This window comes from Daphnia pulicaria, chromosome 6, assembly GCF_021234035.1.
Source record: "Daphnia pulicaria isolate SC F1-1A chromosome 6, SC_F0-13Bv2, whole genome shotgun sequence".
Taxonomy (NCBI): Eukaryota; Metazoa; Arthropoda; class Branchiopoda; order Diplostraca; family Daphniidae; genus Daphnia; species Daphnia pulicaria.
In genome coordinates, this window is record NC_060918.1 from 20,087,896 (window position 1) to 20,159,984 (window position 72,089).

General features: G+C 39.4%; 3 protein-coding genes across 5 annotated transcripts; all 3 read left to right on the forward strand.

Moving 5' to 3' along the window:
- Window positions 1-11,934: 11,934 nt before the first annotated feature.
- On the forward strand, window positions 11,935-20,012 carry LOC124341927 (pancreas transcription factor 1 subunit alpha-like). The gene is made up of 6 exons (XM_046794883.1): window positions 11,935-12,201; window positions 12,376-12,476; window positions 12,685-12,908; window positions 16,145-18,046; window positions 18,636-18,771; window positions 19,808-20,012. The coding sequence occupies exons 4-6, from the start codon at window positions 17,600-17,602 to the stop codon at window positions 19,996-19,998; spliced, it is 774 nt and encodes a 257-aa protein (XP_046650839.1). The 5' UTR covers window positions 11,935-12,201; window positions 12,376-12,476; window positions 12,685-12,908; window positions 16,145-17,599; the 3' UTR covers window positions 19,999-20,012.
- A 1,349-nt stretch (window positions 20,013-21,361) lies between these two features.
- LOC124344583 (heme-binding protein 2-like) lies at window positions 21,362-22,696 on the forward strand. The gene is made up of 3 exons (XM_046798179.1): window positions 21,362-21,757; window positions 21,847-22,178; window positions 22,262-22,696. The coding sequence occupies exons 1-3, from the start codon at window positions 21,671-21,673 to the stop codon at window positions 22,509-22,511; spliced, it is 669 nt and encodes a 222-aa protein (XP_046654135.1). The 5' UTR covers window positions 21,362-21,670; the 3' UTR covers window positions 22,512-22,696.
- Window positions 22,697-22,835: 139 nt separating this feature from the next.
- Window positions 22,836-26,038, forward strand: LOC124344582. Of its 3 annotated transcripts, XM_046798178.1 has the most exons (7): window positions 22,836-22,994; window positions 23,058-24,394; window positions 24,482-24,568; window positions 24,787-24,866; window positions 24,932-25,242; window positions 25,314-25,508; window positions 25,584-25,794. In XM_046798178.1, exons 1-6 carry the CDS (start codon window positions 22,909-22,911, stop codon window positions 25,504-25,506), a joined length of 2,094 nt encoding a protein of 697 aa, XP_046654134.1. In that variant the 5' UTR covers window positions 22,836-22,908; the 3' UTR covers window positions 25,507-25,508; window positions 25,584-25,794. The 3 variants fall into 3 exon arrangements, with proteins under 3 accessions (XP_046654134.1, XP_046654132.1, XP_046654133.1); XM_046798176.1 differs by lacking the exon at window positions 25,314-25,508 and having other exon boundaries at window positions 25,584-26,038; XM_046798177.1 differs by lacking the exon at window positions 25,314-25,508 and having other exon boundaries at window positions 24,485-24,568; window positions 25,584-26,038.
- The last annotated feature ends 46,051 nt before the right edge of the window (window positions 26,039-72,089 follow it).

The following is a 72,089-nucleotide window of genomic DNA, read 5'->3' on the forward strand; positions in this document are numbered from 1 at the left end:
ATGTGATCTCACTTCCGCGGTAAGGAGGTAGGCGGCAATGTCCAGCTCTCCGCAAACGATAGCCGCGTACAGTGCTGGGACGTCCAGGTATTCGACGCCACCGCACACGAATCGTCCGATTTGCACGATGGGAACGTCCAGTTTGTCAACCAAGAATTGAACCATTTCCAAATTTCCCAGCTGGATGGCCACCAGCAGCGGCGTCTGCCCGTGTTCGTTGTACGATGTCGACAATTCGGTGGTCACTGCCGGCCCGTGGGTTTGCAGAATGTCAGTCACATCTTGACTGGATCCTCCGGTTACAGCCTGGAAAAATGCCTCGCAGTCCTCGTAAGTGATGAGCTGGGGATCCGTTGAAGGGAGTGGATACGAGGCTGGTGGCGTATAATTTGCCGGGACACGCCTCAACACTTTTCGCCATTTCTTGATCATTTCCATCGGATAATCTTCGTCGGACCAAAATCTTCGCCAAATCTTTCGCCAAACCATTTTGACTTTCTCACGAGATTCCTCCATCTTGTTTGCACAGGTTAAAGACAAGTTACGTTATATCTAGAAGAACACAGTTAAGATAAACGATGGGATCCTTCAGATTTTCGATCCTTTTTATATCAACGGGAAGAGCCAGTTTTTGTTGGCAAGTCGAACTCCTCCTGCAATTACGATGATATCTCGAAAATGTGCCAACCGATTAACTTGAATTTTTTGGCGTTGAATACGTTTTAATTTTTCAAATATTAACCAACAGTTTTTTTTTCATGCAGAGTAATACAATTTAATTTGATAATCGTTTCAATTCAACGTTATAGTTGAGTTGACTGGCGCCGATCGGTGTAGTTTGCAATGTGGCCGCTTGGGGGTGAATTGCGCAACGGCAATTAGGGCAGTGTGTCGCAACACATGTTGCACAACATATTGCGTCACATTGTGTCACAATACATTTGGAATTTCGACCACCATCAGAATTGATCCCGTTTGCACCTCCATTTGTGTAGTTACAGGTAGGTTGTTTTCCTGTCGCTGAAGATATCAAAATAACAAGTCACAAGTAACAATAATGAATGATAGATCAAAATACCCAGAAATACAGCTAGACTAATAACAATTTACAAGAACTTCCTTGTTAAATAATTGCACATAGTACGATTTTACTTGCTCACCTGTTTCTTTTTTCCACAACAACATGTACAGCACCACGGACATGAGATCACAAATGCCGCCATGCATGCAAAAATAAGTTCGTGATCCATAGTGCAAAGTTTAATTGGTCTCGCTGTCAAACTTACTACTGACTATACTGACTTGTTTTATTGATGACTTGAATCAGGCAAATAAGTCAAATTAGCTATACGTTATTGGTCTAACTAGAAGTTTTTCACCCCTTTTTTTGGGTGAGGCTTAGAGTTGAGACCGAAGCGGCTGTTGCGCTTCGGTACAATCGACATCGCCTAGGATGCCAACCGTGACGCACGGCTGATTCGTTATCTTCTGACATAGTGAAAACCCATCCGAGACCCAATTCCGCCAACCGTCAATGCGTCAACCGTCAATATGTCAACCGAAACCACATTTATTCAAACCGCTTCTTTTAGATTCTAACACAAGTTAACTGGGCAATTTATTAAATCCATAAGCATTAAACACATACACATTATAAGTTGCACAACGTAGGGGAATCTGTAGGTTCTAGTTTGATTTTGCGATCCATAATATGTGTCGGCTTGTTCTAATAACATTGTCCTTTTATGATGATGACCACCTGACTGGGGGATTGGATATTTTCGGATATTTCACGTGCGTTGCGATGACGTGTGTGATGCAATATCGAAGTTACCAATAAATTTATAATTTACAGATTATTATTACCTACTCCTACAGCAAGCAGAATTTCTTAGTTTCAGTGTGGAACGGAAATGTTGTCGAATCATTCGTTCATCAACCGAAAATAACCGAGTAGAGTCCATTTTCAATCCAAGTCCAAACGGGAATCAACCAGCAGTATAGGCAAGGCTGTCGCCATTTCGAAACTTGGTGGGGGATCGTTCTCTTTTTAAACACACGTTTCATAAGAAGGAATAGGGGGCAAATTGGTGTGCTGGCCATCGGATGGCAAAGTTATAAAAGCAATTCCGCTTACAGTCACTAGAAAGGTCAACGATACAAGCTATAAGTTAACGACCCTTTACAGATCCTAATACATAATTAGGCCTATACATATTAACTTTGATTGGAGTAATTACCGTGATCAATAACAGGTGTTTCAAGATCTCGCTGTCATACTTGTTATTATTGACTTGTTTTCTTGACCTCAATCAGGCAAATAAGTCAAATTAGCTACGTTATTCTAATTGTGTTGTAATTTTTCGAATGTTAGTCAACAGTTTTATTTCATATCACAGATGAATACAATTTGATTCGATTATTGTTTCAACTCAACAAGTTGCAGTTCAGTCGATTCGCGGCGATCGGTATATGCCAAATGTGGCCGCTTGGGGGCGAATTGCGCAACGCCCATCACATTATGTCAATACATTTCGAATTTCCAATAAATGACTCAAGCAGGGAGTGATTGAATTGTTTTGTTGATTGGCCGAAAGTAGATTATAAACAATAATGTGTGCTTTAGCTGGGCATGTGTTTACGTAAGTGAACTAAAACGATTGTGTATGTAATAAAATAGGTGGTGAGTCGTTGTCTTTGCTATCACGCACGTTGCATGAAAAAGAGCAGAGAAACGTAGTAATTAATAGTCGCCACCACAGCCGCCACCACCGCCGCCACCACCGTCGCAACCACCGCCACCACCGCCGCCACCACCGTCGCAACCACCGTCGCCACCACCACTGCTACCACCGTCGTATCCGGCGGACGCACCGTCACTCGGAGAACAATCGATGGCACCACTGATACCGTCTGCACCGCCATTGACGTAGCCTTGGTTTTCTGTCACTAAAGATGTCAACATAACAAGGCAGATGATTGACCGATCAAAATATACTACGTATGCTATATAATTGTTCTTCTTGTTGAATAATTGCAGTATAAAGCATTTTTTAACTTGCTCACCTGTTTTCCCTTGTTTACAACAACTATAACATAACAACGTAAAGAAAAAAAGGAAAAAAACGCCAAAAACGGAAAACAAAGCTATAACAACAACGAAAATGGTATCCATAGTGTAGTTGAATAGATGTCCAACTCGATAGGAATAATTCGATTCGCTTGTGTACTAAATAGTTTAAATTCAGACAAATTGATGTCAAAATTCGCTACGTTTGTCTCATTGAACTGTCTCGGAATCCTTCAGTTGGTTAGTCTATTTATGAATGCTGTCCGTACCGAGATAAAAATGCTTCAATTGAAGACGTCATTGCCCAGATTTGAAGCTAGTTACGTTATATGTATACCTGACGTATATATACGAGATTCTATATATGACACGGTACACATGATGACTCACAATAACTGCTCGTTACGTTGTCTTACCAGAATAGATATAAAACCGCGTCAACCAAGGCCAAATGTTATTATCAGATCCCAACACAAGTTATCAGGGAAATAATTTATTAAAGCTATATGACCATTGAAAACACATACACGTTATAAGTTGCACTATGCCGGGTTAATTATCTGGTTCTAGTTTTATTTGGCGATCCATTTGTGCTGTCGGCTTGTTCAAATAACATTGTCCTCTTATGATGATGACTAACTGACTGGGGGATATTTCACGTGCGTTGCGATCGTTGCGATAATAGGTGTGTGATGCAATAATGCAATTCTCAGTTTCCACATTATGTCAATAAATTTACAGATTATTGCTCGTAAGCGGCAGAGTTTCTTTCTTAGTTGCAGTATATAAAGGCACAGAAAAGTTCGTCAAATGTCAAATCATTCGTCAACCAAAAATTACCGAGTCCAGCAGCACTTTAATCAATCCAAGTCCAGCAAACGGGAGTCAACCAGTCGGCAACGCTGTCGCCATTTCGTAACTTGGCGGGGGATCGTTCTCTTTGTGAACACACGTTTCATAAGAAGGAATAGGGGACAAGTTGGTGCGCTGGCCATCGGATGGCAGAGTTATAAAAGCAATTCCGTCAGCATTTCCACTTACAGTCACTAGAAATGTAAACAACACAATCTATAAGTTAACGACCCTTACAGATACTATTGTATTAACTTTGACTATAGTATTTACCGTGATCAATAACAGGTGCTTCCGTTTGTTCAATAATAGTTGTAGTAGCACGAATACGTTTTCTGTAGAAATAATAGAAAAACGAAATCAACGAGCTGATCAAGAAGAGCAGCAATCCCCAATAAACTTCCATCATCCAGTTGGTTATGGAATCACTGCACAACTCTGCTGGAAAGGAATTCTTGTAATGATTACTACTTAATCAGACAAAAAATCGTCTGCTATAATGGCTACAATTGTCTTAATAATATGGGAAATAACGACGAGTTCAACTTGCTTTGAATCTCTCAGTTGGTTGTTTGTTAATGCCTCCCGCGCCGAGATTCCACTTCAATTATTAAGCGTCTGAGCTTATCGTGTATTATTAAGCGTCTGAGCAACCACACTTGTTTTGAAGTTGGCTCAAAACAGTCCACAACCTCATTTTACAGCGGTACAGATACGCAAACCCTAGTACAAGAGATAAAATGTAGATACCAGAACTTGAAACCGCAGGTTATTCCCCAATTGAAGTACCGGGCTAGTTAAAGGCATAAACTATACAACGTCATCGCCAATCCGTAGTAGCTAATATGCAACGTCACCGCCCATGGTAGTTTCTGGTCTAAAAGTAATTATCTGCTGTTTTTTTACTTTTTTCTTGTCTGGGAGACGAATTAGACTGGAAAGTTGAAACTAATATATCCTTCAGCAGGTGAGAAAACCGCTTTAATTGTTTTTGATCGGTGTGTTTAATTCAGGTTTGCTTAATTAGGAGAGAGGTCGATTTTTATAATTTTGTCTATCGATATCTTAAGAATGACTAATTAGAATATACTGTCGTCTGCATTTCGTTTTCCTTTACAACTTTACAATAAATTACAAGTTCGAAAAGGTCTTAAAGAGACGAATTTTTTAGATCACAAAGATACGGGATTAAGATCACTATTTTGGAAACGTGGCTGCACGAAAAATAGCAGGACAAATAAAATTTCAAAAATGTGGCGGTCGTGTCAGCTCTGGTGGTGTCTTTGGAATTGCTTAATACACAAAAAAAGTGATAGCAAAAGTAAAAGCAGCGGTAAATAAAACCAAGAATATGAATATAATGATATTAGGAGTTTAAGGAAGATTCATACTCGTTCCAAGTTTATCGATAAGTTGACAGAAGAGACATGAAATCATCGCATGGCAGTTTGTTTCCGCACCATGTATCAACCTTTTCCTTTGTGCAGATTTCCGGCCTGAGCTAGACATCATGGGACATTATTCCAAGCCAAAACGACAAAACTTTGCCGCGGTCATGGGTGGGCATATGGCATCGATTTATATTTTTCGTACCCTGCTGATATACCGTATTCATTTAAATTACAGTTTTTTGTATTTTAAACTAAAATTAAGGGAAAACTATTGATCAGTATGTGTTAAGGGAACGATAACTTAATTTTAGAAAAAAATCGCGTCGAAATCGGACGACCCAGGTGGCAGCACCATTGATCTTTCCGAACGCTAAAACCACCCTACTTTGAACTATGCGCTAGTGATGACGTTACAAGAATTTTTCATTTTTTATTCGATCATAATATAGTTCGATATAGCTAGTTTAAGTATACAAAAGACGGTAACCCTAACTTAAGTAGAAAAAATTTAAAAAATTCCATAGAATGCAAAAAGTGTCAAAATCTGCAAATCACTCTTTTTTAAAAATTCACAGAAAAAGTGTTGAACACTTTTTTTCGTGAAAATTACACATTGTATAGCTTAGTATGTCTTCAAAAACATATAATAAATTTGGATGTGTGTTATTTTTTGTTTTTGAGTTATAAGCGTTTTTCTATGATAAAAATTAACACCATTTCTATAGTAAAATAATAAAAAAGTATTACGTGCGATACCAGCTGTATTTTATTATTGGGCTTTGAAAAAATGGTATTCGTTAACGGCATTCTTAAGTATTTTGTAAATAGTATCAGGCAAGTCAAAAAAATTTTTGAGTTTGATTTTTGATTATTTTATCAACAATTTTTTGATTTGCCTGATAACGAATACCATTTTTATTTGCTAATTATTTGTGATGTAAGCTTCAAATACACTACTAAAAAGTGAATAATTCTATCTTGATTTTTAAAAATAAATCCTACAATATATTGAATGAATCAAATGAAAAGACAAATAAAAGCAGTACAATAATAACTTGTGTTTAAAAGAAATGTATTGAAATCAACTGACGGAACAGTGCTGACCAAAACTGAAAGAAAACAGCTGAGAAATTTAATCTTGGAAATTCTTGACAATAATTCCAATCGGATTCTTATTAAATTATTGACTGAAGAAAGTGGCGTAGAGCGGGCGGAACCTGGTCCTCGTCGAATAGAATTCCACTTTTGTGCAAGACTTGAGAAGCCAAGCACCTCAGAGACGGTGGCGGGACGTAGTTGATGATAAATTGAAGGTCAGGATCGGGATGGCCCTGACTGGCGAGTTGACTTTGCCATTGCTGGAAGAGCATCAAGGGTGTCCAGTTGCTTTGGTTCAACTGCTGCTGGTCAATGCGGGCCCCGTATTCCAAAAGCAGCCGAGATTGGGCAATAACGCTGCTACGATTCATGGCCAGCAAGTGGAGGGGAGTCGATCCGTGCAGGTTGACGGCGTTGGGATCGGCTCCGAGTCCAAGGATCAACCGGGTCACAGACAGAAGCAGCTGCGAATCTTCGGCCCGAGTAATAGTCGGCTCTTCCTCGTCGCCATGGTTACTCATCACTTCCACAAATTCCGCGTCGTCACGTTCGTCCGACCACAGCTGAGCATCTCGGTGATGGGCACACGACGGACATCCGCTCACGTCAGTGCTGTAGTCGTAGTCGTATGGATCAATGACTTCATCCTCCGACAAATTAGAAACGTCGTCGTCACGCACATTTTGGCTCTCATCACCATCAGCAGGAGCAGGGCTAATATCAGGGCTGTCAATCAAGTCGCCGCCAGCGTCAGCATCACAGTCGCTGCTGCTGTCCAGGTCGCTCCCATCATTGGAGTTGCTCCAGTCAAATTCGCTGTTGTCGTCTAGCCCATCATCACTGTGGCCATAGCTGCCGGTGAGTGAGCCGGACACTTGGCTCCCGGAGTCGCTGCTGCTGCTGCTGCTGTCGTCATTGTCATCCATGTCTTGAGGAATTTCAGCGACCAGCATGTTACCGAGACTCGTCAGATTGCAAATGGTGTGCAGGAGATTCTGATTGGCGTTTCCCCACCGGTGATCCTTGGCGATGAAGAGCGACAGACTGCGCTCAAACTGTTGGCGATCCTGGTGGCTCCATTGTGGCGTCATCTCGCTGGCCCAGAAAATCAGTTCGACGATTAAACCGGCCAGACTGACCAGAGTGTTGGGGTAGATGTTCTCGAGTCTGCGATTTGCCTGCAGATGAGACATGTAACTGCAAGCGAAATCGAAGGTGGCCATCAGACTGGCAAACGGGAATTCTTCCTGGTCGACTGGCTTCTTCTGTCGCAGATGGGCGACACTTTTCGTCATGATGTCCAAGGCCCAGTTGACTATACGACTCGTCTTCCATCCCTTCCACTCGAGTCCTTGCTCCGATTGCTGCAGAAAGAGCCTCAACGCGCGGATGCTGGCTTCGCCGCTCTGCTCTTGCTGGCCGAAGGAATAGACGGAAGCGCATCGGCACAAGTAGGTGAGATTAAAGATGTGCGGACCATCAGGATGCACCATGTCCAGCACTCGCTGGCTGACCAAAAGTCCCTGGGTGAAGAGCTCGAAGGTGTTGCTGGAGAGCTGCTCTAGTTGTTCCAATGTGGTAAACTCGGACGTCAAGCCGAAAGCCAGGCCAGCTTCTGATGGAAGAATAGTTTTGGGTAGATTCGGCTCGTCGGCCGCTGTCGAGTGACGAAGATGCAGGGCTGCTCTCCAGTACTTGAGGCCGTTTTGCGGGGCTGGATGCGTCTCGTAAAAGTAAAAATTGACTGCGCCCATCAGTTCCAGAATGTTGATCTTCTCTTGTCGGCCGTTGGGACTGGAGACGATGGAATCGATCATTCGGTCGGTTTGATGTGATCTCACTTCCGCGGTAAGGAGGTAGGCGGCAATGTCCAGCTCTCCGCAAACGATAGCCGCGTACAGTGCTGGGACGTCCAGGTATTCGACGCCACCGCACACGAATCGTCCGATTTGCACGATGGGAACGTCCAGTTTGTCAACCAAGAATTGAACCATTTCCAAATTTCCCAGCTGGATGGCCACCAGCAGCGGCGTCTGCCCGTGTTCGTTGTACGATGTCGACAATTCGGTGGTCACTGCCGGCCCGTGGGTTTGCAGAATGTCAGTCACATCTTGACTGGATCCTCCGGTTACAGCCTGGAAAAATGCCTCGCAGTCCTCGTAAGTGATGAGCTGGGGATCCGTTGAAGGGAGTGGATACGAGGCTGGTGGCGTATAATTTGCCGGGACACGCCTCAACACTTTTCGCCATTTCTTGATCATTTCCATCGGATAATCTTCGTCGGACCAAAATCTTCGCCAAATCTTTCGCCAAACCATTTTGACTTTCTCACGAGATTCCTCCATCTTGTTTGCACAGGTTAAAGACAAGTTACGTTATATCTAGAAGAACACAGTTAAGATAAACGATGGGATCCTTCAGATTTTCGATCCTTTTTATATCAACGGGAAGAGCCAGTTTTTGTTGGCAAGTCGAACTCCTCCTGCAATTACGATGATATCTCGAAAATGTGCCAACCGATTAACTTGAATTTTTTGGCGTTGAATACGTTTTAATTTTTCAAATATTAACCAACAGTTTTTTTTTCATGCAGAGTAATACAATTTAATTTGATAATCGTTTCAATTCAACGTTATAGTTGAGTTGACTGGCGCCGATCGGTGTAGTTTGCAATGTGGCCGCTTGGGGGTGAATTGCGCAACGGCAATTAGGGCAGTGTGTCGCAACACATGTTGCACAACATATTGCGTCACATTGTGTCACAATACATTTGGAATTTCGACCACCATCAGAATTGATCCCGTTTGCACCTCCATTTGTGTAGTTACAGGTAGGTTGTTTTCCTGTCGCTGAAGATATCAAAATAACAAGTCACAAGTAACAATAATGAATGATAGATCAAAATACCCAGAAATACAGCTAGACTAATAACAATTTACAAGAACTTCCTTGTTAAATAATTGCACATAGTACGATTTTACTTGCTCACCTGTTTCTTTTTTCCACAACAACATGTACAGCACCATGGACATGAGATCACAAATGCCGCCATGCATGCAAAAATAAGTTCGTGATCCATAGTGCAAAGTTTAATTGGTCTCGCTGTCAAACTTACTACTGACTATACTGACTTGTTTTATTGATGACTTGAATCAGGCAAATAAGTCAAATTAGCTATACGTTATTGGTCTAACTAGAAGTTTTTCACCCCTTTTTTTGGGTGAGGCTTAGAGTTGAGACCGAAGCGGCTGTTGCGCTTCGGTACAATCGACATCGCCTAGGATGCCAACCGTGACGCACGGCTGATTCGTTATCTTCTGACATAGTGAAAACCCATCCGAGACCCAATTCCGCCAACCGTCAATGCGTCAACCGTCAATATGTCAACCGAAACCACATTTATTCAAACCGCTTCTTTTAGATTCTAACACAAGTTAACTGGGCAATTTATTAAATCCATAAGCATTAAACACATACACATTATAAGTTGCACAACGTAGGGGAATCTGTAGGTTCTAGTTTGATTTTGCGATCCATAATATGTGTCGGCTTGTTCTAATAACATTGTCCTTTTATGATGATGACCACCTGACTGGGGGATTGGATATTTTCGGATATTTCACGTGCGTTGCGATGACGTGTGTGATGCAATATCGAAGTTACCAATAAATTTATAATTTACAGATTATTATTCCCTACTCCTACAGCAAGCAGAATTTCTTAGTTTCAGTGTGGAACGGAAATGTTGTCGAATCATTCGTTCATCAACCGAAAATAACCGAGTAGAGTCCATTTTCAATCCAAGTCCAAACGGGAATCAACCAGCAGTATAGGCAAGGCTGTCGCCATTTCGAAACTTGGTGGGGGATCGTTCTCTTTTTAAACACACGTTTCATAAGAAGGAATAGGGGGCAAATTGGTGTGCTGGCCATCGGATGGCAAAGTTATAAAAGCAATTCCGCTTACAGTCACTAGAAAGGTCAACGATACAAGCTATAAGTTAACGACCCTTTACAGATCCTAATACATAATTAGGCCTATACATATTAACTTTGATTGGAGTAATTACCGTGATCAATAACAGGTGTTTCAAGATCTCGCTGTCATACTTGTTATTATTGACTTGTTTTCTTGACCTCAATCAGGCAAATAAGTCAAATTAGCTACGTTATTCTAATTGTGTTGTAATTTTTCGAATGTTAGTCAACAGTTTTATTTCATATCACAGATGAATACAATTTGATTCGATTATTGTTTCAACTCAACAAGTTGCAGTTCAGTCGATTCGCGGCGATCGGTATATGCCAAATGTGGCCGCTTGGGGGCGAATTGCGCAACGCCCATCACATTATGTCAATACATTTCGAATTTCCAATAAATGACTCAAGCAGGGAGTGATTGAATTGTTTTGTTGATTGGCCGAAAGTAGATTATAAACAATAATGTGTGCTTTAGCTGGGCATGTGTTTACGTAAGTGAACTAAAACGATTGTGTATGTAATAAAATAGGTGGTGAGTCGTTGTCTTTGCTATCACGCACGTTGCATGAAAAAGAGCAGAGAAACGTAGTAATTAACAGTCGCCACCACCGCCGCCACCACTGTCGCAACCGCCGTCGCAACCGCCGCAACCACCGTCGCCACCACCACCACCGCCACCACCACCGTCGTAACCAGCGTCGCATCCGGCGAACACACCGTCACTCGGAGAACAATCTCCGTTTTCCTGTCGCTGAAGATATCAAAATAACAAGTCACAAGTAACAATAATGATTTGACAGATCAAAATACCGAGAAATACAGCTAGACTAATAACAATTTACAAGTCTTCCTTGTTAAATAATTGCACATAGTACGATTTTACTTGCTCACCAGTTGCTTTTTTCCACAACAACATGTACAACATCGTGAACATGCGATCACAAATGCCGCCATACATGCAAAAATAAGTTCGTGATCCATAGTGCAAAGTTGAATACTTGGTTGAATAGGTCACGCTGTCAAACTTGATATTATACTGACTTGTTTTCTTGACTGGAATCAGGCAAATAAGTCTAATTAGCTGCGTTATTACTATAACTAGAAGTTTTTCACTCATTTTTTGGGGTGAGTATTAGAGTTGAGACCGAAGCGGCTGTTGCGCTTCGGTACCACGCCGCCTAGGATGCCAACCGTGACGCACGGAAGGCTGATTGATTCGTATAATATCCCTAACCACATACCTCATCTTTTGTCATCATAGTGAAAACCCATCAGAGACCCAATTCCGTCAACCGTCAACCGTCAACCGAGACCACATTTATTCAAACCGCTTCTTTTAGATTCTAACACAACTACACAAGTTAACAGAGCAATTTATTAAAGCCATAAGCATTAAACACATACACGTTATAAGTTGCACAACGCAGGGGAATTCCGAATCTGGTTCTAGTTTGATTTTGCGATCCATAATATGTGTCGGCTTGTTCTAAAACATATGTCGATTTTTATCATTTCGTCTATCGATATCTTAAAGACTAATTAGAATATTACTGTCGTCTGCTTTCTTTCGTTTTCGTTTACATTTTTTACAATAAATTAGAAAATTACAAGTTCAAAAAGGCCCTAAAAGAGACAAAGTTTTGCAGATATCAAAGATAACGGAAAGATCTCTTTGTTTTGGAAACGTGGCAGCACGAAAAATAGCAGGACAATAAAATTACAAAAATGTGGTGGTCGTGGCAGCTCTAGCAGTCTAGCTGGTCGTGTCTCTATAGAATCGCTTATTACACACTTCATGCTGTTAAAGCAGGTAAATAAAACCAAGAATATAAATAGAATGATTTTGGGAGCTTAAATAGAAGATTTAAACTTGTTCCAAGTGTGTGAAATGTAAGTTCATGACTAGCATTTGGCATGTAAGCCCCCTGTCATCATGCATGGCAGTTTGTTTCGGCTCCATGTTTCAACCTTTTTCTTTGTGCAGATTTCCAGTCTGAGCTAGACATCATAACAATATGATATGCAAGTTTTTCTTGGTTTTGGTTGTGACCTATTGTCAGCTACAATCTCAGCATCATCGCTTGGGTAATAAGTTTTGTTACTTTTTTTAACCTCTGTGACCTGCTAGATATTTGAATGATGTATGATTTGTACAGAAGCTGAGTGTTACATGAAAACCCCCAATTCTAATGTTCATTAATACAGGTTTACCCACCATCTCATTTTAAACTTTTCCTTACTGTTATTGTTTCTGTGAATGTTTTTCGTGACCCAGTTTCTATTTTTTGTTTAGATAAACAGCAGGATCCCGTTTGCATTTAGAGAAACTACCCATGTCGGGCGATTCATCTGGTTTCCCCTTTCTTTAAATGTCCTAGTGTACACCCATGCGAGTGTGGGGGTATTCACGAGGACTCCCTTTTTTCCTGTCTCATCCGCCTGGTGGATTCAACTTTTTCGAGATCAGCAGAGAACTGAGCAACTGTGAATGCCTGGCCGTATTTCCCAGGCTTTAAGGTAGGAAAAATCTTATCTCCATTCTTCCGCATTCTTCCTTTTTGACTAAACTTGGTAGCGTTGATTATCAATCGGGGTATACGGTATCGTGGTACGGAGTACCATTATTCCTGGCTATGCTGCCGTTGACTGGAACTCTTTTGCTCTTGCCTTTTTTGTTGAATCAGTAAGGGCTCATTCAATAACTCATTTGTCGAACTGTAGATCAGGCTTGTTTTGTACCTCACAACTTTGTGGGCCTCCAACTTTGTAGCAGACAATCGAATTCAAAACATATTTGAACTTGAAAGACTTTTAAGGAAAGTGCAGCTAGAGAATTGTTTGACCAAGTACCTCCTCGTTATATCCTGTTTTATTATTTCCACCACTTGGGTGACTAACGTTCTTTCTACATTGAAAGTGAAGAAGGAAAGTAAAAATTAAACCGTTGTCAATTGTCACCGTAAAAAGATAACAAAAATTGAATTCGTAATCAGACAAAAATCTCAAGAGTTATCTCAAATTATCTGTAAAACTTGTTTTGTGGTAAAGCATTTCCACGAGCCTGTTCGTTATTGTTTTCCTCGACATTTTGGCAGCAGCTTCAGCTCTGCTGATAACGGCAGCTTGGAGAGCAGCTACAAAACCTGAAGAGACCAAATGTTATAAAACAGAAAGATTTCAGTTTACGATTGAAAAAGAAAACAATAAGACTCCAACATTACTAGCTAATAATCGTATTAAAATGAGTTTGTTTTTGCCAAATTCACCCAAGACGCCAAGACTATGAGATAACGAAGATTAAGTTTCATCTTGCTGAAATGAGATTGGAAGGTTCGATTTTGCTGAGTGATTGTCGAACACTGGTAATACTATTTTCGGAATATCACTCTGCTGCGGCTCTTGGTGGTTCTTTTTCTCTTTCTATTATTGCGACGATGGCGGCTATGTAGCCTACGGCTGGTTTAGCGACAAATCGATTGCGGGACTACTCGGATGGGAACCGGAACATGTGCCGCCCGCCCTGTTTTTCCCTTTCTATAGTCATCGGCTTGGACGCTCTTATTCGGCTCGCTGGCTCTCTCCCGCCGTCAGCTGACAGCCTTCTCACGCAGCGTCGTTCGCGGGAATTATATATAAAGAAAAGAAGTAAAAGAAAAAAAGGTATATATAAAGAATATAGAGACAAACAAAGATGGCCGCTCCTGCAAAATATCAAGGAAAACTATCCGTTTAATAATAAATTCAATCATTTCATCGAGGCAATTAAACGAATCAAATTCAACGCTTCGCTATAGAATAGTTGAACCGTCGAAATGAGCAAAAAGGAGTGTGGGGGGGACGGACGAAATCGAGTTGAGTGGAGTTTGAAAAGGGCCGGCGATAATCTGCGATTGTGTGTTGAAGAAGAGAGAGAGGGAAACCCTATAGCGTCAATCCAAATAGAGAGGGACGAACAAGAGCAAGAGGGCTGCAGCTGCTGCTATCCATTATGTACAGCACAGCATCGGGACTTAAATGCGCCGAGAGGACCCGCTTTTTATTATAATATTATAGAATGCGGTCACCGTTTAACTTCCATTATATTCTCCCGACACACAGCGCACACAAGAAAATTCGGAAATAAAATCAAAGTGAGAAGTTTCAAATCACTTGAAGCTGTTTGTCGAACCCCCCCCAATCCTGTCAATCAAAAATCTCCCCCTCCCCACTCACTATTCTTTAAATCCCTCTGAATTACCGTATCTGAAATTCATTCCTAAACTTTCGTATCGATAAAAATTATAAGCTCATTATAATACACACGCATTTCGATTTCGATAGAATAAAATGGCGGACCGAACGAACTTGTGTGCCGACCTCAAAAAATCTAAATCTCCGATAAAAATCGAAAACGTCGGTCATCTTTTGTTGCCTATCGGCCGCTCCCACATTTTTGCGGCTTTCTTGTATTTTCCTCATCGAGAAAAAACAAAACGTTGTACACTAGAGAGAGATAAGATAAAATGCCGGACAGCAGCAGCAACTAGCAGCGGCTCGGAGCTCCTTTATATTCTCCCGCTTGCGTCTTTTTTTTTTATGATGTCAGCCGAACGAGAGATCACATGCACAAGAACTATTATTTCTCTCTCTGTATGTTATAACAATAGAACACGTTATTGGGTTTTTTCTCTCTGCTGTCGTATATAGGTGGAGCCATCTTATGTTATAGCCCAGGCTGATAGATATAGGACTCAATTCTGTGTGCCCAGGCTCGAGAGGTTTATTGCGGTTGAGTAGACATTTTGGACTTTTTTCTCCCCCTTGGATTAATACAAAAAATCGTTCGCTGTATGTTTATAAAAAAATATAAGAATTAAGATAAGATCAACTGAATCAGCTGTGCTCTAGGCCCGGTAGAAAATGATATTTTCCACTGGGGTGGTCTTATTTCTCTCTCCCGACAGAAAAATGATTTGTTTGTTATTTTTGTGTGGGGGGTAACATCCATAAGGATTTCCGTAAGGGGAGTGTACGTACAGTAAGCAATTAATTGTTTGTCCTGACTGGTTAAACAAGAGAGAGAAAAAAGAGGGAGAGTATAGAGACAACAAAAAAGAAAAAGTGAACTCTTGTGTGTACCTCACACCTGGAGCCAAGGGAAAACACACACACAATTATTATTGTCACCCTCAGCACTGGCACAACTGTTGCCTATACATGACTCACATGTGTGTGTGTGTGTAACCAAGGCATAATGTTACACCGTCGGTCAAACATTCGCCCATATATCTACTGGGACAGCAGCACATCAGCGTGCGCTGCCAATGCGCTGAATTATTGAAAGAATTTATCCACAGACGGGAATCGCATGTCGAGCTCATCTCCGCCAGACGGATATCGATACAACTCTGTTTTTTTAAATGGACACATAGGGGTAGGGGGGAAGATGTATTCATAAAACACACGAGATACATGTCATCTGTTCAAAACCCCCAAACATGGACGGGCGCCGTCACGATATTCATTCTGGTTCCCCCCTAATATGGATCGAAAGAAAACTTGTATCAGTAAAATGCCATCTCGATATATACTATTCATCACATCTCTAAGCTCTTTTTTGGATTTGAACGATTCGGGACTTAGAGTGTTAGATATATTTACAGCTGTGGGCGATGATACTGTATCTCCCGATTGCTATCTCGACACAAAAAATCGAATTTCTAGTCGGGTTAAATCGAACGTGTTTTGGTGGCGGTTCTTATTATATATAACAGGACAGCGATATGATCGTAACAGCTTCATCGATGGTCTCTCTGCTGCAATCAACAACACTATTATATACAAGTCGCGGCCCATGGTGGTGTGTATTAGAGGAGAAGCGATTGGTTCCGCTCCATTCACGCCAGGCGGGCCGGGTGCTGCTGCTGGAACATGCACGTGTTATTCCCCCCTCTTGTACTATTCAATTCACCAAAGTATTTTTTTTTTATTCCATCGTCGATGATGGGCAAAAGGTGATGCTGATTCGATTCGTCACAGCGGTCTGGATCGCTCCTATTCTCTATGATATTATAGGCCGTCAAAATGTCTATCCATCAAGCAACCAGCCTTTCCTTTCCCCCCGTTCCGTCGTGTACATCGACACGCCTATCAAATTGCGCATTTGTCTTGGCGCCATTATTCACGCCGACTGACTTTGACTGCCTGTTGTGTCCTATCCTATATGTACTGCAGTTTGTTGCCTATTGTGTCCTATAGAAACTTTTGGCCATAGTCTATACACTCTCAAACTGAGAGAGAGAGACGTGATGTTGCGTTATTCATTCAATACAAAAGGGAGAGTCCGAAATCGACAGGTTATATAAGCTGATGCGCATTTCTATATTTTTTCTTCCCCCCAATGTTCGTGTCAAGATGAGATCATCGGCACTGATGACGTCGTAAATGAACTTGGAATTTTGGCTGTTTTTTTTTCGGTGAATCACGCCACTCCATCTGCGTAAAGAAAAAACGAACGAGATGACGAGGTGGAAGCCAGAGCACACATCTTTCATTTGGATATATAGACCAATTTGCATACCAGAAATAATGCACTTGACTGACCTTCGTTCGAAATTAAGCCTCGGGCGATTTAAACAGATTTTATGGTGGCAAAACTCAAACGTCGAATCACTTTTCTTATATCCTCCGTAAAGTAAAGAGAAGAAAATTGAGCTCATCGATTGAAATTGAAATTCATTCGATGATGTAAGCGGGGTGAAGTTTTCCCGTCGAATATGATTGGCTGCTGTGGGTCGTCGGGGGATGAAATAGCTCACGGTGATTGGTCGCCGTCTCGGCGCACGCTCTACTATCACACACTCACGCCCAGTGTGTGTGTGTATCTCTACACAGTAGTTAACAGGGAAATAAAGGACGGACCCGCCCAGCCTCAACCCCCGGCGTCACCACACACACTCCGTCGAAAAGGTGGGGGTGGAGAGTTACAAGCCGTACACGTTTGATGTGTCATTTGGAGAGAGAGGGAAAAGGAGGAGTAGATATTATGTACAGCAGAGAACGACGTCCGGCATTTAAAGGCTTGTTTGTCCGGCACGTGCCAGTCACACTCCAGCCATTGACACCGTCAGTCGGCCTACATAACCGTTCGACATCTAAATCCGGAATTCCTCCAGGACGAATACGAAGAACCCCAGTGAAATAGTCAAAGAAAAAAGAGGCGGGAAAAAATGAATTTCGATTTGGAATCAGTTAACCGGCAGTTTTTGATCGAGTCGTCGGCCTCAGCGTCGCACTGCCTGGCCGATTTCACGGCCGATTCGTCGACTTTCTACGACGAATCGTGCGGGACCCACTCGCCTTCGGACGATTCGGAATTGATGAGCGGGAGCGACGCCGAGTCGGCCTATTCCTCGTCGCCGGACCAGCGGAGCAGCGACAGCGGAACCGGAGGAGCTTCGTCCTCTTCGCTGCTGCGGACGGCCAATTCCAGCAGCGGCGTCGGCAGCAGCAGCAGCCGCTCTTGGCGTCGCAAGCGACGCTGCGGCCACCAGCAGGTCCACCAGCGGCAGGCAGCCAATTTGCGGGAGCGTCGCCGCATGCAGTCCATCAACGACGCCTTCGAGGGCCTACGGACCCACATCCCCACTTTGCCCTACGAGAAACGGCTGTCAAAGGTACCAAGAACTTTAAACATTCCATCGCAGAATAAAAGGCGCCGTTATGGCGTGTTGCGCCCGGCCTGATAGTGGCCCTAATCTCTTGGTTCTTTGATGCCCCTGTCGGTTGATGGCTGGGCGATCAGGCGGCCCAGCACCTTATTGTCCAGTTTCGAAATTGAGTTTGGCCCGACTTTGTCGGGAGATAATACGGAAGCTAAAACTCTGGTGAAAGAAACACGCCGACCGCGATTGATAAATTGATAATCGCCCAGTTCTTTTGTGTGTCGGGGTTTTTTCTCTTCAACTGATTGCTGCTGCTGCGGTCGGCGGGAGAAAAAACAAAACAAATCGTCCAATATTTACCTAATTCCCTTCGCCGACATTGTTGACTCTATCGCCGCTGTAGACAACTTGAAACAGTAGAGGTTATTTAGCTGTCTTTTGTTTCTGACCAGTTGGGGGGACTCTTGTCGTCTATATTTGGAAATGGCCGTTTTGAAAATCTTTTGCGTACCTGTAGTCTCTGGTGCTGATGTTGTATTTTTAACTTATTCCTTTCGTTTTTTTTGTTTCTTTGTGGTGCGCGGTATATGTATTGTATTAGGTGGACACGCTGCGTTTGGCCATTGGCTATATTGGTTTTCTTGCCGAGTTGGTGGCTAACGACCGACACCCCACCGACGTCCTTCAGAACGCCGTACCTGAGCCGCCGAAAAAGATCTTCATTAGCTCAACTAAAGGTGAGCGATGCCATCCTGGTTGTATTGTACTTTTCGGACCTTGTTTGCGCCCTGTCACATCCCCCGCTGAGCTTCCATATGCAAAATAACTTTTGAACAACGACAAATTTCAACCTTGGTCCCGCTTGCTATGGTCCACAGGAGTAATAATAAGTGGCAGAGGATAATTGGTATGTAGGCCCCCGGCTTCTATAATTAGACTACAAACAGTGCAGATAAATTCTAGACTTATTATAAGACTCGGACATTTTTCTAATTGCTAAACATTTCTGTTGTAAATAACGAGATAAGTAGTAAAGGGGGTTACGGGGATCGACTGCTTGGAATAGTAATATTCCAGCAGTTTTTTTATTTTAAATTTGAATGACATTTTCATTAATTCCATTTCTATTATATTCTCGAGGACTTGACCCTATAAACCGAGTGGGGTAGTTAAATAGCCCTTGAATCATCGCTCGACTTGAGTCTATAAATGTCCACATCGTACACGGGGCAGGTGTCTTTTTTTTATATTCATAACTCGTCCCAAAAACTCCAAAGCACAACAGCACTCGAAAATCGAATCAAACGAATATTGTCCCCCCTTTTCTCTTTTATTTATTTATTTATTTCTGTGGGGACGAGAGCTATTGTGTCAACCCATGGATGATGGTTGCCAATTGATGTGGGGGGACAAAATATGAACAAAAAAAAAACACGACAAAATAAAAAGGGGGGAAAGACCCGCTGTTGAAGAGAAGAGAGAACAATAGACTATTGCGTGAAGAGCTCTCCTCATTTCCGGGTTGGTCATCCTCTACGGTGCTCATCTTTTTCAGTGGTTTACCTATACATACTATATTCACGTCATAATTCCCCTAAATATCGAAATGTGTTTTTTTCCCACCTGGTGGTTTGTGAAATCGATTCATCTTTTTCGGTTATAGATGACTGGACTTGCGCCCGCGCAATTTATTTTCAGAATTTGACAGACAAAATTTTTGATTTTTAAAATTTTAAAAATTTATTGAAATTTCTTTTAATTTTTTGGAAACAGATGTGCAACATCACGGGGTGGTGTCCGTGGCCTCAGTTCATTCAATATCGTGGTCATCGGAGAAGGAGAACGCCAGCGCTTCGCATCCGGGTGGCGTCATGGTGGCAAAACTGTGGACGCCAGAAGATCCGCGTTCACTCCGCACGCACCAAGAAAGCGGCGGCGGCGGCCCGTTCGCTCAAGCGAATTGAATAAATCAAGAATTCAAAAAAAAAGGAAAAATTTATTTGAATTGTTGTTGTCTTTTTTTTATATATTCCTACCTCTTTTTCTGTGAAACAATTCGACACCTGCGCTCTGTATAGCTGTGAAATCATTTGGTTTCGATTTTTATTCCGCAATTTCCCCCATCATTTCTAGTCACACGATCCTCCTCCTACCCCGCCAATAAACGAAGCCCAAAGATATAAAAATATCCGCGCATGTTACATAGAAAACATGTAGACGCGACAATTTGCTGTGCGTGTAAATATAATATACTATATAACCATTCGAGATGATTTATCGCTTCTATCTACACTTTCACGCGTTACGGAAGAGGATTACTACACGAGTTGAACGCTGGAAAAGAGGAGGAAGGGGAAGGCATCACCATCGTCGCATGTGCAGGATCGATCCTTTCCTGACGCAAAAGCGCCAGGTGATGAGATTCCCACGGCGGGGTTCTGCTGCTGCATCAATAGTTTCTCCAGCCCCTTTCAACTCGTCGCTTTAAGCGTTTCGTATTTTTTTTTCCTTTTACTTTTTCTTATTCAGTTGTCAGGGAAGACGATGGCCTTTATTGATCGACGCTCGATCCTGGTGAGTTTGTAAAACTTTAATTATTATTTTCCGTTTGTTACTTGATGTCTTTTGAATTTCGAATATTTGCGCCTATTTGAATTTGCTGGGTCGAGTCGCTGTGGACATCTACCGATGAGAAATCGAAGCTGTTGATCGGAGACGGGCGGCGATCGAATCCGATGGAAAATCAATGGATGTGATTGATCCGAATCACATTCTAATTTTAAAAATTCGGCCACCGCCAGCGGAGAGAGACGATCGATCACGACGACCGTGTTCTTCTTCCTTCAAGAGACTTTTCATCGGTTTTTCTTATTTTTAAATAAAGGTGGGATCGAGTACGCACTCGTCGCGTTGCGCTTCCCATCTCCTCGCCAAGATCAAGACGCTCTAGCCATCGATTTTACCCTCCAACAGCAGCAGCAGCAGCAGCAGCAGCAGATATGAATTGATTTTCATTTTTTTGTTCTCCAATCGATGGCAGGGAGACACACACACGACGCGTAGTACATGACATCGCCTCATTTTGTTAATGAGCGGCGAGTTTGCCGCTCACTCTTTCCATCTTGTTTGTTGCGGCTAATAACAACAGGAAATCGTGTTTCCTCCCTCTCTACCAAAAAAAGAACAGAAGAAGTTGCGTTATTATTGCATGGGGGGCGACTTGTTTCATTACCGAATTGATGAGCGTGAGACAAGACGGCGCATGCCCACTCGACCAGAAATAAGAAAAGATTTTTTTTTTAGGGGTTCGGGAGGATGTACTATATGTGCATCAATCTGTTGACAGAGCCAAGTGAATTCTCCGTTGCCAGGGTAGCACCGGGCCCCAAAAAAAGGACATCACGCGCGGCGGCCGCGCATCAATTACCCATCGCCCGCGTGTGTGTGCTGTGGGGGCCCCCCGCCCGAACGGTCCCCCACCCGCGGTTGTTCAGCCAACAGCAGCAGCACAGCAGCCACCGCACACACCTAAACACAACTTTTTGCCTCCGTTGAGCGGAAGGTAGCACTTGTGGTATTGTCTTCGTCTCATCCGTCCGGTTGGAGAAATTCATTCCGCAAACCTCATCGCTCGTCATGTCCAGCCTCTTTGAGCGAATTAAAAGTGCCATTCCCAGCGACGGGCTGCAAATCGCACCTTACAAAGTCATCCGCCAAGTCCAGGTATTTTGTTTTTGCAGCAATCAAATGTCCGTCTGCTGTATTTATCTGGCGAACTGATTTGAATTTGAATGATGACGTCAATCCGTAAGGATTACGAAGAGCGGATTTATCCGCCGCAGACGTGGGTGAGAACTTCGATGCGGAACAACTCGCGGGAGGACTGCACCTATCCGATGTTCTGGAAATTATTCAATTACATTTCGGGGCAGAACGGGCGGCAATTGAAAATCCCCATGACGGCGCCAGTGTCCGTTCTAGTCCAGCCGGACGACGACCAATGCGGCGGAGCGGCTGCCGGTGACCTCCAGACCACCTTTACCATGGCCTTTTACATTCCCGCACCGTTCGACCAAGATCCTCCCGAACCCAACGAATCGAGCGTCACCATTGAATATCGGCCGGAATTACGGATTTTCGTCAGGTTTGGTCTAAATAATTTACTTTATCGATTTGCTCCATCGATTTTATTTGTTTTTCCTATTTTTTCTTTTTATTTGTTTGAAGGACTTATGGGGGTTTCACGAACGACCGCATAGACCAGGAGGAGCGTTGCCACCTGCTCGCCTCTCTCACGACAGAAGACAGAGAAATGGTGCAGCAGAGCCAGCCGGGGTCCGTTCACTATTGCGCTGGATATGATCCGCCTTTAAAACTCTTTTTCCGCCGCAACGAAATCTGGTTGCCCATAATTCAGCCGGGACTGACTGGCGTCAATAATCAGTCTGACGGCATCACGACCATTTTGACCCCTTAGATCGAAAAAAATAAAAATACAAAATGATCATTCGTCTATTCACAAAAATAAAAAACGAACAAATAATGTTATTAAAATTTATGCACAAAATTATAAATTGACAATGTCGCCCCTATCAATCAATTGCGATTTCGTGTGTCCCATTTGAACTTATATAAAACTTCAATACAGTCTGCACAGTACGTATAAATTTATACACACACGAGTGGATATTATGTACAGGCTACCAATCGAATCTTTTTAAAAATGCTGATGGCCAAGTTGTATTGGATAGTAACCAGATCTCGACTTATCTTTGATCTTGTACATACCATCACATGTCCGTGAACTTTACGACGGGCAATAGTTTGCGTGTGTCTCTCCATCGATCGAGATTCGCCGTATTGGTGTCAGTTGGATGTTTGAGTTTCAGTTAGTTGGTATTGCACATACATATCACCCCTTCCAGCGCCGAAGGATGGATCCAAACCGGAATTCTTATAAGTAAGTTCATGTTTAGAAGCTTTGTTTTGTTTTTCTGTTATATCAAAGATTTTATTACATAAGGTGCTGGGCCTTTTTGTTGTTTTTACTCGTCGTCGAGTCGGCCGTCGTTAACGGAAAAGCGGATGCATCGAATTCCGGACTTCCGGTAGCTTTCGACACTGTTCCGCTTGGCGATTTTCACATCCGCACCTACGAGAAGGAACTTGGTTCTTTGAATCGATTCTACTTCGCCCCGTTGGCTCTGCTGGAGCACACGAGTGCCTCTAGCGGCCGTAATAACTTGACCGGCGAAAATCAGCTGGCCTTCCGCGTCGAGATGTGGACGGAAGAGCTGGTCCACGTCGTCAAAGAGCATCTGAGCAACGTGACTGGGCTGGACGTGGCCGAGAACAAAGTGAGCGTGTTGCCGTTCGAAAAAGTTTCGATGCGCTGCCGACGGTGCGGCAGCAGCGGGACGGGCCGGCCCGATAGCCACTGGCGATCCTTTTCGCACGGACCCAAACAGATGCAATTCCGGCTGGTCTGCCCCACCTTGGAAGAGTGTCGAGATCTCGGCCAACAAATGATTCACCATCCGGAGCAGTTCTCCTCGCAGCTGACGCTCTACTTCCGATTTGATCATAAAAGTTTGACGTCCGGGGGCTCCTTGAGACGCAAGTCCGCCTCCGTGTCCGGCGAGCACGTTTGGAACGGGCCAATTATGGCGGATTTGAATAGGAGATTTTCCAACTCTTCATTCGCTTTGGTGACCGCCCAGGATCGCGCCAGGATCGTTTCCGAAGCTCTGGAAAATGTTCTGACGGATGTCGAGGTGTTGGAGGATTCCGACAATCTCGGACTGGAACCCGAGGACGAAACGCGTTTGCGCAGGATTTTGGAGAATCTCATCTTTGAAAATCACATCATTCCGCTGGAGGAAGATGACGAATCTTCGTGGAATTCGCTCTACTGGGACTACGAGAACGCCGGATCGGATGTGAGGCCGGACGTCATGGCCCGGAAACTCAACAAAATTTACCAGAACGCGGATGAGAAGGAGCGCAAGTGGATGGTTCAACAAGTGATGCAGGATGAGCCTTCCGGCCTGATGGCGTCGGCGAAAAATGTCGTCAGTGATGAGACACTTCGGGCTCTGACGAACGTCTTCCAAACTTCGCCATCACGTCTTTCGAGTAGGCTGGAAGAAAGCAGAAGAACTATCCAGTGGGAGAGAAATCATTTCGCTCCCAGGCTGACGAAATTGTACCGAATCAATTTGGACAAGCTGCGCAACAGTTTCAAGCCCGTGCGGAATATTCCCATCAAATATTCGGTCGTCGACTTGAAATTGGATCTAAACGTTCAACCGACAATGTCGCGAATCAATTTCGACAGAAAACCTCAAATTCCTAAATCCAGTAAAATATTTATTGATTTAGTAAAATTTATTATTGGGTGCTTAATTGTGTAATGATGTCCTCTTAAATTCGATAATTTTACGACAGCAGGAAATGAGGAAATTCAAGAGCTATCGCAACCAGCGCCTACAAGTGACCCAACAGGAAATGAGGCCGGCCCTGGAATATTTCAAGGTAAGTTGCGAATTTTGGCCGCTAGCTGCCGCTTTCTCCTGTTGACAAGGTTGCTATGGGGATAGTGTTATGTAAATACACCCCGACTTACATAATTTAAAACAAATCGCGATGACAACATAAAACTTTCTAGTCGTTTCCTGTCAAACGACCTGTGGTTGTAGACTTACTCTGGACGAATAATCAGTTCTTGTCATTCTTCGCTATGGCACTGTCAGGTCTGTTCCAAACAATTCGCGGGGCCATCACCGGCGGAGGCATAGAGACTGCTCCCTACACCGTTCTGAGAAAAGAAAAGGTATTTCCATTATCAGTTAAATATTTTAATTTATTTGTGCAATTTCATATGTGTGCGTTCACTAGGAATATGAGGAGAGGCTTTATCCAGCTCAGAAATGGGTGAAGACCCAAACAGAGAGCATCTCGAAAGATTCTGCTTCTTCTGCCATGTTCTGGAAGCTGTTCAACTACATTTCAGGCCAGAATGATAAGAAAACCAAAGTTCCCATGACTGCTCCAGTCTCTGTTTTCATTGAACCTGGATCTGGTCCCAACTGCGAAAGCACTTTCACTATGGCATTCTATGTTCCGGCTGCTTTTCAAGATGACACACCACAACCCACAGAAAGTGATGTGACGATTGAAGAACGTCCAGAGTTCAAGGTTCTAGCAAGGTAAACTATATCAAATTTGCCTTAGGTAATAGCTTCCTTCTGAGAGAATTCTTGTTCTGTCTTCTATTTAGAGCTTTTCAAGGCCCTTCTGATGAAACAGCTTTTGTGCAAGAGGCAGTTCTTTTCGGGGAATTGATTCAGTCAAACAAAGAAACTGGGGTTGATTTTGATACTTATTTTTCCGCGCAATATTATAATGGAGATCCCGGCTCTGTCGAGATCGAAGAAATATGGTTTAAAAAAGCGAATTCATTCCTAGTATAATTGTGTGTAATTTTTGTATACTCTCCAATTTATCAAGTGTCTACAAAATAATCTAATGATTTTTTTTTTAATTCTAGAACTTATGGGGGCTTTTCCAACGACCGCGTCACACAACAGGAACGTCAAAACCTGTTTGATTCTCTGGCTGAAGAGGATAAACAATTAGTCAACCAAACCGGACCATATTATTACGCTGGATACGATCCCCCATTCAAACTTTTTTATCGCCGCAACGAAGTATGGATGATTCCCCAATCTGAATTGAACTTGCCTCTTGATGCAGAATCCCAACAGCACACAACTGTCGCAAAGCCCATCAGCTCTTGCGACGAGAAAAATGAATCGGACAATTGAAGCAATTCCAAAAACTATTCAAAATTTAAAATTCTCTTAAAAAATTTCGTTCATTCTTTTCCGATCTTTGCAAAAATTCAATCTGGCTGGTTTTTGAGTAATGGTGTGTCCAATACTATATACGATACACAATTGTCGCTTTCATACGACAAAATAAATAAAGGGTTTCTGAAAATTATTTTTATTATTATTATCTTTTCGTTTAAATACATTCGAGAAATTATCGAGATGACGAGTTGCTGATTGTAATAATAAAGTAGAGGTATTTCCCTTCTTCCGGACGTTTTCTTCCAGTCACTTTTTTCACGTTCTTCTTCCGGTCATTATTATTCCAGTCCCTTTATTCCATGCTCTTATTCCGGTCATTTCTTACGGTCATTTATTTTACTTGAAAAACTGGTCACTGCACTTCCGAACAAAATTCCCTTTCTCCCTTCCCTTCCTTGTCGCTTACTTTTTCTTATTTTTTGAAAACATTATCGTTTATTTCTCTTTGGCCTTGTACCTTGTAGCCTTGGCTTTCGCCGCCGCTTTGGCTTTTTCTTTCACCAGGTTTTCTCTTTCAATATATCAGTGTTTTCTTTCATTTTATCATTCAATTTTTCTTTAGTAGCATCGGTTTTTTTCTTCACCGTATCCTTGGCATTTCCTACCCGCCTTTCGGAACCATCTTTTGCCGTTTGTTTTACCTTGTGGGCAGCTTTTTTCAATTCTGTTTTCATTTTTTTCGCTAGTTTCTTGTCTCTTTGTTTTTAAGAAATTTGAAGCCGATCCCAAAATCCCTTTTCTGCTGCTTTTTTATTGTTGGAATCGGAGGCGTTGCATCAACGCGTGAACCTGATAGACCTATGATATCACTTGTCGCTGCCAGTCGCTGCCATGGAGACATCTTCGTCGTTTTGATCGTCCGCTTCTGGTACGTAAACATCTTCCTGTTGATGTACCGAGTCTGTTCCTGGCGCAATATTACTGCCGTTGTGGAACTAAATAAATTTTACTTTGCCCACTGCATATTCATCCTCATAGCAGCTCAAAGTAATTCTGGTTATTCATCACAAGCCGTATGCAATCCCGTGAAGAATGAAAGAATATCATTTACGAAATTGTTTGTTTGGTTCGCACGTAACTTCATAAAACAAGATATTTTCTTTCACCAAGATGCGATGGGAATGAAAAGACGGAACAATTCTTAAGTGGACTACTTTGGTCATTAATGAGCCAGGTTTTTATTTGTCCGGCCTCTCCATCGAAATTTAAGATTAAGAGAAATTAAAATGTGACAAACACCTAAAAATGTAAGCCTTGATGCAATTATCTTCAAATAACTTTAAAAAGGCCAATGGGTGTACGCCTTCGAGATTTGGAGGCCTGTTCTCCGCCTGTCCCAATAGTGAATACTGCGGGGCAACGACCCGCGTTTTCACACATTGCATTCATCTCAAAAATTCAATTGAACGTATGAATTCCTTATTATGAATACAAATAATCATTTCTCATTCTTAATAATTTCTCATTCATTTTACGCATCGATACAAACTATGAGGTAAAACGGTGCTGCGGGGCAATGCCCCGCGTTGATGCGTTCTCATGTTGCATTCGTCGCAACCATTAAATTAGTAGTTAGTAATATCACAAATAAACAATTAAACACCCACAGTCAAATTACAGCTAATAAATTCATAAATTCCCCTAGACTGTGTCATCAAACAATGTGTCAATCCCCAATTTACACTACGCTAGATGTCAGCACGCGAAGGACTTACTACAAAGTTGGCTAACGTCCGAAGTTGCGAAAGCGAAGAAAAAAAATTTGACACGAACTGGGTAATAGATAGAGGAAACTAGAGTCATCAAACCTATGGTTACTGCGCTCAACGTTGAATCATGGTATAATAGGTTGAAAGGTACCTCCACTGGGCCCTTCCCGGTTGGGCCCGATTTTAGGACGTATGGTGGCGCTAGTTGATAGTGGAGTCGTAAGTCGTAACATGGGATAGATAGGAAATATCCAGACAATATCATCGTATTTTTTATTCTGTTAAGTAGGAAATTAAAGTTTTTCGATAATTGAATTTTTTCATTGTTAAAAATATTTGTATCAATGTGTTAAGTACAATATTAAAAAAAAATTAATTGTTGGGTTTTTTCGTTTTTCCATGATGAAGGGAGGGTATTAGCCGCTAGATGGCTTGCCGAAAAGTCTCCTTATCTCTGCTCCACCCTTCTCTACCGTTCTTCTTTATGATGCTTGCACAGACAAGAGAGAGGGTGCACTTTGTTTTCTTCCATAAGGGAGGCAAACTTTGTAACTGGATAGACCATGACATCTTCCAAAAGTTTAAATTTATTCCAGGCTGTATTTCAATTGTTGTCCGTCTTGTTTTGGTGACAGCCTGCAAAAACCAATGCAATGATGGCTTCGTTTAACACACTACCACGTTCAAGGTTCCAGTTTAGTAACTCATTCAACGGGAATAAAGACATTTCCTCCAATGTAGGGGGCCTCTATCGTGCTTATCCACGATATTAACATCCACACTCGCGCCAATCAGCAAAAAAATCACTTGAAACATTGGATCGTCCACGAGAACCTATTCACAAGATTTTTTTAGCAACATTGGATTGTTTTTTTCCCTATTTTTTGTGCAATGGCACATGAAGAGAAGAGAATTTAAGAATACATATATTATAAGGAAACATCCACAAATCCACTTACTCCTTGGACTCCTATTATTTGGAGGCATGTAGGGACTCAGGATCTCTTTCTTTCTTTTTGAGAAAGCAGCATTCGTCAAACTTAAACCCTTTTTCTTGCACACATTCCGTGAATTGCTTTTTTCTTTATTCTTCCAAATTCCATTTCTTTGTTTTCACTCGCGGTTTCTGAATAACACTTGGATCATGTAACCTAGGATTAGGATTTTTGGAATGATAATTACGATTACTTGGGTCACTAAAGACTCTGTTGCAAAAGAAAGAACAAAAAAAAATATTTAAGAATACATATATTATAAGGAAACATCCACAAATCCACTTACTCCTTGGACTCCTATTATTTGGAGGCATGTAGGGACTCAGGATCTCTTTCTTTCTTTTTGAGAAAGCAGCATTCGTCAAACTTAAACCTTTTTTCTTGCACACATTCCGTGAATTGCTTTTTTCTTTATTCTTCCAAATTCAATTTTTTTTTCACTCGCGGTTTCTGAATAACACTTGCTTGGATCATGTAACCTAGGATTAGGATTTTTGGAATGATAATTACGATTACTTGGGTCACTAAAGACTCTGTTGAAAAAGAAAGAACAAACAAAATATTTAAGAATACATATATTATAAGGAAACATCCACAAATCCACTTACTCCTTGGACTCCTATTATTTGGAGGCATGTAGGGACTCAGGATCTCTTTCTTTCTTTTTGAGAAAGCAGCATTCGTCACACTTAAACCTTTTTTCTTGCACACATTCCGTGAATTGCTTTTTTCTTTATTCTTCCAAATTCCATTTCTTTGTTTTCACTCGCGGTTTCTGAATAACACTTGGATCATGTAACCTAGGATTAGGATTTTTGGAATGATAATTACGATTATTTGTTGAAAACTTAAATAAAATTATGGAACAAATTATGTTTTATAGGTTATCACAGAGGGTTTTTGAAAAAGTAGCACAGTTTGCGCACGTCACAGCGCTGCAATGCATGAACTGTTTCTTAACAACATCACAGCAGACGAGGCATAGTTTGTGTTGTTGAGTTTCCATTTCTTCTTCGTGTTCGTCTTGTTAATTTTCAAAATTTTCAGGACTTGAATCTCGTTTAGCTACCTCCAATTTTGTCGACTCGACTATCAGGTTCGGCTTATTCGTCTCCTGCTAAAAAAAGTTAACATGATTATAGGCCAACCATAGACAAAACCATTTTCAGCACAGACCATCTGTCACACTAGCTATAGCCGTTTGTTAAAACAGCACATTAAATGGCAAAAGGACACAAAGAACATAAATGTTTAAAGTTGAAAAGATATTGAGAGGGCAAAAAATACTTGAGTAATAAATACTTAGTTGGCAATCTAGAAAATCTAGAAAAAACATGCCAAACAGGAAAATTAAAGTAGTTATCGTATAAAAAATAAATACAAATAAGAGACACAGATCCAACATTAAGTAATACTGCACGTGTGAAAGGACTGTAAAGGAAACCAGTAAAGAAAATACCCAATCACGTTGTTAGTTAATATTATATACTCACAAAGACATCCACTAAAAACCAATGGGCTCACAAAACTCCTGAACAGGAGTTATTTTATTGTTAAAATAGTGTTCGAGCACAGCTAAAGAAATATGAACAATCCCAACACAAAGACATTGAAAATAATACCAGAAAGGTTGAGAAAAAAGATGGTTTCATGCGCGGAATAAATCTTCTGTGAACCTTGAAATTGAGTTTCGTCCTCTATCCGTTATCACTTTGAAGGGGCTGAAGAAGCACACATGTCAAGATGCAGCTGAAGACTCCATCGAGCTAGACGGCTGGCTAGATTTTTCTTTCGCAGTAGCCAACATAAGGCATGATGAACAGTGACCAACTTGATCTGAATTCCCCAAATAAAGATTTTGAATTTTTGGACGGCCCAGACCAGAGCGAGGCATTCTTGTTCCGTGGTAGCGTAGTTGCGTTCGCCTGGACTTAAAGGGCGACTGGTGTAGGCTAGAACTCTCTCTTTTCACTCCTGTCACTGAACGAATACTGCCCCAATTCCGAAGCCGCACGCGTCACAATGAATTTCCATTGGTAAATTATAATTCGGATGCCCCAGAACGGGAAGAGTGATCAAGGCATTCTTGAGGGTGTCGAAGCTCTTCTGCTGTTCAGCGGTCCACTGAAAGGAAATACTTTCTTGGTAAGTTCAATTAAGGGGCCCGCGAGGACGGCAAATTTCTTTATAAAACGTTTATAATAGGAGCAAAGTTCCGTGAAACTCTGAATTTCTTTAACTGAGTCGGGTATGGGAAACATGGATTTGGCATTCACTTTAGCTGGGTATGGCGAGATTCCAGCACCGCTGACTATATCACTTTAAATTTGTAAAGACCGTTGACTGTGCTAAAAGCTGTTTTTTCCTTTATCTTTGAGTTTCATCTGCACCAGTAGCCGCTTTGCATTTCCATGATGGAGAAGTATTTCGATTCTTTCAGGAAACTGAGGGCATCCTCTATTCGGGGTAGAGGATAGGTGTCCCGGATCGTGATGGCGTTGAGCTTTCGACAGAAACGCCACATTCCGTCTGGCTTTTGAATCAAGATAACTGGGGCGGCAAACGGACTCTGTGAGGGCTCGATGACTTCATCTTCCAAAATTCGGTCCACTTGTGTGTCAATTATCTCTTGCTGTTTCCAGGCGCTGTTATAAGGAGGTTGGTGGATGGGTGGATGTTGTCCTAGGTTGAGTTCATGCTGTACCAGGTTGGACGATCCCAGTTCACGATCCAAATCAATAAAAAATCATCATCATCACTGTTAAACGGAGTTTATTGAAGTAAAGTTGGGTGTTTAATGATTAAGTTGGGTTAATTAAGATTAATTGTTATTAATTGACAGGATCCTCTGAATGTGGTTTCTTTTTGGTTGAGGATCATATTTTTCTTTGTCAGTTCTTGTAGTACGATTGACATCGCAGATGCAATATCAGATCCACCAGGGACTTGTTCCTTGGCGGATTTCACGACGAGGAAAGCAGAGTAGAATTTTTCCACACAACTGAAATATTAAAAAAAAACAATTTTTAGCAATTAAAAGATTTGCTACACTTAACGTTTTCAGAACTTACCTCTAATTGAGAGTGATGAAGCAACTTAGTAACAGTACTTTTACAGTTTCTACAGCACACATATTGTTGCCAGCTTCCACGCCGTGGCAAACATACAAAACATCCAGATTCAAACCTTAAAAGTGAATGAGAAAAATTATATTTAAAGATTAACAGGTGGGCATCACCATGTGTTTCATGCAAAACATGGTGATGCAACAGAGAAATAATGTACAAATTTTAAACAGCTCACCTGGAACTGTGAGTAACACTTTGTACCTTGGTCCCACCTTCAAAGCTAAGAGCAGAAATTTGTACAGTTTCTCCCTCATGTTGTCGTTTGGATTCATTCTGAAGTGCTGAAAAAACCAAACAACGTTAGTTTAGATTTCGTTTCAAGTCTATGATGAATTCTATAGTCTACGATACGTCTGTGATAAGCCTATGACAAATTTAATCTCAAATATTACTAAGAACTAAATGAGCTTGCACATACGAGATTCTTATACAACAACGTAACAGCAAAATGTCTTGCTTGATCTTTTGTGAATGAAAATACGACATAATAGTAGAACAAAACATAATGTAGACAAAAAACTCCAATTAAAACACTTACAATTGAGTGGATATAGTTGTAATCACTGGGAAAAGGGCAAAATTTCTGTAAAAACTCTCCTGAGTTATCACCTTAGTTATTTCCACCCACGCTTACAGACTTTGGAAACCTACTGTGCAAGACCACTGTCAGAGGAATCTTCAGAAATATATTTTAAGGAATTAATTCTAGTATGTTATAAAAGTTATTGGAAAGTACCCATAACAAGTAATTTTTTAAAGTTACAGATTTATTGTAAACAATAAAATGATAACTACTAATTTTGCGCTGGTACAGCTGTCACAGCTGTTGTAAAACTCAAAACTATGGCAGATGACACCACACGTTGATTAGTTAATGTATTAACAAAAAACCGAATTAAATTAGGGATGGAAGCTTAATTCAAAACGAAATTTAAATGTAAATTTGATTTGAAAACATTTTTAAATCTTAACAATCTACGGTACTTAAAATAGGAAGAGACTAAAGACAAAGCCCATCAGTAGACAATATTTTACTCCCATACGTACCCATAGTAAAATAAAGAAAAATCAATAGTTGACCAAATTCGGGAGATTTTCAAATGGACAAATGATTTTTAATAAAAGAATTGCATTCTCACATCAGACTTTGAAATGAGTATAATATAACATCAATGCAGAAAGTATTATTTAAAAAAAAATTATATTGCCAATTCTGACAAAGAATTCTCCAACAGATGTATATTTAAAAAAAGAATTCAAAATTGCCATTTTCCCTATGTCATAAAACCAAATGACATGGGATCACAAAATTCTATTTTACTATTTCAGCAGCAGTTGCGAACTTCTTGAGATCTCGAATGAAGAAGAAGTTGTTGTGCAATTCTTCTTAGAACGTTTTTCTATGTAATTGTCGATCGCAATTGTATCAGTGATGACACCATCTTCAAGACATATCAGCCTACGTTGGGTCAGCATATCTAGCATAGCATAACTAAGACGTGTTAAGGCAGAGGAAATCAACCTTGAAATTAGACTTTCAAATTCCGCATTGTCTAGTATCTAGGGAAAAAATGTTGAGGGTTAAATATATAAAGTTGTTACGGCCTTGTCTTTCCTGAATTCTTTGTCATGCCTAATCGACGAATAGATGACTGATACTTTTGGATTGTACCACTGATTTTGCTCATGGATTTCAACTTGAACAGTAACAGTGTCATTTGAGCCTTTTCCAACCTAAATTATAGTTGTATTGCTTGGGACGAAGTAGTATTTCAAAGCTTTGGTGAAGTAAGCTGGCTTAATTTGATTTGGATTTGGTTTGATTCTGCAACTATAAAGAAATGACTTAAAATGAAAGACGCAAAACACATATAGCTTGCTTCCAGTGGAAAGAACAACCAAAATGATGAACCCCTGGAAAACACTTCTTTACAGCTTTAAATATTGCTCTTTTAAAATAGGAAACAATTTCCTCGACAGAAATAATGAGCAACAGATTTTTGATAACTTTGAAAACCTTCACGTAGTTGACAGCTCTCCGTTTCCTCATCGAACAAAATGCCAACGTGACTTGAACAATTTCGCTGCTTTCAGCTTTCAAATGCCGTTAATTGAAAAAAAAAACTTGGGTAAAACCTTTTGTTGTGATTTCAAATGTCCCATCCATGAACCACTGCCGACAGCTGCCTAAAAGTTGACGCTGTTAATTCGTTATGAAGAGATCGTGGCGAAAACGTGATGACGAAGGTCCAGTAATGACAGGAACGTGTGTAAAACGGTCTCCGTATAGTTTCGTTTAAACATTTGTTTTTACTTTGATGTAAATAATAATACATAAAAAATGAAGAGCAGTTAATAATTACCTTCAACTGCACTCAAGTTGATTTTGAAGTTGGGCTCTGTCATGTCGATCTTATGAAATCGATCTTTTTCACGGTTGATGGCCATTACAACATGATTGACAACCAAAAGTTGACATTTCAAAGCAGTTGTCCGTTTCGAAAAAAACAAGACTTGACGATCTCTCCGACCGTTGCAAAAGGTTGTTTACGTGATGCCTCTTTTGCTTCTCTGACAAACTCTGATCTCACTTCCGTTCCAATATCTGCTGCGTTGTTATGGGATTGCTCAGCATTATTGCTAAGCACTTCCTTGAATGATACACTTATTATGTAGACTGTACAGTGGTTCAGTAAGAACTTTTTCAGGGATTTCCGGTAGCACAATTGGGTTTTTAACTGCATCAGACCGGCCAGAACTTCTATTTTCATCACTAACGTAAGAGTTGGTTCGATCACTACCACCGTCAGTTTCACTATCGGATTCTAGAAGGGATGCACTGGAGACAAATACGTCATATTCTTCTTCAAATGTTTCCTGAATGCAGATCTAACACTAGCTTCTGTCCGTGGTTCTTGCTGTGATGACTCAGTTGTAGATGAATTTCATTAAGCTCTTTATATTGTCTCTTGCGGGTGATTTGCTTTTAATAATTCTAAACAATTTGGCTAGGCCCGTGGGATCTGTTGTCTTGAAACGCTTTGCCACTTCTGGGTGCCACTCACCCCTCTGTAAATAAACAGTTTTTGCAGCTTCGCTGATTCTGTGAAATTCAGACTCGGATGAACCCTTGGAAACTGAAGTATGGGGTTTATCTTGATGGGTGACGATCTTGTCATTCTGATAAGAAAATGAAAGTAAAAAAGTAGTTAGTATGAAAAGTAAACTTTTTAGAATAGCAAATAGATAGTAATGTACCATACGTGTACCGTACATGTACCGTGTGTCAACTTTATCTATCAACTGTTGATCGTCATTATTCGATGCAATCATAGAATTGAGCTGTGCACGTATGAAATTAAAATTTAGTTAGTAATGTTAAGTAATTTCGTGTATTCAAGCTTATCGCAATTACCGGTTTTCAAGTAAATTTCTCTGCCTTTGATATGGGACCATTTTTTTCAACTGCTTCACTTGTTTGATTCATTTCTTCATCACTTCAATCGTAGCTTCCACCCGTGGAATTTTTATCTTGATATAAACAAGAAGTTTGACCCTGACAAAAAGTTAGTGTGAAGACTAAAACACCTTCAATAAAAATGATGTTACCCAATTTTTACATTTCGGTTGCGGTCACACTGACTAAAGATGACTGTAGAAGCTTCCGCTACTTGTACCACTTCATCGGTAGGAATATCCGGTGTTGAACTATCTCGAGGAATAAATGAATCTAATCCATAGACGTTGTCTAATAGAGTCGAATTGCGCACCAGCATCTACTGAACTAGACACACTAGGTTTCTCATATGTCTGCATGTAGAACATATAAAGTTAACTATCTTGTCTTCCTTCATTTCAAATACATAGGTTCATTGTAATATTCCTGAAAAAAATCATAACATACATGAGAAAATTTCCATATTCTTGACCATCCTTTTTACTTATAAATCAGGTTTCCTTAATTAGGATATTGAATGAAAAGGTAACAGAATTAATTAAGGCATTGTGGGTAGTTCAGTTTTTGATTTTATTTTCGCTCTCTCATAGAACTAAATGCCAATTCACCTTGAGGTTTCTTAACTCTTGCCGATGAGTGACTCAATACTCATTCCGGAAGGTGATTAATAGTTTTTTAGTAGTTAAGGCACACGTTGAAAACCCAACAACAATGATTTATGTTTTTCAATAGGCTTCTTTCAATATCCAGCCAACCTTGTTTTTGTCTCGCTCTCTCATAACACTAGGTGACCATTCAGCTTGAGGTTTCTTAACTCTAGCCGATGAGTTACTCAAGGTAATTTATATGTTATTAATATAGTTAAGACCCATTGAAAACAAAAAAATACCTATTAATGTTTTTCAATAGACTTATCGCAATATATGAAGCCAACCCTAGTTTTTTCTAGCTCTCTCATAGGACTACTAGGACTAATTCATATGCAATTATTCAGTTTTCTTAACTATAACTGAATATGCCTAAACATGGGAAATCGGTTGCTGGGTGGAAATCAAGATTAAGGGATAATGCAGCTGGCAAATTCAAATTCGGTCAATGCCAGAAACCGTTGAAGAATTCTAGTTGGGCCAAAGAAATTTGTTTGATATACAAATGCCCAGCAGTTTTCTACACCAAAAAACCTATTTGGCGGTATTGTGACGTGTACTTATGGCTATCATTTCAACGTATCGCTCGAAAAATGCTCTATGAGAACAATGGCAAGTCAAAGGAGGGATATAACTGGGAGGCTAAGTGATTATGTAAGTTTTAAAGTTTACAAAATTTTTTCCCTTATATTCATCAAATTTCTGTTTTTAGGTTAAGCTAGTGGTTGCTTCAAATCATTGCCAATCACCTAAACAATTTCTATTCCCTTCTCTAAAACCACTCACAAGCCAGTACCATCAGCTTGCAATGGGCAGATTTCAGTTCCGTTCTCTCAGCCCCTTCAGAAGATAGTAGGTGCAGTTTGTACTGAGGACATTTTTGTTCCACTCTCTCATCCCAGTCACAAGCCAACTGAAGAATTCACAACTATAGTCATGTCAGTGTCTGACGGTCTCTTGTCGGCTGAACTTAGTTCTAAGGATCAGTTAGAAAAGGTGACAATACAAACAACCTGACAACAAAAAAAGTTTGTATGGCTTCCAAAAAGGTGTAGAAAATAAGAATGTAACGGTTATCAACTTTCGCTTTCTATTGATTATTATTTTTATTCGTTACAGTCTTTTACCAATTCGCTCTTTTCCCTCATTATTGTGCTTATTTTCGTTTGTTTGAACGAATTTTTACCATTTTATTATTACTTTTCTGTTTAATACAGCACAACTCAAGGTTTATCTGTACTTTTTCATTTTTTAAATTAATTACCTTAAAGTTTCATATTCAGGTAAACACTTTATCGCAAAAACATTTGTAACTATTCGTACTGAAAATCTGATATCCAATCTGCAATAAATCGGTAGTAAACTGTGAGCTGAAATTTGTGTTGGTTTACTCAATTTATATCGTTTAAAAAATACGCAAAAAAAGTAAACAATGAAAAAATGAAGAACGCCATCCGAATGTTTTCGACCCTCTTCTTCTCTTTCCTCTTTTCTTCCCCCTTTCCCCCTCTTGTTCTACCCTTTCCCCCCGGAAAACCTTTGAGCGCAAAGTCTACCGCAGTGTCACCAAATTTTATAAAGTCTAGTTGGTAGACTCTAATCAATTCTTAAACGTAAAATGAGAATTTAGTGTAGCTTCTTGGATGCTTTCTGACCGAGAAGCTAGATTAGGTTATGACAAAGAATTCACCACTTACGATTACACTAGTCAAGAAGCCAGTGCCAGAAACCCAGTGGCTTCTTGGATGATCTATCAGTGGCTCCTTGGTACTTACTTCTTGGGAAAGTAGCTTCTTGACCATCTACCGAACGAAAGACAATTAGATTACTTGACATTTGGAATCAAAATGACGATGGATGTTGTATTGAATTGAGAGAAAGAAAAATATAATTAGAAATACCGTTTATTTGCAATACCGTTTATTTGGTGCATTACATAAGTTACACATTTATTTGGAAACTTGAAACAGATTTGATGGATCCCACCAAAATTACCTGTATCAAAAGCAATACGTTATTTACTAACATTTTTCTATTAACTTGATTACCATTTAACAATTTAACTCCTTACAGGGCAATGTGTAGTTAACGCTTGAAGACAGGTTGATCCAAAGGCCAAACTTCAATTCCGGATGAAAAAAAAAATGTGAGAATCGATGTTTTAGTTTTTTAAATTGCGGTTCACAATCTTTCAACTATAATATTTTTACCTTTGCTTTCCCTTGGTAAATTGTGCACTATCACTCTTTGTGTTGTTCATGATTTTTAGAAGCAGCCACAACCACATGAGTATGGTCCATTGTATGGTTCATGGGAAAAAAACTGATGTTCGGATTCCAGATGGAAACGGAGAAGTTATTTTTAAGTGTCTAATCACAAAATTAAAAACAAGATGAAAACACCAAAAAAGGCGAAAGCCACAGAGGTCAATCTAGAGGATGACCAAGAAGATGAACCGACGGTGAAGAAATTGACTAGGAAAAAATACAAGAAGTATACTCAGAGATAAAAGAGCACGTAAGAATGATATCAAAACTGAATGTGGAGGTAGAAAAACTACACAAGAAACTTAAAAAAAAAAAAATGTCCTGACAGTGCCAAAAATCAATCCGGTCACGCGGCTTGTGCTGAGCAGGTGAAGGCGATCGATTGGTACATGCTTGACCCCAATCAATCCTGTTTATCTAATAGATCCTGCTTACTTTCTTAACCATCTTAAATGGATTCAAGTAAATTTACGACACTCCAGCCTTGCCCCGGCCTTTCTTGCTCAAGTCTTTCACTAATAACCCCCACATTATAATATTCCACTAATAACGAACGATATTATACTATCAACATCATATCGCCATCAAACCATCATATTTGCTATTTATTTATAAATAACAAAAAATGTTTTGTTAACAGAGCCACTGATTGGGATGACTGGGAACCAGACTTGGGATATGTTGAGCAATGTGTTCTTGATAATTTGTGCTCAACACCCAACTTTTCCGTGGGCCGCCGTTGCTCCCAAAGCTAGTACGAATTCTTTGAGATCAAGGGAGTGATCTTTTGCACTCTCCGCTGATATGTCAGCCTTTTACCATCGAATCAATGTCCCGAGTAAGCATCAATCTCTTCAGCGATTCATGTTTCGTGAATTTGGAAGTAACAAGCCGCTACAAACATATCAGATGACAACGTTGGTTTTTGGAACAGTTCATGCGTAAAAAGCAACCATCTGGACTCTACAACACGCTGTCAAGGGTCCCATTTGATTCTTTAGTCAGTTGCTTGCAGACCGGCGATCGCTGTAGTAAAACCTCCAGTAATGGAAGCTTCAAAAGCAGCTCCGTTGACACCAGCTTAAAGCCAGGCTGAATCAAATTACAAGAGACACAGTTACAAATCATATATACTAAATAACTGCTTGAAAATAGTAGTAAGTTCGTTGCGTAAGAGATGTCCTACCTTAAAGTTGAAGATCAGCAGTCGTCAAAGAAACGATGCGAAACGATGCGCCCAACCCACACAGACGGTGGGTTGGGCGCAGATATAACTCGATAGTTCCAGTTGCGTCCATTCCATTCTTCGGACCAGAATGACATTTTAAGGTTACTATTTAAGTTTACAGACCTGCAACCACAACAAGGAAATAACGAGCATTTTGTTCATCGGGAACTGCACTAATGCCCAACTGTCATAGAAGACGTCTATGAATAGGTGCCATTTTGAAAGTAATGGTGACTACCCTCATACCTCCCTTCTACCTCTAGTAGGTGACGCTACCGCATGTGGGCCCTATTGTAAAATTTCCTTTCCAGTCTTAGTTGGTAATTTTTATGACAGGATTTGTCTGCTTGCTAGAGCACAGGCTGTGCCGGAGTAAAAAAATATTTCAAATCCGCTTTTTCTCTATCTAGCTTTAAAGTTCCAATGTACTGGTGCTACTACTACTGTTGACAGTGAGTTTATCATTTTAAATTAATGAGATGCAATTAATGCAAGTTTTGCATTTCAGTTTTTCCCCCCTCAGATGATTCTGACTTCAGCAGAACTGTTTCTTGCTTTAACCATGATTGGATCTTCCAAAGAATAATTATTATTTCAGGGATATCTTAAAGAAGCTAAGACATGTGAACAAAACAAGACGAACGAGACGAAAACAAGAAAGAAATGTTTGACCACCGCTGAGTCGTGTACTAACGGCTGGCGTAAACATTCTTAATGCATGAATGCACTGAGCACTAATTAAAGATCGGAATAGACATCCACAAAGCAGAAACGAGTGAAAAAAAAACGACAAACCAGATGGACTACTATTTGGATGGAGAGACTAATTAAAAAAAAAAAAAGCGCACACCCAGCATTCAATTAATTAAGCTCCAAAACACCCAAGTTTTTAGTTCTTTACGGTGATAGGCAGGGAAGGAGGAAAGAATGAAGCAAGCAAGCTGAACGGTCAATGACTCGATCTCACCTTTGTTCTTCTTGCTTCCGAAAAATTTCTGGTTCCAATCACTTTGTTGTTGGGTGGGCGACTTACTCGCACCGCTGGTCACGGAGACGGCCAAACTAGAACTGGAAAAGTAAAGTAAATAAAATGTCGATGAAAATAATAATCTGACACAACAATCAATTATTCTGAAAATGGAGCACTCACATTGAAGTCGAGGGTTGAATGGCTCGGTTTTGCAAAGTAGCTGACGAGCCGGAACGTTTCATTGAATTGTGCCGGAGTAACTCGCCGCCCCCAAATGGATAAGGAAGAGGCGAGTGACAGTTGTAAGAATCACTTACCGACTACTCTGAGATGCACAAAGAGGCTGCGATGCGGCGTCGTACTGATCTGACATTCGTAGATGCTGCTGTCACGCGGCTGGCTCGAGTGTATTTCCAAGCCCCAATCGGAGTAATGTCAGACTCTCCAGATCGTCGCTTTTGAGGTGCTGGACTTGCTGAAACGGTTTACTGCTGCCGCCGTTGCTGCCGCCCGAACCCGACGGCCCGGAATGCGACGCTGACGGCGGCTGCTCTCCGAAATAAGGTTTGTGAACCGCACGGAATCACTGATCGGACGAGTACGTATGACTGGCCACAAATAGAAAACTAATCGATAAAAAGAAAGAAAAAATGATCGATCATTTTATTTCGTAACAGTCAGGCAAGTTTAGTCTTACCTGACGTCACGGTGCCGCACCCAAGACATACCTATATTTCAAATAGAACAAAACAATTCAATAGTTAGATACATACAAGAATACGGCATTTGAACGTAACAGCGAGATTCTTTGACGCACGTCTGTCGAATTTATATGTCAAAAAGTCTATTTTACTACTAATTTAAATAATTATATAATAAAATATAATAATAATAATTTTTAACTTGACATGTCCTGCCTTTTTCCGGCGGAAAAACAATTTCTTGAGGGAGATGTTATTTCAGGGAATAAAATGTCAAAATCTCTCAGAGATTATGTGTCAGGGATGCCATGTCAGCTTTTACTTTGATTAAGTAATCTCCATTCGTGTTACACTTTAAAATAATTTCAAATATACATGAAAGTCTTACTGTACCCATATTATTCTTTATTATATTGATTATTATATTGGTTCTTGTACATTAAGCTTATTAAGTATTCAATAATATTATATTCAATAATATATTAAATTCGTTTAATTTTCCTCAAAACGCGCTGGAGAGAATTAAGAAAAAATAAAGAAGAAGAATTACGAAACTAATTTCTGAATTATGCCTCGTGTATTTTGTACGAATGTGAATAGGAGATTTTTTACTACAATTTATGTAAGAAAAAAGTAAATAGTTTGGTGAAGTAAGCACACACTTCCGCAATTTTAAAGAAACTAATTGCTGCTGATGCCTACTCGCTATCTTACCCACGATACAAGATTTTTGAAGATAAAATTTTGCAAGATGAAGGGATATGAAATTTACTCGAAAAAATCCCCGGAAGATTTTCGGCATTCCGGTCTATTTCTTTTTTGACCTTTTTTGAAAAAGAGATTCGAGAAGAACAGGGTTGGATGCTTTTGTTGTCAGGAGCTATCCTGTCAAAGGAATATATTGGGATATTCTTGTCAAGATGGGAAACCATGGAGCATAAAGTTTTTCTCAATAGGTAAGTCACTACAGTAAGGCTTAATTTCAAAAGTGGTCTGGCAGATTTAAATAAGGTATTTCATAAACATATTTAAATTAGCTAGAGTTATATTTTTGACGTACAGATGACAAAGACGCTACACAGACAGTGACGTGAAAAATAAGAAAAATACAAATCTACTATGCAACATTGCCAATTATTTTATATAGAGCTGGACTGCTGGAATTCTTCAAGACGGTTTCCATTGGCCTGCTGCAACGGTTTATGTCGATATCCTCTATCTCCCATCCTCCTACTTAAGAAATTTACACTTTACTCTGCTGCCAAAAAGCAGTAAAAATTTGCGCTTTAAATAAACTGCTCCCTCACCCCTGCCTTCTAATGGGCAACCCCAAAAATTTCGTTTCCACGCCTCCTTATTCAGATGACTTTCGTTGTTTATTGACAAAATTGTTTCATTATGCACAATTTTAACCAGCTAAAAGTTTATAGGCATCTATTGAACAGGAGATTTATTTCTATTTGTGCAGCTTTTTTCAGGTGCAAAATTTTGTCATGGAAAACATTCCTCCAATTATCTTTCCTTTGATAAGTTCTTCATCTAAGAAGAGTCCATTCTTCCAGTTTGCCCTTCAATGGGCTTTGGAAGGGCCATGACGACATCAAGCCTCTTCCTCAAAACTCGCAACTGGGTAACAAAATCTAATAAATATTTGTTATGTCTGCTGCGAGATGGTAGCAGAGAAAAATGTAAGTGTTCAAAAGGAATAAAAGGAAGGAAAAGAAGGATGGGAAATAGGGAGGATCATAAATTGTATTTCCACAGGCCATTGGAAATTGATTTGTCGCGTATTGTGGAGTTGATCAACCTTAAGCTTCACATACAGAAAATTTAGCACATGTTGCCTACTAGCTTTTGTATTTAATTTATTTTCAGCGTTACTGTTTGTGCAGTGTATATACTGCTTCATCTTCAAAATAATAACTCCAGCTAGTTATTACATATGTTTATGAAATTCCTTCTTTAAAATCTTTCATACCACTTTTTTACACTCTTTTACTTCTCCCAATCTCTGCAAAGACGGAAAATTGGTGTCTACCCTGTTTCTGGTTATTTGGAGGGGGGTGTAACGTCGGGAGATGAAATGTCCTCAACTCCTCATTTCACTTGAATATTGCATCCATCGAAGAACAAAGTTATATTTCTACCAGACTAACACATATTTTCAGCAGAGAATCGAAGAGCATCATTAATTGAGGAAATTAGTTTTTGCCAATAGAGCAACAACCACATTGATTTGTGGTAGTTGGAAAGTATTGCCATATAATAATTATTTTCAATAACTCTGTATAATGCAAGTGAAATTGATATAAAACAAAGAATAAAAACATGGCATCTCAACAAGAAAACATACCTTCAAGTTACTTGTATTTTCCAAAGTAACCCATACCGATTCATCACTAAAACATTGCATTAATTTTTTGAAGCCCCAGGATCAAAAAGTAAAATGTTGGTTCTTTTTTCGCTCTTAACGGATGTGTTTACGGGTCTGCTTCTTCTACTTTTATTACAAATTTTAATATCTAAACATAAAAGAGATTGTAAGAAATGTATCAATAGCTATATTCCAAAATTACCTTGAAAATCTCGGATAGAAACGAAAGCCATAACATTTCCTTAATTTTTTACATACATTTCTTTTTATTTGGGTGGCAATATATCTTCCTCTGGGGATTAGCTTGAAAATGTGTTCTTCTCTGGTTTCTAATACTTTATGAAAACCTCCGTGGGCATAGAGAGCCACCGAATATTTCACTAAAATTTCACCTCCCACAACTGAACATCAAAGTATTCTACGTACAGGGACAATCGAGGTTGGCAGTTTTAGACAAAGGTCCTTAGCGAATTCAAAACCTTGCAGCTTTAATTGTAAAAAAGTACGTCTTGGATCCAATTGCTGCGAATTCGAATGCTTTTGACTATAGAGGATGCTTGGGACGAGGAAGCTACCAAAAACAGCCTCTCTTCCTCCAATTAAAGGAATATTTTGTAGCGGAAGATGAATGGTTAAAAAACGTTTAGGAAGGGTATTATGGAATAAGAACTAGGTACATTAGGGGGAGGGATTTAATGTAAAAACTGTAAACGTTAAAAAAGAGAAACTGTGTTTCTCAATCCCGGGTTATTAAACACATTGTTGCTGCATTATTCACATGCTTTACACAAAACCAAAAACAAGTCAAATTATTAAGTACTTGTGCAAAACACAGACTCGAATGAGGCGTTTAACTGAAAGTATAAAAATATGTAATGATGTATAGTTAGGATTGTAAGAAAGTGTATTTTAAATACCAACATTTTAGAATTACATTTAAAATCTTGAACAGAAGCGGTGGGCTTGAAAATGTGTTCTCGACTGGTCTGCATATAATACTAAAACCTCTGATTCTGCTTAGTGATGGTAACCTAGTTTTTTAAAAGTAGGTATAAATATAAATAACTATTTTTTTTCAACTATGCACAACTAAGATACTTATCTAGTTTTTGCTTAAACTATGTACGGTTATTACTAAAACACTAGGTATTAGGTAATAGTAAAAGTAGTAAAAATAACTAGGTAAAGTTTTTAACTAGGTAATTACCTATTTATTTATGTACCTTGTTTGAAAATTGTTCTTCAAATATCTTAAATTTCTAAGACAATTAGCAATACAAGCTGCAGTACCCACACAAAATCTAAAATTTACCACTGACTTCGATGTTTATTCTCTTTGTGTTCACCTCTTTCAATTACAAAAAATATGAAAAAAATTAGGAGTTTATTACAAATTTCTTATTGAATCAGAAAAGAGTTTGTGATTCTAGTAAAAGTGATGACATTTGTTCTTTTAAACTCCAAGAAGAACCAGATGCATATAGATAGTTCACAGGAAAACAAGATATCACGTCAATTTTTAAATCTAGCAATGGGTTTTAATCTTTATTATGTTGTCGGTGTTACTTGGCTCGGGAAGAGGTGTCAGTTCTAAAAACCCAGTAATTTTGGGAAAGGTAGTGCAACGATACACCAAGCCGTAAACGCCTTTCTGATGGTATCGCTCACACCCAAAATTTCAGTATAACCAGCAATATATTTAAGAATTGCTTCGAATTGAAATCTTCAATTTGTAAAGCTATCAGTTCTTCTAGAAATGATTTTATATAATCTTCGAGGTTTGGTGGGTTTCCCTTACCCATAAAAAGGCTGACAACAAATGGCCGGTTATCAAGTGAATTTGTTACTCTAACTAGAATGGGCCATAATCCAAGGAGTTAGTTTTGAAAATAGAGTTCCATGGATGCTGGTTTTCATGACTCTTGATTCCTTCTTTATCATTTATTTTTTTAATTTGGCAAGAAGACGTTTTTTTAATGAGAAGTGATGAAAATGCTTGCTTCGTCGAGAATATTGTCTATTTTAGAATAGTTATAGAAGAGGTTGGTATGTCGTGCCCTATTTTTTTTTGAGTTTTGCTACTTATATCCTATGCCACTAAGAGAAAGTTTCTATTTTCCCTATAGCATTGCAAGTTCTTTCAAAATATCAGACTTGTTGACTAGCAATACATTTTTAAAAAGTTACCGGGTGATTTATTGATTCCTCTTACCACCAGGTGGCTCCCGTTGGTCCAATTGGAGAAAGGGAAATTTGAGGAAGTGACCAATATGTGCTTCACTTTTCCCACACGGTAGAGAATATCCTTTCGGCTTCCTAAATAGAGAAGGCTATGAGTTGATCCAACTTCAGCTTTACGAATATGCTGGAGCTCTACATAAATAAAGCAAATTTTGCAATGCTGCCTATACTAACTTTAGTATTTTGTTTACGCCTTTACTTCTCTGAACCTCTTTAGTATACCCCTTTACTTCTCCGAACCTCTTTTAAGACGGGGATGTCATGTCTAGTTGTCTACCCTGTGTTTAGTTTTTTTTTGGTGGTGGGGGAGGTCGTTGAGGGTAGATGTAACGTCGGTGATATGCGATGTCCTTAATCTACTTGAATATTGATTCCATCGAAGAATAAAAATATATCTTAATCATACCAAGAAATATTTTCAGCAGAGCATCTATGGGCATCATAGTTTGGGGAAATCGATTTTGACCAATGGAGTGTAACATTGATTGGGAAGGATGGTCATGATAATAAATTAAAATAAAATGGTATAATACAATTGATTTTGATAGAAAATAAATAAAAACATAAAACCCTAAAAAGAAACACGAGCGCCTTTATTTATAGTTTCCAAAGTAATCCAAACTGGCTCATTACCAAAACATAGCATTGCGACAAGTATACATTTTATTAAGCTCCAGGATCAAGAAGTTAATAACTGGTTCTCTTATTGCTCTTACCACATGTGGGTCAACCGACCGATGTGGTTTGATAAACATACAACATGTGCCGACCGTCTTCTCCCAGCGTCGTCAAACAGACACGGACATTAGATCTCAACATCAATCCGGTCAGAAAACCATACATACCATATTTTTTGACACGCACATGTGGGTGACGTTTAGGTATTCGATCATTTGTTCTCTATAATATTTTACGGTAAAGTTGCAACCCAACATCGCGGCGTAATCGACAGTGTGTCCAACACTGGTTTGTTGCGGGAAAACACCATCGTCGCTGGACCCATTGTCGATTCCTGTTTCTGCGGTGTTGACGACCGTTGGCGACTGATCATCATCCACTAGACCTTCATTTTCGTTAGCTTCAACGTCGTCGGTGTTTTCGACATTTTCGCCTTTTTAGATGACGGAGGCAGTTTCCTTACGTTGACGTAACGTTTTCGGACTTTTACGCAAACTTCTTTATGTGGCCTTTGGGGTACCCTATTTTGTAAAACAGTCGTCGCTGCTGGCGTGTTGCTCGCTGGCTTATTTGACGTTGTCGCTTTTAGAGATGGCGGAGGCAGTTCCCTTCCTTTGGCGTTTCAATTTCTTTAACCGCTCAGTTTTTTCATCAAACTATGCTAGGGTAAAGATGAACTGGATTAGAATGTACTTTGTATTGGGTTGCCCTTAAAGCATGTTTATCACATTCTGTTGTGATCTTGCGATTACATTACACCTATCGTAAAGTAGAAACGGGATGCTCAAGGTCTGTATAACAATTTGGTTAAAGTACGTCAATCAGTCCTTCTCTATCCATTACAGTCGCGCACGATTTTCACATTCAACGTTTGCAGCGTGGTGTTAGGTAACCTGCATTTTCAGTTCAGCCCAATTTTACCCCAGTTACGACATGCCGTTGTTTTGATATTGAATGGGGAATTTGGCGATGTTGGATAAGAATATTTTCCCTCGTTTCCGTATCTGTAGGCTTTTGACGACTAGGCTGGAAACATCTCCGGTGACGTTTTCAACGCCGGAAGTTGGGGCGGTGGGTAGTGGTCGAACTACTTCCGATTCCAAACTCCTTCCACTCGGACCGATATCATTGATCACCTATAAAACATAAATAAATTAGAAGTAATGAAAATTAATATTTGAAAATTAATTAATTAATTAACCTGGATTACATGTAGTTGAATTTCCTTCTTGTATTCAACAATTCTGTGCTGTTTATAGTGTCTCGCAAATGTTGCAGAATTATTGGCCAAATATTTGCAATATTGGCATAAGTACAAGTTGTTTATTTTGTATTTTCTAGATTCCAATTTGGATATTTTCGATACCAAAAATTGAAAGTTACTAATTTGGCCATAATTAGTAACTTTCAATTTATCTAAAAAAAAGGGAAATAAATTTGAAATATTTTTTATAGTAGACCAGCCAAGCCGAGTGTCATGACCCTTATTAGCCAAGAGTTTGCACAATTGGGGAAAAGTTATTGAGCAGCCAAAAAAAAAATTCTAAAATCGGTGTGTTAAAAGTAGCCACGATTGACGGAAAATAGGTAACAGTGAAACTCGTTCAGTGAAACTCGTTCCTGTTTCTACTTACAGGCTGTAACATACAGTCATGCGTGAAAGTTTCTTGAACAGGCAAATGGCTCTCTATGTTTTCAGTTTAATTTGACGGAAGGGATACTACGGTGCCTACCGTACCCCCAGTATTTTACGCCTTTTTCTCTTTTTCCTTCCATTCTTCTCTTCCTTTATCTAAGAAAGAAAAAGAGAAAAAGGCGCAAAATACTGGGGGTACGGTAGGCACCGTAGTATCCCTTCCGTCAAATTAAACTGAAAACATAGAGAGCCATTTGCCTGTTCAAGAAACTTTCACGCATGACTGTATATCCGTCGTCCCGTTCCGCTATCCGATTTCGCCCCCAACGACTCCCAAAATCCGTGTCGCAAGTCGCCGACAGTCCTGCAGTCAACTACGTAAATAAAAATTGCCATGAACTGTTCTTCTAGAACATCATCTAGAATAAGTTTATGTATGAGTGTATAGGCGTCTTCCTTGGACCAACCATTGCCTTTTCCATACATGGCAAATTGTGTTACTTCTAAAATGAATGTAAAATCAAGAATTTTAATTTCTATAAAAAATATACAAATTAAATTACCGTCAGTATAGATTCCCTTTTTCTTGTCTCAGCGAGAAACGTCAACTATAACATTCACTGTGAAGTTAGTGTTAATACACGTCCAAATTGATCCTACGACGTCACGAACTTTTATGATACAATAAACTTCGACGTATCTTTCCTAAATTAAAATTTAAAAAATTTACAATTTCTATTTGTTCCTAAGATATAGTTAGATTTACGTTAGAGCTGAAAATGTAGATGTAAAGTAGAATTAACACTGCAGGTGATGTGTTTTTCATCGAGATAACGGACAGTACAATTTTCGCAAAAAGAAACAATCTATTTAAGATTTGCTACCTCCATGGATTTAACTTCTGCCACTTTGATGCCCAGGTGGACTTTTCTAATTTTTGTAAAAATACTAAAATTAATAAATCTTATTACAATATACAACATTTACCATAGTAAATTAACTTTTTCTGATCGTAGGAGTCTTTGTAAAAAATGATGCAAGAAGCCATTGTCCATCCCGGCCACCTCTGCCGTATTTGTGATAGTATGATTCTATGGATTTTGGCATTGACATGTAAAAAACAAACCTTACGTCTAGAACACAAAACATTATTGTCTAATTGAAATAGACATTTAAAAATGTTTAAGCGTTATTCACGATGATTTCTAATTTCCACAAATTAAGACATCCCGTGTATTTATTAGAATTACGAATGACTGCGTAACAAATTTACAACAATGAATACCATAATTTTTTATACCTTCAATTCGTCAGTCATCCATTTTTCTTGAGTCACTTTACACTGATCCACTCTAATCCACTATGATAAAATGATACCGAAAAACCAGATGCAACAAAGAAAAAGTTTTACGCAATTTTCTTTCGTGGTATAATATACAAAGCCACACTTGTTTGAAATTCCGTTGAAATCAAATCTTTCATTTGTTCCATACCAATGTCATTAGATGTTTTACTTAGCACGACAGTTTAAGATTGCCAGAAACACATGGGAATCTAGATTGAAGAAGGAAACGAAAAATCTTAATTACAATTACCAATAAAGATTTCATTAATATATTTACAAAAAGGCTCTCTCAAGTGAAGAGATGCAAAAATGTCGCGTTTCGTTTTCCAAGTGGCAGTTCCATTAAATGCAGTTATTGGCACATCAGGGAAAATAGTGCACAATAAAGATAATTTCCCATAATCCTTTCTAATATAAAATTTAATTAAAATCAAATTTAACTGTAATTTTTAACGAATTACGGAAAGTCTAAACCCCAGGTTGTTACGCAATGGGCGTACGATTTTTCATCATCGTTGATGACAGATCGTAAGAGTACACCATTTTGGTAGAGGACATTTAACAAATTTTTTAGCTTATTACCAACACCTTGGTCATTTAAGACAAAACATAATTTTTCTGGAGAGCAAAACAGAAATGAGAAACCTATAAAAAAGTATTGCAATAAAGACTTTATATATTGCAATATTCAATTAGAAAATAACAATGAAAGATATCACCGTCATGAACACGTGAATCACGTCACTCATTGACGCGTTTCTGACGTAAATGAATCCATCGCAATTGCGTCGATCACAAAATTGTCGAAAATTCCTTTAACCCAATAAATCAAAAATCAATTTAAAAAATAAATAATTGAAATTATCAATTATTTCAATTACTCCATGTGTCTTGAGGTAAATAATCTTGTCAACAATCAAAGCATATTCAACGGAGATACAACTAGCGTTTCTCCAGTCTGAAGCAAACCCGGGATGAAATGGCAAGCAGACTACCCACCGCCAGAAGGCATGACTACCAAACAATCTTTACCAGCTAATACTGCATCAATCACCTCCTTCTGCTGTGGCTTCAAAATGCTAAAAAATTGATAACAATTACTAATTTATAAATTTTTGGCAGAAAATTTAGATTATATGTTGAGGACAAATACGGAAAGATTACCTAAATCCGAATAACTCTATTATTGATGAAGCCATCGTACACTTTTCATCAATCGACTTTTGATCATAAAATGAGAGACAAGCTTCGATAGATAGTACATCATCTTCGTCAATCTTTATTGGTGATAAAGAATTATCTTCTTCCATAAAGAAACTGCATTGAAAAATGTAAATAGATTTTAATAGATTTTTCTAAGAAAAGCAATTGCTTCATAGTAATGAGACAACATATTGAGATATTACCCACTATCTTCTTTTCCGTTAGCAGAGATGACTCTTGTTGAATTCATAGAGATCCTCTTTTCAAGAAGCTTATTCAACAGTAATGAAGAAGGCACATATTTTAATAATGACGAAGGGAACAGTGAATTTTAAGCCACAAGATTTACTGCTACGATATGCCTGTCAAGTTCCATCATGTAGTGTTAAACCAGGCGTAAACTGATGAGTAGCAATCAAACTTTTTTATCACAGTGCCCTGAGACTGTAAAACCAACATTAATTAATATGTTACATTTCAACATCAAAAATTATACAATAAACATATAATTTTCTAAATCAAGTCAAATTGTTTTAATAATTTCGATTCCAACACTAAATCAAAATTGGCTAATCAAAGTCGTCTCACAACCTGAGTAGATACTGGAGAAAAATCGTAGTCGTCATCCATCTTCCTTGTTATATTAAAGAACCAAAAATAATATAGCACACGTTTGCTACGCTTTTCAGTTTTGTAAAATAATTCTGATCACACTTGAAAAATCAGTAAAAAGAAATACTTTGAACTTGAAAACCATAGACAAAAACACGAAACACGATAGACTGATTGCTATTGCAACCAAGCAGTTAACGAGAGAACCCCAGCAAAGAATAAAAATTTAAAATATTATTCTGTTATTGGCGTAAATAAAACTGGACTGCGTTTTAGGAAATCAATAAAACCATGTTTCTTTTTAGACCATCACCTTTTATCTATCCCCTGAGAGACAAACTTCATGAGGGCGATTATCCCAATTGCGGAACTCTGAATTATTAATTTGTGAAAGAAATTGAGGATCGCTGATCCAGTCCGATGGATCCTAATTATGGAATTCCAATCCTTCAGCTTCGAAATTGTTGTCAACAAATGCCTGTAATTATTCTTTGGTTGGCTTTTTTTAAGTGTCGGTCATGAACTGTGAGAAACTAGTTGAGACTATTTCTGGATTAAAACGCAATTTTGTATCCAAAAATTTTTTGAACCTTTGTATAACTCCACGTTTTGGACAGCATGCAGCAGGGGTCCATAGCAATAAATTTCGCTTAAATTAAAACTTAATTCTGGTAATAAAACAATTTCAGGCAGGCAGTTGAAAAGTTTAAGTTGTAATGTTCCAAGCAATTACTGCTAAAACGGTAATTAATCGAGACATTAAATATGAATTTAAAATGTTTTGCTTAAAAAGAATGTAAAATTTTTGAGAAACGTTAAGCATGGAGCTAAATATGCAATGAGCCAATGACTAAACGAAAAAAAATACAAATTACTAAACGGAAACTGCGTGTTTCGTAATCAAAAGGCTATGATAGATCAAAAACTATCAGTCTTTTTTTTTCAATGTTTTTCATTACAGGTCAGATGATTGAACATTTGAAGTTTTGAAAATACATGATGACTCCCCACATAGCAAAAAGATTTCTTTTTTGGCCCTAAAGAGGTCCACTTGTCCAAAAGACGTCTTAGTCGTTAAAAAGATATAATGAGGATATTCGAATTTTTCGCAATTTAAGATGACTTCAAAATTATAACTATAAGACATCCTTTACTTGTCCACTCACGGACATCTTTTTAAAGTCAAATTTGTTACTTAAAACTGATATCCAAATTTGGCGCACTTTAAGGTGACTTCAAAATGACATCTTAGGCAAAACCATCAATGAGAGGATTGTTCATGTGCAAATGAGTCAAAGAGATGCAACCTTTTTCCAAATTTATATCGCTGGAACGTACTAAATTGCGATTTTCCTCGTCTAAGCGTTTCACTAGTTGCTGTAGAGGTTTATCATTTTTTTCTAAGATACTTATTCATGAAACCGTAATGATTTTCAAATCTGTAAGCACTAAAATAGTAAAGGGGTCCAAATCATCGTCAGCTACATGAAGCAGGGCATGAGTATTATAACATAAGAATTTTCTCCATAAAGTCTTTCCGATTGACAAACAAAGCCATTAAGAAAATGTTTTGACTGTTCGTTATCTGTTCTGCACCACTCAGCACACCACAGCAATTTTGCGGCTACATGGAGGCGAAGGAAGTGATCATAAAAGCTTTCGGGAGATAAGGTTTTAGAACAACTACCCCGACATAGTGTAAAAACAGCCGCAATTCTGTAGCCTTCCAGCGACATAAGTGTTTGATTGGCTGTGGTTGCCGTGCAAAATCAATCCTCGAAATGTATTTTCGAAGCGAAACCAAAAATGCATCTACAGAAACTTTAATATGGTCAGGAAGAGAACCTCACGTATTTTTCTGTCCTTCTTGGTTCCAAAAAGAAAACTAAGTAATCTCCGCATAGTTCCGAGATCAAAGAGATGCATAGGATCAATCGGCACATCTTTCAACGTGTCTAAGTAAACAAGGTTTTCTACAACTGATCTCTCGTGATGATGTTCCCGACATTCTTTGTCTCGTAAACTTTGATTAGTCCTGAGAGTTGGCCAGTGTGGCAAGTGCACAAACGCCGCAATTACCTGGCTGGATTCTGCAAATTGGTTGTTTACAACGTGCTGCCCATCCAATCTGCGGCCGAAGTTTTCCAACAGTACGTCAAGTATTACAATTATTACGGTGGCATCATTATGATGACGTTGGGAAAAGCCAGAGAAATCAACACAGTTAGCTGTCCTAGGACAATGTTTCTTAGTCTCTCCATGCTTTTTCATGATTTAAGTAGAGATACCGGAAGTCACATTGATCGACAATCTGAAGATTTCTTCAGCGTCAAGGTATAAAATTTACCCATCTCATTGAGAGTAAACTATAGTCAATACTTAACAATTTGTTTTCTTCAGGAATTGGCCAAGAAATTTGCGCTTTTTTTTAACTGGACGTGGAAAAAGATCGCGAAGCTATCACTTACCTCCATAGAGATGCCATTCTTTTTGCAACCGACTCTCAAACTCAACCTCCACCCAATTTAGCATTTTTGGAAATCGCGGACGAGTTTACATTTCTGATGCTGAAAGCAGAAAAAATCTCTGTCATACAATTTTTCTAAGACTCTTTTTTGTATTCCTTGAAAAACAATCCAATTACTGGCAAAGAAGGGGAACCTCTTTTACAATATTTAAATTCTTTGAAAAATTTCTAGCAATCTATAGGTAGGAAAATTTCTTCGTCTGATGAGATTTGGCATCATTCCGAGTGAGGATGCGACGTAGGAGTATTGGGCGAACATTCAAATTGTATTCATGTCTTACGTAAGCAACGTTTGCGAAATGGCAACTGAGCTTCTCTCGGCTTCTCTACCGTTTCCCTTAATCAGCTGATTGTCTTGATTTTTATCGTCATTTGATTTGCCATACAGTGGACGACACCTTTTCTTTCTTCTGTTCAGAATCATAAATTTTGATATTGAATCATCTTTTCCAACTGACAGGTATAAATAGTGTTGTGTATGTTATATGTATTCTCGATTTGATATCTAGAAACGCCGTTTAACTTGGAATGTGCATTCTGGTTTGGTGCACTTGTGTTAATTTGTGTTATCACAGTAATGGCATTCAGTTTCCTTAAATAGAGTATGTAAACCCGATTGTGTGTATTCATGTTGCCATATTTGCAATACATGGCTTTGATGAACATCAGCCCGCAGTTGTTTTGCTGTTTTATGTTCTTTGACTTGTCTAATCCATTTTTATCAATGTTTTGGAAGTTGCTGTCGTAAAAATGAAATCTGGAATTCAATATGCTTCTTATACCCTATCTTTTTAATGAAAAATCTCGAATTTGGTGTTTTACACAATCAGATAGATTTGTAGTTGTCAGTCTACCAAAAAATTTTTGAACGAATTATGCTGAGTAGATGTTTACGTGAAAAACGAAAAATTGAAAATTCACCCATTACAAAAATTAAAAAAAAATTTAAATCTCATATTTCTCGTCGATTCTTTAATTCACTAAGGTAAGCAATCACTAGTGAAAATCGACCATTTCTTGTTATTATATGCTCAAGTATCTTTTTATTGAAATAGCCTACTTTTCACTATAGCGATTAAAGCTAGTGGTTGCTTAGCCTGAACAATTCAGAGAAGCGCACTATATGTGGAAATCGTGAAAGTCTATAAATATTTGAGTCGATGTGTGGATGTTTGATTTTTTATTTACAAAAGAAATGTGATTTTCTTTAGTGGTTTTTTAATTTGTCTATTACAATGATTCAATTTTCCAACTAATAACAAGTCTATAAAATTAAATGATACAAGCAACCCAAGATAGTATGGCTAGTGTTAAGACGCTTCTTTTAATTTAAATTTATTTCAAAATAAAGGAATTCTCAAAACTCATTCGGATCAAGTTTTTTCACGTGTTTTCCAATGTTAAGTCCTTCAACGTGTTTCTGGTTAACAGCTACTGGTTGTATATACACAGCAAAAAGGAGAAAACAATGAGAGTTCAGCCACGTAATTTATTATACAGATGGACAAATTTATTGGAAAACTGTGGTTTAACTTCTTCTTGGATACATAAATAAAAATTGGAAAACGGATCGACAGAGTAAAATGTTATTGCCAAGATGGGATGAGATGGATTTGAGACGAAATGAAAAGAAAAACAGAAAAAGAAACAATGTGGTCCAATAATTTTATTACGGTATTATGGTCGGAAGTGTTGGAGCAATTAAACGCGTACGGCGGACGCCTGACATTCCAAGGCTTTTTTTGATAGGTGGTCGAACGACATTTCCCGTTCCCGTTGACGTCGATTCCTTGTTTCTGGCAAAAGAAGTCACGGTTTCTTGTAGTGGCACATAGATGGATGTTGTTGTTGGAGCTTCGTCACCTCCGAATGGGCCGTCGATGCCTTTGGTAGTTCGTCCAAGGTGCTCGTCATCTCTATGATTTTCTACTTCTTCACCTTCTGCAATAATGTAGTATTTCGAGTATCTCACGTTAAATATGTACACATACATACATGCAATATACATATATATATATATATATATGACATCACCTTCACCAACAGAAAGGGCAGCTCTTCCTACGTCCTTCACACTGTAATAGTGGTTGTAGCTGTTGTAGGCCACTTGTACGGTGGGATGAAGACTTCCTGGATGGGGAAAGGAAATGTGACTTCCATCCGGAAAGAAAACCTTCACAGATACCTGCCAAAATTATATGCATTATATATTATTGATTGATAAAAAGTAATACAAACAAACATTTGATTTAAATTTCGTAAAAAGGCATAGTCAATTGCGTTGACTCTAAAATATTTAAAAAAGACATTAACTTGAAACTACTTTACGTATTTAGAAAAAGAAAAAGAACTCACTTCGAATTCGTTGGAAAACGCAGCAAGCACGTGATTGTCACCGTACGTTCCGTCTTTTCCAAGTTCTTTAACTGTTTGCAAGTAAACAAATTTTATAATGATTTGGCAAAATTTGATTAAAAAAAGAAAACCCAATACCGTATTTGGTAAAGGGTTCATCCGATGTATGAAACTCTTAATAAAGGGCCGGGTGCAATTCCATTTGTTCCACGACGGATTGTCGGATAGAGTGATGGAAGTCCCTAACACCGTAAAACTGGAGTGCCAGAGCAGAAAACAAACAATTTCTTAAAGGAAAAAACAAATTATTAGTAAGTAGGAAAGAACAAATTGTTATTTGTAATGGATATTTACCCATCAGCCGGAACATTAACCAATTCCAAGCCAATAGCTCGCAAAGAGGTCGACAACTGCGTTTCGAATTGCATAAATTTGATGCGGTGCGCTTCGGAAGAACTGGACGAGGGAGAAAACTGACGGGAGACGGACGTGTTAGAGACGGCAGCGTGGGCATCACCAGACTCAAATACCACTGACTGACTGTCGGGTAGCACGTACCCTGAATAAGATAAATGGTGAGATTTTGAAGAAAAACATGTATATGTAATAATACGTGGTGACTAATGACAAGGAAGGAAAAGAAAACGCTCGTGTAAAGACTAACCTGAGCTAGAAGAACTGCTGGACACATCCACATCATTTCCATCCACACATTCAACATCTTCGGCTACAGGCGAAGGAGTCTGGTGAGAGGTGACATTGGAATTGAATGATCCCGTTGGATTGCTGGACTCTTTTTGGGCAGCATCCAGTCAGTCTTCCCACGTTTCACCATTCCAGATTAAACCACGATCATGTGGCAAATTTTTGGATATTTGGCCAGACTTTTCTCCCATATCAACATCTACCAATGTGTTATCTGACACGTTTCGAGAGTCGTCAACTGGCATGCGTACACCTGTTAATGTTATGAAATGTAACAAATTTTATCAAATACATGGCTCTATTGACAATGGCGGGCAGTTTAGAAAATAAGAGGCGGTGAAAATGTTCAACCCACAAAAATTGATGACAGAGAGAGAGAAAATATAAATATTTTCTTGTAATACAAAATTAATGAAAGAAAGTTGCCGAGATGTGCTGGCCCGGCTGCTCCTGCTGCTTGCCCTTTCTTATTTAAATTTTAAAAGATTTAACCAAGACCGCCAATCGCGTGAACTCTCCCACATATCACCGAGTTCATTCCAATTATTTAATAACAAATGAAAACAGAAATGAAATAAATTCAGGTTGAAATTTAATTCAAACTCACAGGTGAGTAGCGGCATGACGGCAAGGCTTCCATCCGTGCAGCATTTTGATTGTCCGTGGCAGTCGTCTTCGCTGGAACACGCGTCTGTTTGTTTATTCTCCGCGGACGTGTCAGGTGGGCATCGGATTTTACGCGGACATCTGCCCGTCACTTTTAACCCGGCTGTTATACGACAAGCCAAAAATATAAAATTACGCGATTAGATTGAAATCAAATCAAATGATAAAAAAATCAGATTAATTGGGTACGAAACGGCCTTTGGAACACCGAAGCCGGGCGTAATGAAAAATGGTCCGCGGAGCCCCAAATGGACAAGAGAAAAAATGAGGGGGGAGTCACTCACCAATTGTTTGACGTCTTTTCTTGCGGATTTGACCCATGTGGATGAAGTTTACCACATCTATGACTGGGCAGTCATTCCCGTCATCAGACGTTTCCGTGACGGAGGCTTCAGTCATCGATTTACTTTCTGCCACCTTAATATGGACACAAAAAAAAATTTGATTATCAAACTTCAATACGTGCCAAAACGGGGGAAAAATATCATATGAGCTACCAATTTGGCACGTTCCAGAGCTGCAATTTCTTTGTGGTGGTTACAATCAGTAGGAATCAACGCCTGCGATCGCAATTCTGATACACGTCCTTTCCAAGTAGTTGAGAAAGTATTGTGTAAGAGACTTACGTGATTCCTAATATATTGAATTTTGAATTTTAGAATTTGCGCAAAAATAGATTCTATGGCAAATCAATTCCCAGATCCCATAGTGTTCACCACTAAAAAAATTTCATACACCTAGTCCGAATGAGGTTAATTTTTAGCAAATTTTAAGTAAAATACGCAAATTTTAGCAAAACACGCAAATTCTATGTAAAAATAGCAAATTAAAAAAAAAATACACAAATTACGCAAAAAATGTGCAAATTAAGCATAAAGACGGAAAAAATAAGCAAATTACGCTAAAAATTGTAAATTAAGCTTAATATACGCAAAAAACGCAAATTTAGGAGTAAAAAATTTACGGAAATCAATCAAAAATTATGCAAAATTTAAGTAAATTACGCAAATTTTAAGCAAAATATTTTTGCTTCGTACACCCGAAGCCCCAGTGGTGAACCCCTCGCCGGATCCTTATAAAACTATTACCAAAAAATAGAATCGTCCGGCTTCAGTTGATCCTTACGTCGGGGGGGACGAATTGACTGACTGTTACTGTTGACGTGACTGGTGACTTGAACTCATCAGACAATTTTGCTTTGTCCTTCGTCAACTCTTTGTACATCTTACTGTATTTCTGCTTGGAAATTATGTTTCATTTCATTTTATCCTCGGGAGTTTGTTGCTAGTAAAGAGAAAAATTAATGATTCCCAAAATTGGAAAAGTAAAATCATTAGTTTATTACTTTCCAGGAAATCGCTAGTGGTTTGTTTACAATAGTCTTCGAAACCGAAAAGGCTTTATCAGGGTTTTGCCTCTGATCAGGAAACATTCGTTCGGCACACTGGAAGAGAATTTGCTGGTAAACTCCAGCCGCAGATGGCACTGAAAACGTGTTTTCCATTTTTTTAAGAATATTCCTAATGTTGTCTGTACCATGAAGTATTCTAAAAAAATTATTTCAATTCGCAAATTTTGATTAGTGTCCGTGAACTAAAAAAAAACTCAAAAAGCTAATAAACTCTAAAAGCTATACAGTAATCAGTGTCTAAGCTATAACAGCAGGACTGATGTTGCTACTAATCCGGTCTTCACATTTTTCATATCAACAATAGACAATTGCCCAGCGCAACCTTCTAACAAAAATCGTCCAGCCCAAAAACACTTGACAATATCGCGTAATTTCGTATAGCAAAATTGTAGAAAAACAAAGAGAGACTCGGCCACACTCGGCCATATAGATGAGGTTGGAGTGAGTGTTGGGAATTTGCATTTGGAAATTAAACGACTGTAGAGAGTAAGTCTTGTTCTATAGGGGGGGGGGATAGATGCATGAATAGATAGAGACTCGCTTGTTTCTTTTACGCCAAGGCATCCCCCACCAATTCTCCATTGCAATAAATCAAGAACAAACAAACAAATCAGAAGCAGAAACAGAATACGAGGAGGTTCGTGGAATCTCGGCTCGTTCCCAATAAGGTGGTGCAGACAGCTCGTCTACGGCCACAACGGGTCACGAACGGAGTAAGCTCAGGAAAAGCCCAAAGCGAAAAAATCGAGAAAAAGAGATTTATCTATCAGAAGTTGCCCTTTTTGCAGCGGCAGCAACAACAGCAGCAACAGTTGATGGAGAGGTAGGACGGCGTGTGTGGCCGCGGGCGGCTAAACGTCGTCGGCTCAAAAGACTGACCGAACAACCACCCAGACCGGCAGACAGACAAGACAGACACACGGCAATAAATATGGAGAAAATAAACGCCTGCCCCTCCACAACAAAACATAACTCAATTCACCTTGCGATGATTTGCCACCCAAAAGGAGAACGGTACTCACATTGTCACCGGGTCGAAATTTAAAAACAAAAATAAACACACCAAATTTTACACTCGAACGAGCCGAGCGCACAGAGTTTTTTAAAAGTTTGGACCTCCCGATGGGTACGTACTAAATAAAATAATACAAGTTCTTGTTGCATGTTACTCTCAACTGACGACTGGCCCGTGGCAACCTGCCGGACACTACTACTACTATAACGACAAACCCCAAAAAATATAACAAACCTAACTAACCAAGAAACTGGTCAGTTCTCTTGTTGCTCCCGTTTTCTTATTGTTGAACAAGAAAAAGCGCCGATTGCGCTGTGTCGAGAAAGAGACAATCAGCAGTTTTGGAAAAGAGGAGCGAAATCCATGGTCGGTTCCGCGTCGAAGATGGCCAAAGATGGCCAAAACAACAACAACAACAGACTAGGCGGCCATCGATCCATCATTATGGTGAACATGTGTCTCGCGTCAGATTGGATGGACCGGCCCATCACCACTGCCCACTCAAACAAATCGACTAACCGTTCATTCGACGTTCCATCTACACAGGGTATGGGTGGAGGCCGGAGGACTTGACGTGTCAAATTCTTGGAGGCTTTAGACGGCTGGACAAGCTTGGCCTTAGAAGCTGTTGGAGTCTTGGAGGCTTTAGATTGCTGGACAAGCATGGCCTTGGTAGGGGTTGGAGTCTTGGAGGCTTTTCCTTTTCTAAATTTAGAGAGAGAGAAAAATTTGAATATTGAAATTTATACAAAGTTCTTAGTTACGTAATGGTGAGACAAAAGGAATAGCTCTGTGTATGGAAGTATTTAAGAAAATAAATAAAAATAACGGCAACTGCAACCCACTGAATGACATGCAGTTAATAATTGCCTAAGGTGGTATGTAGATGGGCACGGGCTGAAATAACAGACGGCCCTGTTTCCAGTCAACAGAGTTGGCAGGGACCCGTAGTAACCAAAAAAACAAAAAAAAAGGGGAACGCATAGCCTAGTATTTATTATAAGCCCTTGCCCCAGTATATTATGTAACATGACTTGCTAACATACCGTAAAAAATAAGAGATAATTGATTTATTCAACTCGGCTAGTTAATTTTAAAAATTGGGTTGAAAATCCAAAAATCATAATTGCAAACGCAACCTGGCGGTGAAAAAAGAAAGATGGTGCTGATTACCCGCCAACAGAGTTGACAGCAACAGAAAAAGAAACCATTACTTGTAGTAGCCAAGTATCCGTGTGTGTTTTTTTTTTTAATTCTGCCTGATTCAAAAAACAAGTTTGTGTATTGTGTTGGATTAGTTCGTTCCGAAAATGTTCTTACTGGATGTCTTCATAAAAAATTTGCCCACCAATGTTCTTGAATACATTCCTGGACTCATTTCGCTTTAAAGTGATTTGCAATCTAGCAAACTTTTCTGCAAGAGATGGTTAAATCGTCTAAGGTATTCCATGTCGTCTTTGATTGTTGTTCCAGCTTGCTACAATCTTAATTTTTACTCAAACATTGATTTGGTCATCAAATATCCAATGAGGTTTCATTCAAGTCTCAACGAAAACAACATTCACTGGAAAGCCCTACAGACCACCAGTGACCTAACTACGATATTCAAGACTCAATTCACGTGCTGCCTGCTAAAATAAATTGTGTTTCTTTAAAAATAAAAAAAAATTAACTTTAATCTGTTTTCAATTCCCTACACAGATAATTTCATGTATGTATTTAGAGGGTGCTCATTAACCAATACTACATTTTACGACTTGTGAAAATTAAATCTCACAACAAGAAGTTTGTTGAGGCCGCTTCCTACAGGATCCCTATACTTCACCCAAAGCTTCAATCATAAATAATATTTTTATACCATAAATCACGTTTAAGGCCATCACATGACTGTTTTTACAGGTATCGACGACGCCTCTGAAGTTTGTTTGCTAAAAACGCTAATAACATCCACGTGTAGAAAATAAATAAAAAAGCTTGCACTTACGAAGGTCTTTGAATTTCACTGATAAAGTCATCGTCCTCCTCCATTGGCGCCATATTTGATGACCGTTTTTTTACAGGAATAAACGCGAGCAAGAGGAACACACTGCAGCATGTGCTGAATTCTACTTATGACCATGAGATTCAATCGTAGGCCGTAGGCGTGATGCGGTTTATCATCGATGGTCGAATAAAGCACCCACCCACCCCCACCGTGGAGTTCATTTCAATAATCTCTGTAGCTAGATAGCTGTTTGCTATCGGCTAATGGCAAATCTATCATATGGTCCCACCCACCCCCAACAACCTGTTTCCACCACACAACACATTTTTTTCCGCCAACCCACCACGTGTCAACAGAAATAGTCACATTCTGTCGTGCGCCAAGTCAACATTGATTGCTCGTTTAAAGTGAATTTCATTTCTTTTTTCCCTTCTTTGTGTTTGATTGACTGAATGTTTGTTTGCCGATGATTGATGTCCCATTGCTGCAGTACGCCCAATTTTCGTCGTGAACATCTTCGTCTGTGCAGTTCGTCACTTTAGCCGTGTCTTCGCCACCCCACTCGTGTCCAATTGCTATAGTACGCCCAATTTTCGTCGTGAACATCGTCTTCTGTGCAGTTCGTCACTTTGTTCAAGCCTTGTTTTGTTCACACCCGAACCAGTGCATTTGCTACATAAGTGAAAGTCAAACGAGTGGCTTTTAGTGCCCGTCACCGTGGCTCTAGCTGGGGCATCGCAAATAAGAGCGGCAATTTCAACTTTTACATTTTCTCCATGAAATTCAAATCCCGAGTCAAACAAAAGTACGACCTCAGTTCGAAATTGGTCAAGACTCAAGAGTGTGTTACTGTTTTCCGCTTTTGAGTAACCATGATAAACACCAATTTCAAAAGGACGAGAATCGGGAAATAATGGAATGAATCCAACAATGACTGTGAATTGGCTGGTAGAACTCTTGTTCAATTTAAGATCGTTAAAGCCAACATATTGGGTAAGCGTCTGATGATTTGTTGCCCGCCGAACTGTGTAAGTAATCGTAACAATCCATTTTGTATACCAAAATGCCTATAATAACCAGGTTGGACCGCAAAAAGCTGTACTATGTTTCTATCGGTCTGCACTGATGTTCTTGCACTTATGGTAACTCTGGATGAAATCTTTTGAAAATGCGTAGCACCTTATCCCAGTGAATGTGATACATTTGATTTTCAACTTGCCAAGCTAATTGTTCCTTCAGTGATGCATTACAATTGTTTGGCCCACCTTCAATGTCAGATTAGCTCGCATCTTCACTGCACGAACTGTGCGAAGAAGCCTCTGATGTACTAGAACAGGCTCTACTCGTATAACTTTCACTCACAGTAGAACACATAAGAGAATCCGTCTGGATATCAACATGATATTGTTAATGAAGGTAAAACCAAATGTAACGCAAAAACAACCCTATATACCTCGCTGTAATGTAAAATAGCCTATCACTACAATCAAATCATTCACATTCCCTCAAAGTCGGTGACACTGGATGATATGTTGATGTAGATAACTGTATCGTTAATGCAAAAACACACACGCACAAAAATCACAACCTTAATACCTCGGTTGCATTTGGAGTTGGTGGCCTAGCACTGTAATCTAGTTCACATTCTGTGGAAGTGTTATTGATTGGCCTTGTTACTTGTGCAGGGGGGATTTCACAAAAATCTAATGAACTCTAACTATCAAATCCATTGACAAAGTTAAAAAATTAGACTTGTTTGTTACTCTCCCTACGACGTTTCCTGTAGCCTTTAGTTATGGAAACAATGTTTGGGGCCCTGTTTTAACAAAAATTAGTTGAGTGAAAAAATAATTTGTGTTTTAAATATTCGGTCTGAACAAGTTATCTGTAAGTATGATTTTTCAAACATGAAAACAGAATTCCGGAAACTAAAACTTAGGCCACTTTTCAGCTTTTCTACTTTTCGACTACTTTTTTTCTGTTTTTCGTCGCGTGATGCGTTGCAAAATGCATTTTTTTAAAAGAAGACCCGTCGAAATTTCCACGAAGAAAAGACAAATGACGTAAACATTTAAGAAGGAATAGTGATCTTTAATTACGTAAACCTAAATGTGGTTACAGTCCACAATTAAATAAAATTTGCGTTTACAAGAATGATTCATGGCCTTCACATGTTTTTCAATCCCATACTTTACTTTGTTAAAGTAGGGAAGTGGTAAGAAACGTTTAAGAAAAGGAGAAATTTTGATAGAATGATTTCAGTATTCAGGTCTAACTAAGTAGCATTACACGTGTTTGGGTATTTCACAAAGTGCTAAAATTGGAATTCTGCGTCAAAAAGACAACATTCAAAACTTGTTGTCTTCGAAATGATTTATTTGGTCGTGAAATTTACTGAGATTGGTCGTAACGAAGTGGTTCCAGAATGTTGGACGTTGAACGATGGAAAATGTTACTGGCCAACGAAAGATCCCCAAGAAAAAGTACGTAGAGGCGAATTGCTGAAAACTACTTGGCCTCAACATTCTATACAAAAAATTTCCACACACACCGTAAGTTATTGTGCGATGTGAGTGTAACAAAAGCTAAATCAGGAGAAGAGAAATTTGGAAGTCTTCATAGGAAACGACGTTCAACTCAGGCTTCACGTGAAAATAGCATATAACACAAATCCCTCCCCCCTCAACCCGGGACAGCAGAAAAGTAAAGGTTTCCTTTTGAAGTTCTTTCATAAAAACGCATCTATTAATTCCCATTATCCTCCCATTACATGTGCGGAGAGTTAGAGACAAAGAGGAAACAATAGAAACGAAATTTCATAGTTGAAAAAGAACCTGAATCGGAAAAGCGTAGCTTGACTTCCCGTGATATATGTGTGGTATTTGTGCAGGAAAAAGCAAACGTTGCCTTGACTCAAAAGGAAAAATTGTTTATGGATTACTTAAAAGGTAACTTTTTTTGGCCTTGGTCTTAGACCATCAACTTTTTCTCTGTTATTCGTATCTGATTCTGTACTATTAGGCATTGAACGTTATGTACGAACTAGAGCACAGTATGTTGTTGATGTGAAAATAGAACAGCGAGATCAAAGGAAAATTCTCGTAAGTCTTAAAGATTACGAACGATCATGCATTTCTTCCAGCAACGATTCAAAGATGCTGGACCTAGTGGTAAAAAACGGCACCCTGTATTCCATAAGGATTTGACTATGCCACTTCGTAAGATGAAAGATTATAGAGTATTTGAACAACAACTTGATATGCCTGAAATAAGGAACAATTTGGTAAGCTGCCGTGTCTCTTTGAATGCCATCGATGTATTATAACAATGAGTTACTCTTTTCGTATGCAAAATTGCCAAACTTAAGATATAAGAGGCACAGGATTTTTAATCCATGGAGGTTAAAAGTTAAAGGCGAACTGTAATAGGTGATTCACCAAAAGGTGTTGTCTACATTTATATAACATTCCAGAAGTGCAGGACGCCTTTTAATTTAACTGTGGTATTAAAAGTATGTACCTTTCGGATTGCACTGTTTACATTCAAAGAGTAGTAAACTAAAATAAAATGTTAAAATTTTTTATTTATCTTTCAAAATTTTTTTTAAAGAAATTTCTAAACCATAGAGCATGGAGGTTGACAGTTGAATGATGCCCTGCACTAACGGAGCTAGAGCCAATTGACAAAGACAATTACAAAGACCAATTGGAAGAGCAACGAAGTGCAGTTGGTGCTAAAAACCAAGAACTGGTTGCAACCCAAGATCGTCTGACGTTGGCTTTGACTGCTTCTTCTAATTTGAACGTATGTTGGAAACGCGCAATGGCTACTCTATATGTCATGCAAAATCACATTTTTCTTGTCTTGACAGGAAAAAGAAGTACGAAGATTTGATGGAAATTCAGAAAACTGCAACGGAAAAGAAGATCTTAGTACTAAGCAAGCTTGTTGAAAGCGAAGAAACCCGGTGAGTTAATCTTAAATTTCTTAAATTCCACGAGATCCTTTTAACTCGTATTAATGAATTGTGTAATTTTAAAAACAGTTTGGATGTGGCAACTCAGAAAGAATGCTCATCAAACGTATTTTAAGATGTAAGCTACAATGTTAGTCCTATCGACCATATTAGAATCGACGAAGTTAACTTAGACGGAAAATACATCCGCTTATTAAATAAGAGCGAAAAGGTAAAAATGTTTTCTTTATATAATTTTTAATTTATCCTGAAAATTTTTCGTCAATTTGCAGGAGGATGTTTACTTGTGTGTCAGTGCAGGTGTAGAATTCCTTGTCGATTAACCGCCAAAATAAGTGTGAAAAAGAACCATTGTCAAGAGCTTTAAATCCTGAGGCAGGTGAAGGTGGCTCTCACGGTACAGTTAACGAACGAGCATAAAGGTGCATGCAATAAATATGCATAGTTTTGTTTCAAAAGACAATTATAATTCGTTATATTTTGGGCAACAACAAATCCCATATGCAATTGGGCGAAGCAATTGATCGGGAGTCAGGAGACTTTTTAGACGGTGGTCAAAATTGAGGAAGTAAACTACAAGCCTGATGAGAACCCGTTCAAAATAAAGAAAGAAAAATTGGAAACCGAGAAAGTTGTGATACAGTGTGGGGTTGAAGTGGGTGACGATTTCATGGAATAGTTACAAAAGTAAAATTTGAATTCAAATTTTTCCAGAAGAACCATTTACTACCAGTTCACTAACCAAAAGAACTTCACAAACTTCAAAACTGACATTATTTTGTAGTGAACTAGATGATGTATCGATTACATAGTCCATAGACCTAAAGCACCATTTAACAATAAAAATGTTTATTTCTTGTGAAATCAGTAGCTAATGGACATTTAATTGTTTTTAAAAAATCTGGAAAAAAGGTCACTGTTGTGTCCGGGTTGCAATCGTCAGATTGCAACTTTATTCAAGCAACACAACAAGATTTTACGATTAAGATTACACACAGGAGGGAAGAAACGAAGACATGAAGGGGAAACCTTAACGCGCGGAGTCGCGAGCCCGAATAGCCACCTCTAAGCGTCTCTCTCCATTCTCGCCCGTCGCGACCGTCGCGACATCTATTCCCACATATGTCAACTCTTGAATACATCACAACCCTTCCCGAGCCGACGTACGCTGCCGATGGCAATCAACAGCCAGATGGAGGCTCCATACATAATAAAACAAGGGCGTAGCCCAGCGGCCGTGTACACATATAGCAGAGGAATGTAGATGTTCAAATGAGTACGCTTTAGAACATGATGGTTGACCAATAAAACACATTAAAGACAAAAATGAGATGAAATAGACGGGGGGAGGTAATTAGAAAAGTTAACACGGGGATTGCGCGTTCGGGCGCTCCTGCCCGGGATGGTGGGGTATCCGCTGCCGGCTGCTGTCCGACGTCAGGAGGTTCCGTTGCCATCGCCGCGTGTTGATCGCTCAACTCTCGTGCCGCAACGTCTTCTTCTTAGGCTGCCTGGACCATGGGGTGGAGAAAACGTCTGTTGTGCCAGAGCACGCTACCGCTGGTAATAAATTTCACGCGGTATGATCGATACTGGCCAACCGCGACGATCACCCCAACCTAGATCCATAATTTCGTGTTGGTGTCTTGAATACGTACCGGCACCCCGACAGGAAGAGGGGAAAGTGGACGAGCTCGTGAATCAAAACGGAATTTTGCGGCTGCGTTCACTTTGGCCTGTCGTTCTCGCACCGCCATAACCTCTTTCCATTGGCTTGTATAGGACGAGGTGTGGGCTGGCACGATAGAGCGGAGATGATGGCCAAAGACAATTTGAGCCGGCGACAGTCCCGTCACGAGCGGAGTATTCCGGAATTCCAGCAATCCAGCGAGAAACTCTTCCGATGATAAATCTCCCGACGGAGCCAGCTTCAGCACCAACTCCTTCACCGCAGCCTCGGTGTGTCCATTGCTTTGGGGATAGTGCGGGGTGGAACTACCCAACGCTACCCCCCAGCGTTGAAGGGCCGCCTGAAAAATTCCGTCGTCAAATTACGGGCAATTATCAGAGCGAAAACGCATTGGAACGCCTAATTCCACGAAGTTGCTGATGACGGCTTGCATCACCTCACGAGCTGTTGGGTCGCGCTTCCACTGGTGCACCACTGTCCATCCCGAAATTCAGTTCACATAAACCAGGACGTGGAGGGATTCATGTTGGAATAGGTCAGCAGATACGTCCTCAAAGACGTACGTTGGCAGTGGGTCGGCCATCAGTGGCTCCTGGCCCTGGCTCGCCAGCCGTTCCTGGAAGGTGGCACACCGCTCCACCAACATAGTGATGTCGTTGGTGATCCTAGGCCAGTACACCGTCTGCTGCGCGCGTCGTTTTGTTCTTACGTTTCCCTGGTGAGCTGTGTGCAATTTGGTGAGGACGTTGCGGAATGCGATAAATTTAATTAATTTTAAAATTCATTTATAATATTTTAAAATTCATATTCAATATTTTAAAATAGAATTAACAAAAATAAGTAATAAAAAAACATTTGATTTATACATACCGCTTTAGCTTTTCCGCCACACCGGCTTGTAAATGCGGAAACAACCATCCACTTTCTGTTTGAACGTAAACTTTTTGCCCGCCAAAGACTCCTTCTAAAGAAATCGGTAGAGGCCAGCTACCGGTGCTGGACACCCCCACTTTCAGAGTTTGCATCATCCGTCAAATTCTGGAAATCCCTCATTACTTACATCACTGCCACTAAACGCCTTGAATTCAAACGTGCTGTTAGAGCTCTTCCAGCCGATCTACCTCGAGGAATGTCTATATCCACCTAAAACTCTCAGCTGCTAACCTTTCTCGGTTTAGTGTTTACGTCAGTCATCCCAGCTGTTGCTCCTGTGCCCGAATTTTTTTACTTAAAAAATCCGTCAGGTCACCGGCAACAGCCTGCAGGAACGGCAAGTGGTTCATCGACGTCCTGAGAGACGTCGAGCGCAAGGACGTGACCAACGTGCTGGAGATGCACATCTTCATCACTCAGTTCTTCCACAAATTTGATTTGCGCACGACGATGCTCTACATTTGCGAGAACCACTTCCAGCGCATCTCCAAGCGCAGCATGTTCACCGGGCTGAAGGCGGTCAACCATTTTGGTCGACCGGACAAGACCCATGTTTTCACATATTGCATTCATCTCAAAAATTCCATTGAACGTTTGAATTCCTTATTATGAATAAAAATAATCACTTCTCATTCTTAATAATTTCTCATTCATTTTACGTATCGATACAAATTATGTAAAACGGTGCTGCGGGGCACTGCCCCTCGTTGACGCGTTCTCATGTTGCATTCGTCGCAACCATTCAATTAGTAGTTAGTATGATCACAAATAAACAATTAAACACCCACAGCCAAATTACAGCTAATAAATTCATAAATTCCCCTAGACTGTGTCATCAAACAATGTGTCAACCCCCAATTTACACTACGCTAGATGTCAGCACGCGAAGGACTTACTACAAAGTTGGCTAACGTCCGAAGTTGCCAAGTCGATTAAAGCGAAGAAAAAAAATTGGACACGAACTGGGTAATAGCACAGTTAAAAACCACTGGTTTATTCTCTCCATAAGAGAATTAACATGGCCAACTGTCGCCAACATTCTTGCTACCCTTCCTCCGTTTCCTCCAATCTTGAACTACTTGTCCTGCCCTCTAGTGTACGTTTTCATCTCTACTTGATTTGATTTTGATTTGATTTATTTGTAACGCGCACTATCCAAGTAAAGTTCTAATGACGCGAATTTAACGTCATATCCTTGAAAGCAATCAAGGATCCTGTCTAATAACATTTTTAGTGTTATGCCGCAGCCTCAAGGCGCAGGCCAACAGTTTTATGACGGGTTCAGCTGGGGATCGAAACCAGAGCAGCATTGCCTTTTTTCCAAAGCTCTGACGCTCTAGCCACTACACCTCTACACCCTGCTTAATTCTATTTCATTGCAATGATTCAATTGATTTCTCTGCTTTTTCAATTGGCAAACGTCAAAATTTAATACAATGTGAATTCTTAATAAAAATTTGTATGAAAAAATTACCTAGGTCTTTTGAACAACGGCAAAGAATTTTACCAAAACAGAAGGAAAACAATCTTCGTCTGCAAAACCCTTCGTAGCCTTGGTACAGTACAGTACTTTATCTGCTAGAGGCACTACAAGCACCCCAAGAACTCGGGGTCAGTTGGGATAGGGCTAAAAGGATAGCACATAATCGACCAGTCGTCTTTATCTATGGTAATAGCATGTACTACTCTTTATTAAGGACTGGACTCAGTCCAATCTCGCCGTGTTTAAGGCAGTCGGGTGGGCTTTTTTACACAAAAATTCAGTAAAAATACCTTTAAATCGAGTTATCAAAGTCGATTCTAACTACATTATACGTTAAGCATTTGTAACAAAACTTAGAATGAAAAAAGATATTTAAGTTTTAATTTTCGGAGAAGGGGAAGAAAGTCGACTTGACTCATATGCCATAGCTTGGTTTCTGTTAAATACAATATTAAAAAACTTAATTGTTGGGTTTTTTTGTTTTTCCAGCAACAGGTAGTTTGCTACAGTTTTTGTTTACTTCAATTTCTTATTCACAGTAATTTAATAGTAATGAAGTCATGGATGTGAATGAAGAATTTAGTTGGACCGTTCCCTTCTTTTGAGTCACTTTCAATAATCTGATGGATGAGAAAGGTTTTGAGTTGGACCGCTCCCTTTGATAAACAAAACAGACATGTTTTCCCTCTTGATTCTTATTATACAATAAAATAAACATCTATAAACCAAAAAATACTCGCAAATATTTGTTATGGTGACAGGCAATATTTTTTAAAATGCTGTAGGGGATTGGCATCGTACTATACAGGCAAATTGCACTATATCCTACGATTCTTCCACTATCTTCTTTTGAAAGTTGAAACTTCAAATAAACCGGGGCCAGAATTACTGGGAATTCGGCTGCTAATGATAAAGGGAGGGTATTAGCCGCTAGATGGCGTGCCAAAAAGTGTCGTGGTTGTATTCCCTATCATAGGTTTGTTAAGTGTGCACACAGTCAATCTCCCAATAGACGTTGTCAAAAGTCACGTGATGCCACATTTTACCCAATGAGATAATGCCTTGAGTATTCTCGACCATGCCTACTCTCGACATGGCACGAAAAGTGTGTTTAACAAAGCCAGGGGTATGGAGAGACCCCTATACCTCTCTCTCCATACCCCTGACAAAGCTGCCGCCAGATAAAGACCACGTCTTTATCTATGCCACCATGTACCAGCAAAAATTAAAATTAAAATTGGCTACGCCAAATTGTAACAGACTAGGTCTGTAGTTGTAAATGGCATCAAATACTTTCGATATGGGGCAACTCTACAAACTCTACTAGTAAGAATTAAAAAAAATATAACATTTTCAATCAATGTATTAATTTGTTTTATGGTTTAAGGGTTTTTAGATAGCGCACAATGTTCTGTTTTCTGTTTTTTTTTTTCAAAACATTAATTCTTTTTTTAAAACTTATTTGGCAACATCGCATACCACTCACAGTGAGCACTCTAGAGCTAGCACTTAATGAACCCCATGTTTCCCATCTCCTTATCTCTGCTCCACCCTCCTCTACCGTTCTTCTTTATGGTGCTTGCACATTGACAAGAGAGGGGGCACACTTTTCTGTATTCTTCCATAAAGGAGACAAACTTTGGAACTGGATAGACCATAATATCTTCAAAAAGTTTAAATTGATTTCAGGCTGCCTTTCCATTGTTGTCCGTCTTGTTTTGGTGACAGCCTGCAAAAATTAATGCAATGATGGCTTCGGTTAACACACTACCATGTTCAAGGTTCCAGTTTCGTAACTCATTCAACGGGAATAAAGACATTTCCTCATTTACTAGCCAATGTAGGGGGCCTCTACCGTGCTTATCCACGATATAAACATCCACACAAGCGCCAATTAACAGAAAAATCAATTGAAACATTCGATCTTCAACGAGAACCTATTCACAAGATTTTTGTAGCAACATTGGATTTTTTTCCCCATTTGTTGTACAATGGAGCACATGAAGAGATAGACACTCAAGAAACTTATGTCGATTCTACAGGATACCAAGCTCCATAGGACCCTGTTCTAGAACAGGGAAGCCAGCTGGCGTCAATGATAGTATAAAATACATCAATTGAACTATCAAGGTACCCATATGGAAAATTAGATTTTTTCGGGTTTCAAACTGGGTTTGATGTTCCAGAGGAAAGTAATTTGCATGAATCTTCACTAAATGCTAGCAGGTGAAAAAAAGCCACCAAA

Coding starts and splice junctions, on each gene's coding strand:
- LOC124341927 (XM_046794883.1), top strand. CDS start 17,600: ATGAATTTCGATTTGGAATCAGTTAACCGGCAGTTTTTGATCGAGTCG. Junction 18,047..18,635: donor ACGAGAAACGGCTGTCAAAG/GTACCAAGAACT, acceptor GTATTGTATTAG/GTGGACACGCTGCGTTTGGC. Junction 18,772..19,807: donor CTTCATTAGCTCAACTAAAG/GTGAGCGATGCC, acceptor TTTTGGAAACAG/ATGTGCAACATCACGGGGTG.
- LOC124344582 (XM_046798176.1), top strand. CDS start 22,909: ATGTTTGAGTTTCAGTTAGTTGGTATTGCACATACATATCACCCCTTC. Junction 24,569..24,786: donor CGGCCCTGGAATATTTCAAG/GTAAGTTGCGAA, acceptor TGGCACTGTCAG/GTCTGTTCCAAACAATTCGC. Junction 24,867..24,931: donor CCGTTCTGAGAAAAGAAAAG/GTATTTCCATTA, acceptor TGCGTTCACTAG/GAATATGAGGAGAGGCTTTA.
- LOC124344583 (XM_046798179.1), top strand. CDS start 21,671: ATGTCCAGCCTCTTTGAGCGAATTAAAAGTGCCATTCCCAGCGACGGG. Junction 21,758..21,846: donor AAGTCATCCGCCAAGTCCAG/GTATTTTGTTTT, acceptor TCAATCCGTAAG/GATTACGAAGAGCGGATTTA. Junction 22,179..22,261: donor GAATTACGGATTTTCGTCAG/GTTTGGTCTAAA, acceptor ATTTGTTTGAAG/GACTTATGGGGGTTTCACGA.